The sequence below is a fragment of the Aedes aegypti genome, chromosome 2 (genome assembly GCF_002204515.2).
Source record: "Aedes aegypti strain LVP_AGWG chromosome 2, AaegL5.0 Primary Assembly, whole genome shotgun sequence".
Classification (NCBI taxonomy): Eukaryota; Metazoa; Arthropoda; class Insecta; order Diptera; family Culicidae; genus Aedes; species Aedes aegypti.
Genome location: NC_035108.1, coordinates 247,668,952 through 247,741,040, shown reverse-complemented (window position 1 = coordinate 247,741,040; position 72,089 = coordinate 247,668,952). Strand labels below are relative to the sequence as shown.

The 72,089-nt window shown below is 40.3% G+C and overlaps 1 protein-coding gene and 1 long non-coding RNA gene across 2 annotated transcripts; one reads left to right on the top strand and one right to left on the bottom strand.

Annotated features, from left to right (window-relative positions):
• Positions 1 to 31,654: 31,654 nt before the first annotated feature.
• On the bottom strand, positions 31,655 to 52,746 carry LOC5570241 (protein atonal homolog 8). Its single transcript, XM_001658967.2, has 2 exons — positions 51,978 to 52,746; positions 31,655 to 33,554 (listed from the first exon to the last, which is right to left on the bottom strand). Exons 1-2 carry the CDS (start codon positions 52,051 to 52,053, stop codon positions 32,554 to 32,556), a joined length of 1,077 nt encoding a protein of 358 aa, XP_001659017.1. The 5' UTR covers positions 52,054 to 52,746; the 3' UTR covers positions 31,655 to 32,553.
• LOC110676519 lies at positions 33,561 to 46,756 on the top strand. Its single transcript, XR_002500476.1, has 2 exons — positions 33,561 to 34,641; positions 44,636 to 46,756. It is a non-coding gene; the product is annotated as an uncharacterized LOC110676519 (long non-coding RNA).
• Positions 52,747 to 72,089: the final 19,343 nt, after the last annotated feature.

The window sequence follows — 72,089 nt, the reverse complement described above, 5'->3', positions numbered from 1 at the left end:
AATATGAAGCTGCCGGTAGAGGGGTTAACTGAGAGCTTACTATGCCAATGACCATTTTTGCATGCGTATATCGTGTGGCAGGTACGAAGATACTCTATGCCCTGGGAAGTCAAGAAAATTTCCAACCCGAAAAGATCCTCGACTGGTGGGATTCGAACCCATGACCCTCAGCTTGGTCTTGCTGAAGAGCTGCGCGTTTACCGCTACGACTATCTGGGCCCCTTTCTCTCAGTTGTGTTTCGAAATATTTTTTTGAATATTTTTTTGAACTTTTCCCAAACTGTTTTGACTCGATGCTCTAAATGCAAATTCGTTGGCCACCCTGTACTTATATCTGATCAAAACATTAAGTAAATAATTAGGTTTTCGCAAAGAAATAGTTTCCTTTCATTAGTAGCCGCCGTCGTGTTCCAGTTGTGGATGAACTGGATGAAGCAGTCTTAAAAATAGATATATAAAAATGAATAAAAGTCCCTAGAGATGACCTTTATGCTTCATTTGAGAGATTTCAGTAACTGCTACGAGGGAGAATTACTGAAATACGCGTACCAATTGTAGCTCAAGCCATTTCATGTACAAAATACTAGTTAACATAACAAGTTGCAGAATGATGATTTTTACATAACGAATTGTATGTTTACCCTACGAGGCATGCCGAGTTGATCGATTTTCACGATTGTTGTAATAAAGAATTCTATAACGAGTTGCGTACAACATTTTTTGCAATTAAGTAGAAAACCACTTGAGGATATCAGATATCATATTGGGACGTAGGGAGCCGGATCCTATTCTTGGCACTTTTGATTCACTTCGGCAGTGGGGTTGAAGACTACGGAGCTAATATTTGGTCACAATATGCGTCATTTCGAAGTGCTTCTCATTGCAAAGTTCCATACAATTTGGCCGAGAAAAAAAACCCATGCCAAAATAAATCATGGAAGTGCCCAAGTAGCTCTGCACCGTATTTACCACTATTTTGAAAATTTTGAGATTTGTCTTCCGAACTTCCAAGGTTTCGCTTGTCCTGCTCTTTGTTCAATTCACAACGCGTTGTAGTTCAATGTTATTCATTAAAGTTCTAACCTGGGAAATAATAAGATAATGTATACCAAATCCTATTTATTATGAAACCAAAATATTTATTCTGAATTTAAGCACCTTCTATACAATAATGTTAGGTCAAGAAAGTGAATATCTTAACAAATTTACAGACCCATTTTTTTGAAACAGAACAATGTTTAAGCCCAAGTTCTTGGTCTCTTCGTTCAATATTTAGTTGGAATGGAACACACACTAAATACGTGCAAATTCACATTGGTTCTTTTGTGTTTGGAATACATATTTAAGGATTTGTGACAATTTTTGTATTAGACACCCTCATTAACGCCTGAGAGTTGAAGCGCCCTCTGGGCTATAGCAGCGCCCAACTCAAATGGAGATGACTAAGAAGCTCAAATTTTACGACGACAGGGCTGATAATAGGGGATGAATTTTTCTTTTTATTATTTTTCCTTTGAAGCTTACAAGCAATGCAACATTTGTGTTAAAACAGAATAGGGATGGTACACAAATTATGTCACGCTAAATTTCAACTTTTTCGACACCTTCCCCCTCCCCCCTTTGTCACACTTTTTGTATGAGCCCTCCAAAAATTTTGTAAGGCTTGTCACGCTTGGCTCGACCTCCTCCCCCCCCCCTTGGAGCGTAACGTAATTTGTGCATGAACCCATACAATTTTGTTGAATTTTATGTAAATTATTCCAATTTGTGTATGTTCCAATTCTAAATGGGTGTGGCCCAAGCTAAGAATAAATATTCGTATAAAATCGAAAAATAAAGCCAGCGGCTTTTTAAATCATCTGAAAGTTTTTTTTTATCGCGGTTTTGTGGAAAATATGTGAACACAACAAAAACTCATATTTTTTTAATTATTATCGATTAGATAAGATAGAAGTACTATTTATAATATCTGTTCCTAAAGTAGCATTAGATTCACGACCTATGCATTTTAATTCGCAGTTATACATAACTTTTGTAGGTATTTTTTTAAAAGCATGGATCAAAAGCTTTCGATTGATATAGGAAAGTTCCTAAAATAAATATATTTTATTTTATAAAAAAATCTTATAATTGCTGTTATAGAAACAATAGGTCTACTTCTTGTGCTGCCCGGAGCAGTGATGCAGGCAAGCTTGCGTTTCTCAGGAATAACCAACTGCCCTTCAGTCTCTAGCCATTGGCTAATTAAGGGTGGAATTATGAATATAATTTTATTTTATTTATATTTTCACCTATATGGTTTCGGATTATGCTTTTAACACAGTGTATTATGTGCATTTTCGCCTTTGGGGTTTGGTTTTAATAGATAGCAATCTGTTTTTTCGCTGCTGGTCTTTTTCGTGCTGAGATTGCAAAAAGCTAGATCCTGCCTAGTTTATGTATTGCCTACGGTTAGGATAGCTCAGATCCATCTTCCGCATATAAGAACAGCAACGATCGATCTTTGCATACTGATAACAAATGGAACAGTACAAGTGGCGCTACTTCAAGTACCTTACTTTCGTAAGAAGAACTTTTACCTAGGTGATCTTGTGGACTCAGTTTTTGCTACTTTCAGCAAACATGAAATGGCAAACTCGCATTCCTTGCCAGTGCATGAGTTCTGAGTTAACTACCAAAGATGTATGTGCTATCACAATCGCTGTTTCTGTTGGTGACTTCAGTAGGAAATACGTCTATTGTTTGGTTTATTTACCACATGATGAACTATTTCCAATGGATTATTCCAAATGAGTTGTCTTACACTGTGTAACAAAAGGCCTTCCGGGAAGCTCACAAGACTGATGAGAGCAACGATGGAAGGTGTGCAAAATTGTGTGAAGGTTTCAGGCGAACATTCCAGTTTGTTTAAATTCCACCGGGGACTACGATAAGGTGATGGGCTTTCGTGCGCGAGAAGGTGTTATGCGGAGAGCCGGGTTTAACAGCCGGGGTACGATTCTTACGAGATCATGTCAATTTGTTTGCTTCGCGAATGACATGGATATTGTCGGCCGAACATTTAAAAAGGTGGCAGACCTGTACATCCGTCTGAAACGCGAGACAGCCAAAATTGGACTGGTGGTGAATGCGACCAAGACAAAGTACATGCTAGTTGGTGCGGCCGAGCGCTACAGGTAGCAGTGTTACGATAGACAGGGATACGTTCGAGGTGATCGACGAGTTTGTTTAACTTGGATCCTTGCTGACGGCTGATAATAACGTTAGCCGTGAAATACGGAGGCGCATAATCAGCGGAAGTTGGGCCTACTATGGCCTTCACACGAAGCTGCGAGGTTAAGGTGATTATAAAACGAAGCCAAACTTGGAATTTTCAAGTGCACACGACTGGAGAATCTAACAACAGTTCGCGTTGAAAAACCAATCAAATTGCTTGCTTGCTGGTGGTGACCTATGGGATAGATTTTCAACGCGGTGCACTGTTTGGTTTTTATGTCTTGTGCTCTTGAAAATTTGAGGTGTGGCTTCGTTCTATAATCACCCTAAAAAAGATTCACACCCGCACCAAATATACTATGTACAAAACGCTCATAAGGCCGGTGGTCTTGTACGGGTATGAAACGTAGGCAATGTTCGAGGAGGACCTGCAAGCACTTGGCGTCTTCAAACGTCGGGTGCTTAGGATGAACTTTGCTAGTTTGCAGGAAAACGGTGTTTTGTGGTGAAGGATGAATCAAGTGCTCGCCCAACCCTACGGCAAACCAAGTACCCAGAAGATGGCCAAATTTGGAAGGATATTATGGGCAGGGCATGTTGCAAGAATGCCGGACTCCAACCCTGCAAAGATGGTGTTCGCTTCGGATCCGATTGGTACAAGAAGACGTGGAGCGCAGCGAGCTAGGTGGGCGGACTAAGTGCGCATCGATTTGGCGAGCTTGGGGCAGAACAGTAGGAGCAGATCCGTCCCATTCGGGCCCAGATTTAGATTATAGCAACTAACCTGGGGATTATATGACTAACCTACGATTCTTGGAATTTTAGCAGAATTACTAAGATGATGGAATAAGCACGGTAGAATTTAGGTGCTGCATAGATTCCCACTGGTTGTTTTTTTTTAATACTATCACGGTGTGTTGCGTTGAACAATTTCAAAACAAAAAAATCGGCATGTCTGAAATTTTGACGCAAGAAAACCAAGATTATCCTCTTTTATTTGCAACCAATACGAAAATAATCGGTCGGGGAATCTAGAACAATTTTTTTTTATTTTTTTACTGGCTTTGGGAAGTACCTTAGAACCAATAATTATAAATTGTTACTTTAAATAGGCTGTGCATATTCAATGTTAAAAAACCGATTATCCGAAAAACTTGGGATCGCCTTGGTATAGTAGTAAGAATACACGCCACTAATTGCGAGAACCTAGGATCGAATCCTATACCCGAAATGAGATGGTCACTTTACATTAAGGTTATACGTAGTGACGACCTCATTTGGAAGGGAAAAGAGAAGTAAAGCCGTCAGTCTCGAGTTGAGCAAGCTCTGAGTTAAAAATATCGTTCATAACGATAGAAAATAGGACTAAGAAGCTGGTAAAAATCCTTACAAAAAATAACGGAACGTAGTAGCAAGTAGAGAGTTAAGTTGATACTATTAATATCGGAGTTTAGAAGCTGATACAATTAATATTGAAAAAATCGAAATTATTAGTTTTTGCTGTATGTAAGCTGTGAACGTGAATCTCCCAAATCGAAACGCCCCGATAGCAAACAATCCATTTAGCAGAAAAAAAATAAGAATATTTAAAAATTTCTGGTTGAAATTTTACTTTTTGCATGAGAGACAATCAACAATGTCAAATAATATAATACATATACGAATTTGGAAATTTTGCAACATTTACATGTTTTGTTTTATATTAACAGAGAGAGGAATTTTTAAGCTTCGGGAGCTTAAGATTAACATTATTGAAGTATTTTATGAAAATTTAATTTGGTTTCATAGAAATCTTTTATGCAGTTTGTGTAAATTTTGTCTTCATTGTTTATCCATTCAACTCACTACAAACAGTATATATTAAACTAAATTTCCTCAGCATGGCTTGAACACAACAAAGTTGCATAGTTGAGCTCATCTGGAATTGATTTACAAACGAATTAGGTTGTACTAAAAACTCACCGTTTTGGTAATTAGTTTTTATATTATTTGTTTTTGTTTATTCATTTTTTTTGAGTCGTAGATGTTTTTTTAAATTTTGTTTAAATCTCTGATGACGATGCTGAGCTTTTTTAAAATAATCGCGGTTAGTTACCATTCAATATTTTCAGAGCTGATTGAATTTATTTATGTTCATGAAAGTAAGTTTTATAATTGTCATGATCTATGTTTTCGATGCTATACTGAATATTGTTAGAATTCACTACAATCATGGTAAAAAAAACTGCAAATAACTGAAAACTATCGATATTATCAACAATTTTAATGACAACATTGCATGAGCTGTAGATTTACCAATTTTACCATTTGGCGTTGAATTCATCAACATATATTGTTTATTTTGCTTTCCATAATTCTACATATATGCGCTAAGCCTTAAATGATTAAAAACTGTGGGACCAGCTTATCTGAAAGTTTATATACAATATTCTTAAAGTTAAAATTCATACAACGTACTGATGCTTAATTATTGTCAAACCTAAAGCATGGATGGACCGTGCGCCAAGTCAATTCCAAAAAAACTAGTACTTACTTTGCTACTTTTTAAAAATAGACGGAATCTGTCTGAAAATACCAATAGACACATTCACAACGAGCTTAGAAGCAACAGCTGCATCACGATCAATAGCAAATAACTTTGCATACCAGTTAGAACCGAGCTTAACTGAATTGCTGTCGCCAGACATCATCTCCCTTGTTTGTCGCGTCGCGCGCCATTCGGTCACGTTTGCACCCGAGAAAAGGACCCATCCTCTCTGTTTAGCTAGTAATTAGACCATATGGTTGTCGCTATATGTAACTGGCTACCGAATACCGTAAGTCAGGGTAAAATGGATCAGTTATCTATGCATTTCTTAAAAATATAATTTCAAAATGCAAATGTTGCAAGTTTTACATTTTTAAAACTAGGACTCATCGCTTGTGACTGTTAACTGTATTTTGTTTTCTGAATGTTCAATGTTTAACCACATATTGAAATGGAAAATTTAGGCGATTTTTTGACCTGGCATTTTCGAAGCAACTTTGTCACCGATATTAACTTTGTTCGGTATTATTGAAAACTTTGCTTCTTACTAGAACCATTACCCCCGATGCCAAATATGAAGATGATAAACCTTGAAATAATTTACATTTTGAGTAATTTTGTACATGTTAAAACGTTTTCAGTGAATCCATTTTTATTAAAAACAGCATTTTTCTTTGTTATACCATTATCAGAACTTATGCTAGGCATGAATCTTCGATAGTGTTATCCATAATCGTAGTAATAATTTGTTTCGATATATAAAACAATTTACGTATGAGCAAAACTAAAGTTTCGCAAAAACCTTGATTTTTTAAAGCATATTATTCAAAATGTTTCATCGAAACATATTAATTCGAAATTTTACAAAGAGGGTCAATCCAATCAAAGATACCCCGTTTTACGGTAACTATAAAAGCTGATGGCAACGAATGCGATCGGTTGCGACGTAGATTAAAACAATGACTGATGAAAACATCACTCACATGGGGCAAAGTCACAAGTGGCCCAAAATAAATAAGAATGTCATTTTGTAAGTGAGTGCAAGCCGACCAGAAGCCAACCGAGTCGAGTCAGAATGCCATGCACAACCGGTACGATGCGGTGGGTGCAATATTTACCGTTCTCACCTGGGTCTGGTCTCGCGGATAGACGCCAAATGGCGATGAGCTCTTCTCAGGTGCTTTGCGACTTACCGAGTGCAATTATTTGCTGAATATTATTATTCGAGCACTTCTCTGGCAACACATCCTCTGTGAACTATGGGTGAAAATGCAAAATTTGAATTTGAATTTGAAACTTTTTATCTGTATGAGAGATTATTGCAGAGCTGGTAGAAAGGCAGCTTGATTTAATAAAAAAAAGTTAATCTTTCATAGAGTTCTCCTCAACTTACGATGGTTACTGCAGACTCCGGGTCGATTGGCTTAATGCTATTTGACCGAAATAGTACAAGAAGAGAATAACTAAAGTAAGCATGTTACCAATGAGTTCCGAAGCTACAGTGCTGTTTTGGATAAAAGCCCATGTTGATTTTTATATAATATACTCAACTTTGAATTTGTAATATAGTGAGAACAGAATCTGTTCAGATGAGTACTGTAGAATTAATCACTATAAAAAGAAATAAGGTATTATATTCCAAAAAAATGACACTTGGTAGAGACGTCATTCCTATCGCAATCTCGAACGAGTACAAGAGAAAGCAGAGCCTGCTCTCTTTTACTATCCTTCTAGCCCCACGCTTGGCGATAGGAATGACGACACATGTTTTGATTGAAAATCGTTGTTTACACGTGGGAATAGCCTACCTTGTTGTGTATACCGTGGAATTGATGACATTTGTCGTTTACTTTCTCAGCCTACTGTTACATTATTCCTCATCTCAGCCTACTAAATCTCTCCCTTGCTTCAAACAGCAATATGATTTGAAATACCATTTTTTCCATAACAGCAGAATCGAAACTAAAATTTATAAAACATAAATAGTCTTTCTTCGTAGCTAATATATCATATTTTAAGTGGAAACATGACAAGGATCTCTAAAACTTCATCTAAGGCCAAATTACAAGTCCCATCGAATATTCTGATTTTTTTTCTTGTTGTTTTGCTTCAATGGTGTGATCGGCAACACTATGATTGGTGACGGTATTTCCAGCATGGGTTTTGATCCATTGATCCTTCTGTTGTAATCCTCTCTTCATAGCTTGGTAATCTAAATGTGGATGGAAAAACATACACAGTAAATCGGTCATCATATGTGGAATTTAAATATAATATACCTAAGCATTATTGTTCCGTACGGAACGTACGGAAAAGGCGCAATCGATTGTCAATACCTCATTTTGGTATTATAATGGTATTAATTAAGTACTTCATTTTGGTATTAGATAGGTAATGAGGACTGCTGGAGGTATTGAACTATTATTGAAAAAAAATCACTTTCATATGAAAATCCATCATGTATTATTAAGGTATTTCTGATCTAATTATCAGCTTGGTATTTGTAGAATATGCAGAAGGTATTATATGAGGTATTTTACCTCTTATGCAGGACTCATTCATACCTCATTCAGGTTGTAAGTATTGGAAATTATTTGGTATGGAATACCTCAATTTGGTATTCAGTAGTTATTTTCTTCTGCTCGGGTTGGAATGACTTGAAAATTGCGGAGAATGCTAATGCGTGATAAATTGGTCGAACATAAATTATTGGAAGGGTTGACATTAACTAAATATTCAATACGAGCTATTGATAATCAATAGTTTTCTTTATTATGAAGATAAATTTTTGATTCATGGGTGCCAAAATTATTACAATTGTTCAATGAGAATGTTTTTTCAAAAACATTCTAAATATGTCGCAATTTTGTTACATGTGATAATTTTCCTAATCAAAGTGTTCCCATAAAATATGGAACATTGAAGACGCTGTTGGAAGTGCCACTCTATTTTACAATCGTTGTGAAATGTTAACCCTTTCGGGACGGACCATATTTGAGTGATTATTTCAAAATTTACCTTATAAAATCATCATCTCGTAGAACAAAACATTCTTCATTTTGGCTATTCTATCACTCTATGAACTTTTTAGGGTCAAATTCAGACCAGCACAATTGTGCTGGTCCGTCCCCAAGGCGGTCGATGTTCGCAAAATTTTTTTTTTTTTTATTTTTTTTTAAACTGTTCAAGTCATGCCTTTTTAAAAAATTTTGGACCCGTATTTTTTTATTTCGTCATTAGGGTTCTATTTCGTGAGATAGGGTGACCCAAAAATTCAGAAATAATTATGTTTTTTTTGTACATTGAAATTAAAAATAAATAATTTATATGATTCTTTTTTATAAATGGAACGAAAAGAATGTACGAGAGATAAAAATACTTCATATTCTCTCTAAGATTCAGCATCACGTGACGACGACGTTTATCGAGATTATTCAAGAACTAGTCTACGTCATATTAAAATGGGTAAACATACATGTGTGAATAACTTGAAAACTAATTGTCTCAATCAAAACGTCTTTGTTTTGCTATGTTTGTTTATATCCTCCTAAATTATGTGGGATTTTTCCTCAAAAATAATTATGCAATAAAACTAAAAATTGAAAATAATAATAAACCTTCGAATTGTTTAGTGGTATACCTATAAATAAATGAACACCGAATTGAGAACTATATCGTTTTATTCCACTACAGTTTGTATCCTTTGACAGTTACGCATTATTCGACCTCCACTATAAGGCCGTTGTCAGAGTCGTGTACTAGACTCGAAAATTAAATTATTTTTTTAGAGACTCCATCCAACCTCTTTCACTCACTTTACCTAACATATACACTATCACTTTTGAAATCACATAGCCCTCCTTCAAATGATGCTTGAACGATGTTTTTGTTAAGGTTGGTAACAGGAACTAATTTATTTTAAATAACTGGAATCATTCATTTTATTCCTAGAGCTAAAATGGAAACGTCAAAATATTCAGTTTGCGTAAGCAGCTTCCCTAAAAATACATGTAAATTTACGTCATATGTGCCCGACAGCTTGGACGTTAATTAACAAGAATGGCGCATTTTTAAGTGAAAATAATTACCATAAAATTCCTTCTTCTTCTTTTTTACGCTAAAGAAGCCTGCTTCTCAACTTCTAATGAGCACTTCCACAGATATTAACTAACAGCTCTCTTTGTCAATCGACCGATTTTGCATGTGTATATCGTGTGACAGGTACGATCATACTCTACGCTCAGGGAAGTCGAGAAAATTCCCTTTACGAAAAGATGCTCGACCGGCTGGACTCTAACCTACGACCCTCAGCATGATGTTGCTTAGTTTCTGCACGTTTACCGTTATGTCTATCTGGCTCCCAATATCAAATTTTCTTTATTTTATTTTTTACATCGAGTTTATTTGCTTAAAATGGAATTTAAGTCATTGTAATACAGTAGAGACCCGATTTTGTCAGCACCACGATGAATTTTAGGCTGACAAAATGGGGAACCTGACATAATCGGGACATATTTTTTGTTTCTGTTTTTCAAATTTTAACGTGTTAATATTTGCTTATGAACTACGTTTACGACCAACATTGCCTTTAAAGGGGGCGAGGGACATGGGCGTAGTCAGGTTTTTTTTTGTTTATCAGGGGGAGAAAAGCGGCCCTCACAATTTCATTCCCAAATTTCGCACCAAAGGATCCCTTTGATCGGCAATTTTGCTCTGGCCTGTAAGACAACCGGCATCAATCTGAATCTTAGTTCTACCTAACCGTTGAATTATCCAAGAATTTTTCTTAGGACACCGGAATTCCTAAGAAAAATCAAACAAAAATTTCTTTAGGTTTTTTTCCAGAATTTCTTTTAAAATGGCATCAGTAATTGCCTCGAAGCTCTTCTTGCAATTTCTTTAAGTTAATTCATAGAATATTTCAACTGGAGATTTCTATGTAAATTTTAAAACATTTTTTAATTCATCCAGAACTGTTTTTAAGATTTTTATAGAATTGTCTACATTAAGAATACTGTGAGCAAATTTCATCAAAATGTAGTTTTGAAGGGAAACTTTCAAGAGCTTATAGAGTTATTCAAGGCAGAAAACCAATAAAACATTAGGAGCAAATTTTAAAGGAAATTTTCGAGATATTACTTCAAAAAAAACCTGAAAGAATGTAACAAAATGTGACCAATGAGTTAAATTTCCAGTACAAACGGTTGCCTGGTTCTCTAGATTTGTGCTCTTGAAAATTAGAGGTTTGGCTTCGATGCATCTTAACCTTTAGAGAAATTCTTAGAGGAATTCATGAATGAACCTACATACCAAACTTCTTTTTCGTGAACTCGGCTGTGTTTTTCGGTTTTTCATTTTTAACTAATAATTGCCAGATTGCCAAGTAACGAAGCACGATTTACTGATACTCGAGAATGTATGTAATTCATTTGTCGACTACTCAGCTGTGCATATCTCCATTGCGGACTGTTGATAAAACCTTCGAACAATTTTTGGCAAGATGTTTTCAAAAAGTCTGATGTTTGGTAGACTTTTTAAGTTTTATAATCTACCATGACGTAACTACTGTATAAATACGAGTGCTGGAGACAATCTTTGAAGAATTCAAACACAAGATTAATTCTCATAGTAAAATTGTTCTTTTGTACAGAGGGAAGGAGGATTGCCATCTCTGGCTACGCCAATGCGTGCATGATATCGAACATCATAATCAGTATTAATGTAAACGGGTACTACATGACGAAGACAATTTTTGGATATATTCAAGATAGGCTGACAAAATCGGGGCAGACAGAATCGGGGGCTGACAAAATCGGGTCAGTACTGTATTAGTTTCTAGTAGTGTGTAGGATTGAAAGAACTATGACGAATAGCTTACATATAACAGGGAATTCAAAAACCCATTTTAAAAGGATTGACAAAATCAGGTAAATAACCATACTAAAGAATGAATTTGATTTTTGAAAACGTTACATACATATATTCCAGCTAATTTAAAAATTACATAGAACAATCATAAATATTTGGAAACTACCAGATTTGAAAATAAAGACACTGACAATGCTTCTAATAAGACAATATAGAAGACAGCTGCAAACAGTAGACTTTTTGGTTTGCCATGAACTTTTAAAGTTTCGCAATCGGTGTGACCGTTAGATTACAAAGGAAAATGTAAAGCTCGACCATACTCGTAAGTTTTGTTTTCCCTTTCGTTTCGGTTGCATGTACATTTTTAGCTGTCAATCCTACCGTGAAAAGTTTCCTGGAAAGCATTTTGTACGATTATAGCCTTTAAAGCGAGCATCACACAAATCAACGGACTAGCATGCAACGCCAAATGGCACAATCGTAATACGTATCTGACGAAAAAAAATACTGCAGCGGGAATTGAATCTAAACTTTTTTGATCAATACTGCTAGTTACTTTGTAACACTATACGCACGGTAATAAAGTACAGATTTTTATTTTTAATATATCAGCTTATCTAAGTTCAAAATTCAAGATATGGACAATATATTTTTAAACGTAAAAGGAATGAAACGATATTTTTTATATGAGCGGATAATCAAGACTCCATAACTTCATACATTGTTTAATAGTTAAATAGAGTATTTCAAACGCATTTCATACATCATAAACAACAGGGGCCCAGATAGCCGTAGCGGTAAACGCACAGCTATTCAGCAAGACCAAGCTGAGGGTCGTGGGTTCGAATCCCACCGGTCGAGGATCTTTTCGGGTTGAAAATTTTCTCGACTTCCCAGGGCATAGAGTACCTGCCACACGATATACGAATGCAAAAATGGTCATTGGCACAGTAAGCTCTCAGTTAATAACTGTGGAAGTGCTCATAAGAACACTAAGCTGAGAAGCAGGCTTTGTCCCAGTGGGGACGTAACGCCAGAAAGAAGAAGGAGAAACAACATATTTGCGAGTAATACCAGCAGGGACCTTCCTTAGCTGAGTGGTTAGAGTCCACGACTAAAAAGCAAAGCCATGCTGAAGGTGTCTGGGATTGATTCCCGGTCAGTCCAGGATCTTTTCGTAATGGAAATTTCTTTGATTTCCCTGGGCATAGAGTTTCATCGTACTTGCCACACGATATACGAATGTGAAAATAGCAACTTTGGCAATGCAAGCTCTCAGGTAATAACTATGGAAGTGCTCATTGAACACTAAGCTGAGAAGCAGGCTCTGTCCCAGTGAGGATGTAATGCCAAGAAGAAGAAGAAGACCAGCATGGGCTGCATACATCAATAGTATGCCATTTGAAGGACTCTGTGGTTCGGAAGCAAATAGTAAGTAAAGGTTTTCAGCTTCAGTTGTCAAATTTCATAAATATGATGGCAGATATTGAACCGGCATACATTGTAGAACACCAAAATGGATTATCGCGTCAACATGGTATTGATCGATTATCAAAGCAGGGGGAAATTCAAAAATTACGTCCATTGTTTTTAAGTCAATCTCAATCCTCTCCATGTCCACTATCACGCTTTTGCCCACATGCACTGTCGCATTTTCATACACCTCCACTCCCCTAAATAATTGACGTAATTTTTGAACGTTCCCCTAAACTTTTACTTTGTCCTAAAATTTGCTATAGGAGATTTAAAACATTAAATGTGATTCCCAATCTATTTCAAATATGGACGTATAAAAAATAAAAGTTTTTAAACCAAAGCTATGAGTTTCTGTTACATAGTTTTCGAACGGTACATAATCCTTATGATTCGTATGAAATCACTCATTCATGTTTTAATGCAATATTATGCACTATTGTGGACATTAGAACCAGATTCAGCCACTTAATTCGATCAAAATACTGAAAATGAAAATTGGTAGTCTACAACGAACATCGACCGGGTAAGTGCCGGCACCAGCACAATTGTGCTGGTCCCACTTTGTCCCTCCAGAAATATTTGCTGTGTGAATCAATTCTCATTTGGTCTTCACCATTTCAAAGAATGACTCTTTCACTCTCGATTCGTATCTGTGCATACCTAGAAAAAACGAATAGTTGAAAAGTTGCGACAGATAAAACTTTTTCAATTCTTACGGTGTTTGTTTACATTTTGTTTACCCTGAGCTGGTGTTTTCTATTTACGATGTAAACAAAATCTGTTGTGCTTAATCACAAGTAGCAACGATAATTCAATAATCGAAATCAAAAAAGTTTAGTAAAACAATGATTTATTGGCTAAAAGAATCATTCAATGTGATGGGTGCCGAACAGCACAATTGTGCTGGTTCGTCCCGAAAGGGTTAAGCACTTAAGTCGTATATAAAGTTGGAAATATTTCTCTTTTAACTCTTTTCCACTAATTTAATGGCCCTGAAAAGGGCCGATGGCTTTCTTAGCTTCGATGCTATAGCACTGCGGGATGTTATCAGTTGATTGCCATGGTCAAACGGGGAATCCTCAACGGTATTTGTTCCAAACGGGATTGCTTCTTGACCACTAATGCTGATTTTATCACGAGTCGAAATCTTGAAGCGCGGGTGAACAGCTCCTCGGCCGATGAAATTTGTGGCGGCGATGACGATGGCTGGGTGAACGCAAACAAGCGGTAAACCACAAAGCGAGAATGACTTGCCCGACCGTGTTCACAGTTCGACCGGAAATTCTCCTGTGGACTGCTTCCTCTTCTTCTTCTTGGCGGCGGCAGCGGTGATGGCTTTAGCTTCGGACGGCATCTTCTCTCGTTCGCTCGACAGTTTGATTTGAGCGAAGCAAGACAAACGAATGGGTCCTTCGCTATCGATGTCTGTGCCTGAGAAGCACGCCCGGTCAGAGCAAGCCGACCTGTTGCCTGCTGAGATGCGATCCAAGCGGAGAGTGAAAAGCAAATGACGTCAACTTTTCTCTAGCACCCCTATTTATAGTTTAGCTTAAAATCATCGGTCTTTTTTAAAACATTTATTAAACTATTTGGACAGGTATGTGGGATTCAGTAAGCAAACGACATGAACCTTTGATGTCTTATCTTTCGATTGAGGTGCTAATCAAGGAATTTCGTTAAGCTAGCAAAAAGTTATAAACTTTTAAAATATTTCATGCCAACGTAATGCTCTTCGTTTTGAAATTCCAATTTCATTCAGAGAAGAAAGACGTAGTTCTACGTCAAAACTTCTTATGAAAAAATTTTCCAATTATTGTCAGAATCCATATTTCTGGTTTTGAATTTTTGTGCGATACGAGGGCAGAATATGTTAAGCAATCCCTAAATATATTGATATATATTCATTGCGTAGTTTTTGAACCAACAAATTTAGAGTGGATATTTTTTTTAAATATTAATTATAAAAGAATCCTATGATAACCATTCGAAAAAAAATTGGAGTTATTTCTAGAACCTTAAGTAATACTTGATGGAATTTCTAGAGATTTTTTTAGAAGTTCTAGAATAAATTGCAAAATCTTAGTAAATCTGATACAATTTTTTGGGGATTTTTTTCAAAGAAAATCTGTAGAAAATACTTAGATGAATCTGAGGTATTTTTTTTTTCGAGTGAATCTTAGGAAAACAATAATATTATTTTCTAAGAAATCTCTGAAAATCATTGAGTATTTTCGAATTTTTGAGAGAACAGTTGAACGTATTCCGCTAGGAACCTAATAGGAATGTTGGAATTCTTGAAACATTTCTTACGTAGACATTTTTGAAAAAAAAAATAGAAAATAGGGTTTCAAAAGAACGGGGGATGTTGCTCCTTGATTTTAGAGAACATAATTATTTGTTTAAAATGCAGATCGATCTGCGGAGCACTTCTTTGAGAAAACATGAATAACATTTTCCCAAGTGAATTCTTCTTAATCGCTCATGACATTCTTGTGGAATATTACGTGAAGTCCTTAGAGTAACACCTAGAAGAATCATTTTTTCTATGCGGGAAGTCTGGATAATTTCTGCTGTGATTTTTTCAAACAATCTTGTAGAAAAACTAAAGTAAGAACTTCAAACTGTTCTTAAGTATTCGTGGAATGAATCCTTGCTTATTTTTGGAGAAATCCTCAGTAATTCCTGAAAATTCTAAACAAATTATTAATGAAAAACTGGAAGGTACATTAAACTAACAATTGAAATTTATATGTAATAAGTACGTAGAGGACCTTCCAGGAGAAATGACTTAAAGAATGTGTAATGTCTTCTCTAACGGATTTCTTCAAAATATTTTCTAAACAAATCGATAGAGATTCCCATATACATTTTCTGCTGTGGAAATTTTAGGACGAACTACGTGAAAACAGGTAAAGGAGTTCTTAAAGATAGCACTGAAAAGTACGAAAATAATGCATAAAGGAATTCCCTTAGGAATTTTAAGAGGAATCTCTTCAACACAAAATCGTGGAGAGGCGAATATTTTCAATTTTCTGTGCTATGTTTGCAGCCGAAGGGGTGTTCGATAATCCAATAGATTATAATTGAGTTGATTAAGATTGCATTACCAGAAAATATAAAAGTTATTACCAAAACACAAAAAAAAAACTTGATACGGTTGCAGTCTGTGAAAGCTTTTGCTCTTGAACGCTCTCTCGCCACATACCAAACGAGAGGTCATATTTGTCTGGTATTGACACCAAACCCAACCGATATCACCCATATCGCAAACCTAACCGACCCATATAGTAATGCACAAATGTGACCTACATTGCGAGCAACGATGCAACGAGATCCATTGGTCAGGCAGTCAGTGGTCGCCGTGACCATTGCTGAGAGGAGCCAAGAGCGGAGCGATCGCAACATGATGGCTCCATGTATATTGCTGCGGCTACCCGTAAGGCTACTGCAGTGGTGAATATCGCAACCGGTGATAAGAGAGCGATAAGGAACGATCCGACTCTCAGTGGACCCGAAGAAATATCATCGCATCGATCGAGGTTGGATGATGACCATTTAGGATAGGTAGTGTTAGAAGTAATCCAACAACGCACCTATCGTGTGTGGAGGCTGCGCGCGGGAATTTTAATTTGTTGTTATGTGTTTGGATTAAGATCGAATGTTAGAATATAAGCCGAAAGTTAATGTACCGTGTAATGTGTAATAAATGTAGTGTCTAGTAAATGTGTTTTTATAAATGTCGCGTGTGTTAATTGTGCCTAATTGGATCCCGAAACACCCGGAATACTACAGCAAGGGAGTTTGTAGTGGAAGCCCTCACCTCTAAAACCTCACCATCCATCGAGTGTTGGAGAGCCACCAACGGAACAAGGCTATCGAAGGCGAGGAAGTAAATCGGTTCCCCAACAATATTCATGAGTCAATAGGTCACATTCATGAGGCTCTTCGATTGCGATGTGCCACGAGCTGTTATGGTTCACGAACTGTTTGATCCTGCCCTCATCGCCTGCCGCTGCAGGAGCAAGCGTCAATGTCGAAAGATTAAACATAACTCAAAAAAAAAACACATGACATTGAATGTAGAGGATATAAACAGTACTAAGAAAAAAGTGTAAAATTTTTCTTATTACTTTTCGATTACAGTGCTCACAATATAGTAAAAAGTTCAAAAACCTCACCTTTTCTCTCTTCATTGTAACACTGTGTAATTGAACAGAATTATTCTGATTACGTTTTCATTTCCAAGTAATTTTTAGTCACTTTTTTATAACCACAATTCATTATTTAACCCCTCTACCGGCAGCATCATTTTTTACCGCAAAATAAATATTAAAATCGTTATAACTTTTTTGTTTTTCAATATTTTGCACAATTTTTTCACAAGTTCTCAAACAACTCTTCTAGTTTAGGAATCCGTGTCGGTAATAATTATTGGTGATCTGGATACGAAGATATTCCGATATTCCTTGGGGGACCGACATTTTCCATATAAAATGTCTTTGGCGGCCATTTTGTTTTTGATCAATTTATCAAAAAAATAAAATGTGGGCTATATAATGCCAGGTAAAAAGGAGCTTCTCTGAAAAAATCATACAAATCGGTTCAGTATTCTTGGAGATATCTGAAAATTACGATATGATGTTTTTTGAAGTTTTTAAGATCTTTATTTGACCAGCATGGTTCCAGAAACCTAAATGGTCATTACTTAAAGACGGCTGCACCAAATTGCTTCATTTTTTCACAACATGCTCTCATTAATGTGTTGTTCCGAAGAATGAATATCCGAATACGATTAAAATTCTATAGCCTAAGAAATTAACGGGAGGTTCTAGTTACGGGTCGGTCCCCCAAGGAATTTTAGAATATCTTCAAAACCAGATGACCAATGATCAATATCGACAAAGACCCTAAAACAAGAAGAGTTTTTTGAAAGCTTGTGAAAAAATGGTGCAAAAATATTGAAAAACAAAAAAGTTATAACGATTTGAATTTGAATTTTGCGGTAAAAAATGAAGCTGCCGGTAGAGGGGTTAATCTCTATTTTTAAAATCTGGTCACTTAAATAACAAATATTGACTCCACTTATCGATACCAGTAATGTTATTGCAAAAGTTATTTTATGGCTATGGTTTTATTTGCTATTACTTGCCAACAGATCGTTTGAACCATTAATAATAAATATTATTAGTGGTGATTGTAATAAAAGTTATCGTAATACAGTAGTTTCTCGATTTTATCACTGCTCGTTTTAATATCGCTTCATTATATCACTCTCGATTTAGGCACGGTTTTATGTTCGATTTTATCACAAAATAATAATTGTTTAAATTTCATTCATTTTACAACAAAAAATAACCCTAATCAATCAGCATATATCTATTTAACCCATCTCTCACGTGCTTTTCATTTAGTTCGTTCAATTTCTACAATATAAAGCTCAAATTTTGATGAAAAATATATGGAAGAAAAAACATTTTTTTTATATCACGCTTGGGTATATCACTCCAAAAAAAATTTGGATCCATGATATAATCGAGAAATTACTGTATCTATCAAAATCAATTTTAGCATTAATACTATGCTGGATACTACATCAAACCAACGAGGAGAAAGACGGCATGTATTACGTAACGCTAAAATTGTAAATTTTTGACACCCTCCCTCCCTCCGAAACGCTTTTTGTATGAAAAAATTGAAATTTTTGTATGAGCGGTAAAGCTTGTGCATACCCCCCCCCCCTCCTTCTAGAGCGTTACGTTATTTGTGGACGGCGCCAAGTTGGATTGATATTAGCGAAAATGATATGATATTTTATCACAAATTCTCACAGTGTGCAATAGCGCACCAAACACTGAAGCACATCACCTTCGTCGCCCGACGACAAGTTGTTTTGAGATGCACCTGATGTGTGACTTCCTCGGCGATGCAAAAGTGGACGTAACTGAGTAACTTCCAGAAATGTACGCTATTCGAGTGCGCGCATTATTCAGCATTTGACGATGGGATGCGATTAGTTTACCGCCAATTTGTCGTTGAGAAATTTATAATTTATGCCATAAATTTCAGTAACAGTCACTTAGGTGAATCAAGAGGCAGATCCAACGGCTCAACGTGCACGCGAGAGAACAACATTCAATGTGCGATAATTGGTTGTTTACGGGGACAGATGTGGTGGGATGATGATTGGTAGGAAAAATCCAGCCTCTCAATCGTGACTCGATGGGGGAATTTTGCGGCCTCAACGCTTCTGGGTGTAGTTTTTTGATAAGGGTATTTTTAGATTACTATTATATTGATTGGGAGATGGGCAGGTGGTTGAAGTCAAATATAGAAGCGCATCATATGACAAGGGCAAACTTCATTTATTTCTATAGTTAACATATAAACAGATAACACTGAATCAACAATGTCACACCACAATGCTCAGTTGGAGGCCGCATCTGTTCATTCTTGGTTCTGTCACACTGTGTGACTCACACACTCGCCAAATCGTTACGCACTTGATCCGCCGGATCCAAAGCGCACACCATCTTTGTAGGCTTGCTGTCGGGAATTCTTCCAAATGCCTTGCCCATTGTATCCTTCCAGCCAGGATACAGTGTTCACCATAGAGTTGGGCGGGCTCGTGGTTAATCCTTCAGCGCCACACACAGTTCTCCTACCCCCGGCGTTCAAAAACAAAAAAAGGACTAGAATTTGCACGACTTTCTCCGAGCAAAGTTCACGTTTCATGTCCGTTGAGAACTTTCGGTCCTATGGTCCTAAATGGTACATTTAGTTTAAGAATGAATATTATACTAGTTTATTTCAGTAAGCATAACCAATTTGGTTTCTTTGAATCTACAAGAAGTTCCAATTCATTCGTAAAAATGTGTAGTTATTCCAGCAGTACACTACTACCACTGCTATCAGCTAGGCCTAGGCCTGGAGTGGTAACATCAGAAATAATAACAGCTTGCAGTACTTGACCGCATCCACCAAAACAGAAAACTCTATCATCCATCATACTAAATTTTAATAATGTGAATTATGAATGAAATGAAAATATACTGTGGAATACTGTAGAATAGGTTGGTAAATGGCTGGGCATGGCGTACCATTGGTACCACGCGTACCTGCAGGAATAAAATAGGACCTCTGTGCGGTCCTTAGCCTCTTGCCCAGCAACACCTATCTCTACCTCCTCGCGGTACTGGCCGGGATACGAGTAACCTTAGGGAAGATCGGGTAACCAACCCCGGTAGGAACTTTGGTCGCCAGGGAAGAGGGGTTTGCTTTTGCTTTTACTTTTGTTTCTGCAAACCCGAAGCGTCTGTACTCCATGTTAGGAGCGGCTCACAACAGCGTCTGTTCTCATGTCAGGGGCGGCTGATCATCGCCCGAGTGCCGGAGAAGAACTCTAAGCTAAACTGTGCACTATGGTCCTTCGAACATTTAGAGGGAATGGTTCTCCGGAAATCTAGGATGTTGGTGTCAGGCCCTGCAAGTCAGCCGTAAAAATAGCAAGCAACGAATAATCAACGAGAGAATACGAACCGGGACAATCGGCGAAGACCACAACGACGTAAAGGGACTAGCGATTGAATGCTCGGTACGTGGAACTGTAAATCTCTCAACTTCATCGGGAGCACACGCATACTTGCTGACGTGCTGAAGGACCGCGGATTCGGCATCGTAGCGTAGTAGGAAGTGTGTTGGAAGGGATCAATGGTGCGAACGTTTAGAGCTAACCATACCATCTACCAGAACTGCTGCAACACACACGATGGGAACAGCTTTTATAGTGATGGGTGATATGCAGAGGCGCGTGATCGGGTGGTGGCCGATCAATGAGAGAATGTGCAAGTTGAGGCTCATAGGCCGGTTCTTCAACTTCAGCATGATAAACGTGCACAGCCCTCACTCTGAAAGCACTGATGATGATAAAGACGCATTTTACGCGCAGCTCAAGCCCGAGTACGACAGCAGCCCAAACCACGACGTCAAAATCATCATAGGAGATCTAAACACTCAGGTTGGCCAGGAGGAGGAATTCAGACCGACGATTGGAAAGTTCAGCGCCCACCGGCTGACGAACGAAAACGGCCTACTGTTGGAGGCACCACACAGCGGACAACAACAGCGAACGAGAAACGAAGTCGAACGGAGCAAACGGACCGGAGAAACAACAAAACACCGGTGTACTTCTCAACAGTACTCGAACGAATGATATTTATTTACATTCAACTTAGCATAAACAATAACAACACTGACAACACGTTCATAGTGTACTCATACAATTAAGTTGTCTCGATACGAGGAGGGATGATTGAAACATACACTCAACACTCCCCCTCAAGTCATCATTCCGAGTATCACAGATAATCTATATCACAGTTCTGTTCATAATCATTACAAACTCTCGAAAACTTCATCTCTAAAGTTAAAATCCATTTATGCCATTTGACTACCGATTTTCACCTATATTCGGCTTTATCCTACAGATCTCCTAATCAGGACACTAACACAAGTTCGTCACACATTACAGCAGGACCACACTTGAAAACAAACAGCTCCCCCTATCCGAGCCAATCGGTCACTTCTGGTTGAAAACCTCGTCGTTTGCTGGGATTCGGAATCCAAACAGTCCGCATAACACACCTTCTTGCTGGGGGTTTTCTTTCGAGCTGTTGCCCCTGCCTGCTGTTCTTGAACTGGAACCCAACGAACATCTCTATTCCGCTTCATCAGTTCTGGAACTTTGATCTGCACTGTCGATGTCTTCTTTTCTCTTTCTGTTGATCCCATCAAAACATTTGCTTCAAATATCACTTCACGATTTTCCATTTTCTTCTCCACAGAATAACCGGAGCGTCGTTTCTCAATCGTAGTATTCGCTATTACCGTGTCGGCCATCATCGCAGTTGTCACATCACGTCGTTTACACAAAACATTCAACTGATATTGTTTTCCTTTGTAATGTCCGACGGCCATCACTGCTCCCTCTTTCTTAATTTCCGCTCTATCACCGGCAAAACTGACTTGCGAACCTGATCTTGCCACTCTACTCACTGAGAAAAGGTTGCAGCTGAGTTCGGGGAGGTACAACACATTCTTCGCCTCACACTTTTTCTTACTGCCGCTGACGATAGCATAAAACACCATATCACCGCAGTATTCCGCCAGCAATCTCTGGCCGTTCGCCACCATCACCTCGACCGGTCGTTCCAAACGCCGCATCTCAGTGAAGAAACCCGAATCATTCACCATGTGGTCCGTGGCACCTGAATCCAGGAACCACTCTATCTTCACCAATTCATCCTTCGACGCCAGGAACACAATCTCCGCACGATCCGAGGAACTATCGTCTTCAACAAGCAAGCAAGCGCTTCTTCACAAAATCCATTGTCACGCCGCCGGGAAGCGTCTCGATCGAGGTAACCACCGAATCGAACGAAGAAGGCAATGTCAATAGCAAATGACAAATTGCATCCGACTCTTCTACCGCCGCACCACTTTCCTTCAACTCGCGAATCATACAGTCGAACTTCAACAAGTGTTCCGACAAACTCATTCCAGCTCCCTCCACATATTTCAACGTGAGGAGCTGCTTCCGAATATACAGCTGTCCGGCAACACCACGACGTTCGAACACCGCTCTCAGCGTGTCCCAGATTCGCTTCGGAGTAGCACAATCTTTCACTAATTCAAGCTGATTATCAGCAATGGCTGAAATAATCAAAGCTTTGCACTTCTTCTCCGCGGCTCTTCGTTCCACCATTTGTCTTTTCTTTTCCGTTTTCACTTCCGCGGAGTTGGCAGCCATCTCGCCCAACTCGTCGATCTCGGCAATCTCCCGGTGGAGGCAATCAAGTAGATCGAACGTATCCAGAATGGTTTCCATCCGGAACTTCCAGTTGTGGAAGCCGGAACTATCAAACGCGGCAACTTTAAATTTCTCGTCCATACCTGGGCCGATAACCTGTTGGAGGCACCACACAGCGGACAACAACAGCGAACGAGAAACGAAGTCGAACGGAGCAAACGGACCGGAGAAAGAACAAAACACCGGTGTACTTCTCAACAGTACTCGAACGAATGATATTTATTTACATTCAACTTAGCATAAACAATAACAACACTGACAACACGTTCATAGTGTACTCATACAATTAAGTTGTCTCGATACGAGGAGGGATGATTGAAACATACACTCAGCACCTACGACTAATTGATTTCGCCCATTATCGACGTCAGGTCCTATCGTGGCGCTAGCATCGACTCTGACCACTATCTGGTGATGGTCAAACTGCGCCCAAAACTCTCTGTCGTTAACAACGTACGGTACCGACGGCTACCCCGGTATGACCTAGAGCGGCTTAAGCAACCAGATGTCGCAGCGGCACCAGCTCAAGAACAATAAAGCTGCTGGTAAGGATGGTATCGGAGCTGAACTCATCAAGAAGGGCCCGGAGAGGCTAGCCATTTGTCCGCACCGGCTGATAGGTACAATCTGGTAAACAAAACAGCTACCGGAGGAGTGGAAGGAAGGGATAATATGCCCCATCTACAAGCAAGGCGACAAGTTAGACTGTGAGAACTTTCCAACCAACCGATCACCATTCTAAATGCGGCCTACAAAGTATTATCCCAGATCACCTTCCGTCGTCTGTCGCCTGCAGTCCACGAGCTCGTGGGAAGTTATCAGGCTGGCTTTGTTGACGGCCGATCAACAACGGACCAGATCTTCACTGTACGGAAAATCCTCCAAAAATGTCGTGAATACCAGGTCCCAATGCATCAACTTTTCATCGATTTCAAGGCGGCATACGATAGTATCGACCGCGTAGAGCTATGGATAATCATGGACGAGAACAGCTTTCTCGGGAAGCTCACGAGACTGGTAAGAGCGACGATGGAAGGCGTGCAAAATTATGTGAAGGCTTCAGGTGAACATTCCAGTTCGTTTGGATCCCGCTGGGGACTACGACAAGGTGATGGACTTTCGTGTCTGTTGTTCAATATTGCCGGGGTACGATTCTTACGAGATCCAGTCAATTTGTTTGCTTCGCGGATGATATCGACATTGTCGGCCGAAAATTTGAAAAGGTGACAGACCTGTAGCTGGTGGGGCCGAGCGCGACAGGGCTCGCCTAGGTAGCAGTGTTACGATAGACGGGGATAAGTTCGAGATGGTCGACGAGTTCGTCTACCTTGGATCCTTGCTGACGGCTGACAATAACGTTAGCCGTGAAATACGTACGTGCATCATCAGTGGAATTTGGGCCTACTATGGCCTCCAGAAGAAACTGCGGTCAAAAAAGATTCACACCCGCACCAAATGTACCATGTTCAAAATGCTCATAAGGCCGGTAGTCCTCTACGGGCATAAAACGTGGACGATGCTCGAGGAGTACCTGCAAGCACTTGGAGTCTTCGGACGTCGAATGCTTAGGACGATCTTCGGCGGTGTGCAGGAAAACGGTGTGTGGCGGCGAAGGATGAACTACGAGCCCGCTCAACTCTACGGCGAACCCAGTATCCAGAAGGTGGCCAAAGATGGAAGGATACGATGGGCAGGGCATGTTGCAAAAATGCCGGACAGCAACCCTGCAAAGATGGTGTTCGCGTCGGATCCGGTTGGTACAAGAAGGCTTGGAGCGCAGCGAGTTAGGTGGGCAGATCAAGTGCGCATCCATTTGGCGAGCTTGGGGCAGAACCGAGGATGGAGAGATGCGGCCACGAACCGAGTATTGTGGCGTGAAATTGTTGATTAAGTGTCATCTGTTCAGATGTTAACTTAATAAATGAATGAGTGAGGGGAAGAAGAGCTCTATTCTGCCGTTCTGTGCTAGCAGTGTCAATCATGTGCACTGAATCATGGTTTACGCGATGAATTGGACAATCAAAATATGTTCAATATATACCTTAGATACATACCATTTATATCAAGTGTTGAATATCTATAACATTCGATTATTGACAGAGCCTTATCGAAACCCTAGGCCTAATGCGAACAGGTGTCTGCATAGATAACGTAAAAGCCTACATCAATCGTAATTGAATCGCTTCCTCGCCCACGAATCATCGCCAGATGCGACCGACTGCGCCATCCAAACCAACAGCATATCATCGAGCAAGTATAAACAAACTTAGTTCGCCCGCTAAAATTAATACCTGAGTGCAAGTGAACCCGACTCTGTGTGTTTACATTGCACGATCCATATGGCTTTCGTTCCATTTGAGGCAGGTGGCTCAGCCAGCCGCTGGAGCACGCTTATCACTCTGCCATGACAGTGTCAACGTCGAATGGTTAAGCTTTTGGCGAAGGAGAATCGTCACTCAATAAGAAAATCTCCATCCTTATCAGGTGGAACGATAGGCCGTAAAGGTTTCGTGACGTAACGAAATAGTGAAATACCGACCGTTTGAAATTATATGCTTATCTTTCATTGACTACTTTTGCAGGAATTAACAGGCCATAAAAGAATAAATCATCAGTCTGGAAAATTTCTAGTTTTTATGCTAAAACATTGCGGGCAAGATGGATTGAGCAGTCGGAAAAGTACTTGTGGAACTTTTGGCTAAATGCGATGCATAGCTTTGGACCATTTTGTAGTTATGAAGACGTCCCCAAAGTACATATGATGCAGGGCATATAGATCTTTGCTTGGACGTAAGAAAAAAGTAGTGATGTAAAAAATGGTATGCTGCGCCGAAGAGGCATTCTATATTTTAGTGATAACGATCGTGACCACAAAGCAAAGCTATGTTGAAAGTTTCGAGATTTTTTCTTGATGTCGATCGACGATGATATACCACTATACAAAAATGGAAAAATGTCTACTTTGGCAAAGAAAGCTCTCAGTTATTAACTGCACAGCAAAACAAAAATAAGTGTAATATCTCGTCGAATTAGATGCGCATCATCCATATCCATTGTGATGCAATATTCCTCCCATTAACGTAATAATGTTGTAAGGAGCAGATAATTAACACTTTTTCTCAGAATAGCTATTTTGTAGACGATCAGAGAGCACTGAAAAATATAATATACTTTTTTTCCTTCGAAAATGTACAGATCTGGGCGGTGTTAATGTAAGTTTAGTGGAAGAAACTTGGAAAACTTGTGTTCAACAACACAGACTATAAATTTCCGGTTTTTTGTTAGTGGTCTAATTTGTTGTGAAATCACGTGTATCGCAAGAAAAATTGTTGAAATTAATTATGCCAATGGAAAATAGTTCAATGTTTGATTGATTATGACCTTATTTTTTTGATTGAAAAATAGAATTTTTGACGTAACCGAAATTTTCAGTGACATTTATTTGCTTAAACAGCAAAAAATAATGTGTAATATCACGTCATTTTAGATCTGCGTCGCAAATGTGATGCAAAGTTATATTTCATTTGCAACATTTGAAAATGATGTAGATACAAATGTATATGAAATAAGAGCAACTTCACCGATGGTCCGTTTTTTGGTCCAAATTGGCGCCAAAAATGGACCTGTCAAAATTAAATAAACCAGTAAAATATCTAGAGTGATCAACAAAAACAAACAAATAGTGGAAAAAACAGCAGAATTCTTAAATTTATTGCAAGACACAACTACGGGTACTTTACCCGGACAAACTTTTTTTTAAATAAGGTACCCCGGGGCAAGTGAGACATAAAAAACGATAGTTCGAACAAATTGTTCAATAAAATTTTCAAATGTCAATATTTCTCAAATTCAACAATACATTCACATTTTGGCAACATATTTGCTGGTCTTCTTTTTCTTGGCATTACGTCCCCACTGGGACAGAGCCTGCTTCTCAGATTAGTGTTCTTATGAGTACTTCCACAGTTATTAACTGAGAGCTTACTTTGCCAAAGATGCCATTTTCACATTCGTAGGGTAACGGTCGTATTTTGGACCCTCTTAGGAAGTGATTTTAGTTTTTTTATCCCAATTGATTAATTGCACAACGTAACCAAGTTATAAAGTATCCAAAATGTAGAGGAAAACTTCCTCTACGAGATAAAAATGCCCATACGGTCATGTAGCATCCAATTAATGTCCAAAAAAATTGAATTGTGAAGCACTGTTTTTCATAATTTTGGACACACCAATACATTTTGGACCCTCAAAGTATATATTTTGGACCCCCGGCATTTTTTATCGTTTGGCGACAAAGTCCACGACACTGGTTGTATAATATGCTTGCCCATAGTCTAATCAATCGATTGACAATGGAAAACCGAAGAAATTCTACGCTTTTAGTTCAGAAATTTGAAAAAAGTTTTTGTTTACATCTGAAAAAATTCTGACGGCTTCAATTTCTGTGTGTAACGTGTTGTAACGGTTGCATGGATGAACCGATTAAATATAATTAATTTCAGATAAAATAAACACTTTTTCTATGTTTAAACAATTGATGCAAGTGCGGACTGTTCCTATCTTTCCAAATGGCAAGCGAATTGAGTCGGTTTTTTGATTTAAACTGGAAAATTTGCAGGAAAATGGCCCAGGGGGTCCAAAATATATTGGTTACCCTATATCGTGTTGCAGGAAATTTCCTTTACGAAAAGATCCTGGACCGACCGAGAATCGAACCCAGACACCTTCAGCATGGCTTTGCTTGGTAGCCGCGGACTCTAACCACACGGCTTAGGAAGGCCCCGCTGGTGTGTGCATAAATTTGATCGAATAGTTTCAAAATTGTGAAAACTTTAGAAGAAAGTTTTAGAATGAGCCATTAGACGCAGTTACCTCGCTAAACGGGGCAAGTGGGACACATCCAGTTTCATGCGTAAATCCATATCAGTAAGTCAACCATAACAATAATAGGATTGATAAATCATAGATTTTTTATTTTGAGTACATTTCTAATGTACATAAGGGATCAACCATAAAATACGTAACGCATTAGGAAGAAAACGTTTGTTTGATAGTATGTCACATCGCACTTAATATTAACTGAAAAATCCTCAATAAAAGCGTACAAAGGAATAACACATGTTCAAAATATATCATAAGTTATTAATTAAAGGTAGCACATAAACTTTCAATAATTGACGAAATTATAAGAATGTTCTGTTATTATTTATATACATGGCAGAAAACCACTTCATTTGTTTGAATGTTTTAATGCTACTCTTCAAGAAAATATTTGAAACGTGTAGGAAAAGCTTTCATTATCCACCACGAAAAATGGAGAAAGAATAAAAAACGAACGTTATTTTCGGCAACCGACCTGGCAACGAAATAAGGACTATGTTTGGAAACTGGAAACTGAAAGGTCAGGACCTTAAATGAGTGAGCCTTTTGGCTCGTGAATTGCGAAAAGTTGGCGTGTGCGTGGCTGCTATTCAGGAAGTGCGTTGGCTAAGGTCTGGAGAACGTGAATTCAGAGCGGTAGACCCCGTCGCTAACACCGCATTCATTACAACATCTACCACAGCGGTGGCGATAAAGCTGAACATGGAGTCGGATTCATAATGGTTGGGAAGCAGATGAAGCGATTTATTAGGTGGAGGCCGATCAACGAACGGATCTGCGTATTGAGGATTCGTGGCAAGTTCTTTAACTACACCCTGATCAACGTCTAAGCACCGACTAACGACAAACCCGATGACGAGAAGGACGCGTTCTACGAATGTCTCGACAAGACCTATGAAGAATGCCCAAAACACGACGTGAAATTGTCATCGGCGACTTCTTCCGCCCTATCATTGGTAAAGAGAGCCTTCACTCTGTTACCAACGACAACTGTCTACGTTTAGTGAACTTTGCTGCCACCAGGGGGATGGCCATCAGTAGCACCTACTTTGCGCGCAAGGATATCCGCAAGCACACCTGGCAACACCCAAATGGCGAACTTTGCAATAATATCGACCATGTTCTGGTAGACGGCCGACATTTTTCCGACGTCATCGATGTTAGAACTTCGACTCAGACCACTATCTCGTTGTAAGCAAAATTCGAGCGCGATTATCAACCGTTTCGAGTTCTAGGAATCGACAATCGTTGTGTTTCAATATCCAACGCCTGTCAGCGGATGTTTTTGCAGCGGACTACCATCTAAAGCTCAACGAGCGGATTAGCGAAATCAACGAAAGCGTCAACCTTAGCGATCTATGGGAGTCGGTCCACGGAGCAGTGAGTACAGTAGCGCGAGAAGTGGTAGGTACTGCTCAACGAAGACCAAGGAACGGTTGGTATGACGAGGAGTGCCAGAGCATTACGAACGAGAAGAACTTGACTTGGCTAGAAGCCGGATGGTGGTGTCTGGTACCCGTCAGAGCAGAGAGCGGTAAAAGGAAGCAAGGGCTGCCCAAAAACGGATCCATCGCAGAAAGAAAAAGGAGCATAAAGAGGCAGTAATTGCTCAGGCGCAAGAAGCTATGGAACAGAATGACATGCGACGGTTCTACGAATCCGTCAATGGTGTGCGGAGAAAAACAGCGCCGTCTTCCGCCATGTGCAACGACCGCGAAGGAAACTTGCTGACAGATAAAACAATGGTGGCCGCCAGGTGGAAAGAATACTTCGAGTCATTGTTGAACGGAGATAATGGAAGTGCATCTGGTTATGTCTGAACATGGCTTTCCGGCGAAGCTGATTAGACTGATTTGTGCAACGCTTCATGGATCGAAATCTAGTGTGCGGGTGGTGGACGAGATTTCGTCATCGTTCGTAACCTTAGATGGATTGAAGCAGGGTGACGCTCTTTCTAACTTTCTAACGGAATCTGGCGGCGTCGCATGAATCACGAGTTGTACCAAGTGTATGCGCCAAACAAGTAATCCCCTAAGGAGTTCTTGGGGGATATCTCCGGAGGAAACCTTGAAATTCCAGGAGGAATCCCTGGAATAAAAAATCCGGAAATATTCCTGGAGTAAATTTCCGTCGAAATTCCTGTTGCAAATCTCCAGAGAAATTTCTGGAGGAAATCTCTGGATGAATTCTTCGAAAAAAATCCCCGGTGGAAATCCCTGAAAGAATTTCTGGACGAAAGCTCCAGAGGAGTTCCTGGGCGGAATCCCCGCAATAATTTTTGGGGGAAATTCTCAAAGGGATTCTTGGAAACAAATCTCCGGAGCAATTTCTGGAGCAAATCCCCGGAAGAATTGTTGGAGGTAATCCCCGGAGCAATTTTTGGAGGGATTCATGGAGGACAGCCCTGGAATTATTTCTTTAGAAAAAAAAGGAGGAGGAGTTCTTGGGGGATATTTCTGGAAGAACCATTGAAATCTCCGGAGAAATTGATGAGAAAATCCCCTGAGGAATTCTTGGAAAATGGTAATCCTTGGGGGACATCCCCGGGGGAATTCTTAAAATTCCCAGAGGAATCACTGGAGCCAATTCTAAGAGCAATAAAGGAAATCTCCTAATGAAATCCTGGATGAAATTCCCGGAGAAATTCCAGAGAAATTCCCGGAGGAAATCCCTGGAAGAATGCTTTGGAAAAATCACCGGGAGATTGATTGATTTGGATTGATTCCGTGTGTTATGGATATGTTCTTGGTTAATTTTGATGATCAATTATATGGTTTTGTCTTATGCATTTTACACAGAGTGTTCTGTTTCTGTATGTCTTTGGCGGCTCTTAATAGACATCGGTGTGATTTTGTTTTTTGGTATGGCTTTATATGTTATGTGACCTCGATTCATAATATGGGTCGGTTTGTTTCAAATAACGATCTTCCTCTCTTACTGATTTACATACAGTTGTGTTCAGAATAATAGTAGTGAACGCCGATATTCATACAAAATGCTCAACTTTGGCATGCTGTAACTTTGTTTCCATATGAGCAATCGGCATAAAATTTTGGCGGTGAACTTCAAATGTACTCAATTTCATTATCACAAGATTTTAAAATTTTCACACTACCGGCTAAAAAGTTAAGCACTAGGTAAAATCGCTCAAAATAATAGTAGTTCCAATAATTTAAATATCTGCTGTATTTTGAGTTTTTGATTTTTTCTTTATTCATCGTTTCAACCATTTCCACCCGAGCTATGAATGTATAAAGCCAATTTTTTTTATAAAATTGTTGTTGAACAAAAATTTACAAAAGAAAAACTTCTATTATTTTGAGCGATTTCACCTGGTGTTAACTTTTTAGCCGGTAGTGTGAAAATTATCAAATCTTGTGAGAAATTGAGTATATTTGTTGTTCACTGCCAGAATTTCATGCCGATTGCTCAAATAGAAACTAAGTTACATGCCAAAGTTGAGCATTTTGAATGACAATCGGGTTTCACTACTATTATTCTCAACACAACTGTATGTAAAATGTACAAGATTTGAAATTTCAGTCTAAATCGACACTATTTTGAAAACAATCGCAAATTTCAAAATACAGAAGCTTCGTATATTGTGTAACTGCAACCTCTCTGGCCGACTGGATACAAGACTTGACCCTTCCCTTCTCGCGATCAATGCAAAGTTGTAACAAACAATGGCTCAAAATGTTGGGCTTATGATGGTTGAACAATAAATTAAAATATACACTTCATTAGCAAAGCATAATTGTTACATAAAAACGAGTTTTCCAAGAACTGTGATATCTTCAAATGTACAATACACACATTGATTTAAAATTGACTCAAAAATATTTTCAATTTATTCATTATTTCTGCTCCACTTTTCTCACAATTTCGCGTATTGTAGGACATTTAAAATTGTTTACAAAACAATCACAAATTTGATTTGCTTATAAATATTCCTTAGAGCTGACTAAGACTTAAAACAAGTAAATTGAGATACTATCGTTAGTGAAGATCAGCCTAAACTATTTCCACTGACGTGACTTGATGGCTCGGTTTGACACAAAAAATGAAACACGTAAATCGATTGACTCGGTAATCAGTGCTTAACGATCCGCATCCTAACTACTACAGAAGCTGTTTTGCTATATGGCGAAAGAAAATGCAGTTACAATTACGCTCCTTCTACTACTTTCTGGTTCTGGCTATTATGGCACCGACTATTGTTTTGTATGTGAGTCTTCCCTGATCACAACTATCTGTTAGTATTTCATCAATTATTTGGCGATTTTTTATTGTCTCAAAGTTCCAATTAAGCTTATGGCAACGGATCAGACCTGCAAGTTTCCCTCTGCTGCACCCTATTTGTACTGTTTGCATCGATTCCCCTAAAATCTAAAAACGCTTAAAATTTGTTACTCAGATCCTCGACCGTAGATCCCAGATTGGCGAAATAAATAGTAAGTTCTTATTGAAATCCTTTACTTGACCTAACCTAACTACTTCAGCTTCCTCGCTGAATCACCGCAACTGCTTTCAGTCACCCTAGTCGATGAAGCAAATTAAAACTGATTTGGCCGGAAGTTTCTCAAATTCCATTTGACCGCTTCTCCACTTCCATCCCTATTGCTAAGCGTTTCAATTAACGTGTGTGCACAGCACCACTTTTTCATTTGATTGACTCATCATCTACACTCTCGCTCTCGCGCACCAGTGGCGCTACCGATTAGTCGTCCTTCTTCTTCTTGATCTTGCCCTCGGTTTGAATGGTTTTCGTCACCATTTCGACGCACTCGTCGATCGAGGGTTCCGATCCGTCCGCACTGTAATCGTCGCCAGCCATCCGGCTAAGGGTCAGAATATAGGAACACGCAATCCGCAGGATGGACAGTTTGGAGAGTTTCTGCGCATCGGAGTAGGAGGGTACGGCTTGCCGGAGTTTTTCGTAGGCTGCTGAGATCGTGTGAACTCGGGTTCTTTCGCGGGCATTCGCTTCGATCCGTCGCTCACGGGTCATGTTTTTGTAGTTGCGAGGTTGATTTGTTTTGGTTGCTGAAGCCCGAGAAGGATCTCTGACGGGGTGCGGTGGCAGGAATACAGAGTGGTCCGATGAGGACTGCCGGATGCTGTCTTGGAGAGTATGGGAGGGGGTTTTGAAGGACTGGGATTTCTTAGAGATCAATGCGAGGGGTTGCTGTTGGCAGGGGGTACTGGTGGAGGTGGAGGGGATGGATGGCGGGAAGATGGAAGCTGGTGATTGCTGCTGAAGACGGTCCAAGGGCTTCAGGCTGATGGCACGGTGAAAGGTGGTTACTCCAGGGTGTCTGACCAGCAGATCCGCCGGGTTGGGGAAGTGTGCAGGTAGTGGATGACCAGCTGGTACATCCTCACTTGGAGCCCATGGTCGGAAAGGGTTTCCATTCACGTGGTGATCTAGAAGGGATTCCTTTTCTTCTTTGATCTGATCATCGTAACGGATACGTTTTTTGATGGGTCCGAGAAGTTCCGCATCCGAAATCACTCGTAAGGGCTCCGTACTTTTGCGCTTGTTTTTGATTACGGTTTGAGGAAGTTTGACTTCAACCGAATCCTCCGAGCTGTTTTCCGGTGTGATGAGTCCATCTCTGGAGCTCTGGTCTAGGCTTTTGAGATCGTCTTCGTGCTCGGAGCTGCCCGAATTGAAACCGGAATCACGTTCCAACGAAGCGGCAGCGGACATTGCAGCACCTGGAAGGAAGGAGAAGAATAAAAAAAAACTTCGTTAGATGTTTTTGTTACAAGGTCGTATAAAAAGTCGGCCACTTCCAGATGCGGCCCCATAAAAAAAGCTACAAAGTAGAGAAGAGAGAAAACCCGGCTGACAGGTGCTGCCAGATGTGAATATTTCCCTCCCAAGAGAGCAGCTAAAAGCAAAGGGGAGAAAAGTCGTAATTGCGTATCATGCCCCGAGAGACGGAGACGTAGAAGGGGGATCGAAGTGCACCCCTGTTCAGTTTAGTAGCTGTGTGTAACTGCGCGTGTTCGATTGAGCAGCAGGGAAATGGGAAAAGAGGCGAACGACGATGGAGGGAATAATTTACGAGTTTAACGAGTGTCCGTTGTTGGTTTGGGTATTTCTGTGGAAGAGCGCTTCTGCTCGATCGGCAAGCCGGAAATTACGATTTAATATTATTTACATATTTACGCCATCACACTTGGTTGCTCTCTTTTGGGGGTGCGCAGAAAGCCATCTGTAGGTGGAGGAATTTTTCCCGGTAATTAGTGGGGCCTAGATTTGGCTTCCTTTCATCTTTGCACCCGAAAGAGAACAGGGGTGCGTGACTGTCATAAGTTAATTTTGTATTTGTTTACATTCTCCTTTGAATCGCTGACAGAGAACCAAGCAATCCAAGCAAGCTGTGCCGAAGTGTTGCAAAAGCGATGCGGTGCAAGAGAGGGAGAGAGAGAGAGCGTTGGGCTAAAAATTTTGAATGTTGTTTTGCTTGTTGATCGCAGCGCCGCAGTGTGAAAGTTAATTCATGCAAATTGAAGTCTGTTCTTATTGGCGGTGGATTGTTTTGCTGTGCTGTGTTGTTTTCTTCCATTCTGTGATGTCTGGGGTTTTACGTCCGCGTGGAATGCAGTCGGATGAAATTTGATGACTGGAGCAGTGCCACCTACTCAGCGCCATCCAAGAAGGCGACGACGACGACGACGGTGTGGATGAACTCGTGCGGTTGCTTGGGTAAGGTTACCAGCTGGAATCGAACACCACTGCGCTGGATCGTCTGCTGATGTCACGTCGATGAAGAAGCCGGCTATAAATAGCTTCCAAGTGAGTGACACATTTTCCTCCGCATTCTGTCGGTACTTTACATGCACAACTGCAAGTGCATAACATCTCGTAATTGCCACTGCCGTAATCTGTTCGAACGCGTTCGCGCAATAAATTAACTTGTAAATGTTAATTGTTACATAAATTCCATAATGCAGCAATGGGAAGTAACACACCGATCGAATTCGCAGCTCTTGGCAAGTCAATTGACAAGTATGTGAGTCTGCTTTCGATAGACGTTGTCGCATCGCGAAAACTTCTCGCAGCGTCGTTAACCTTTCGTATTCAATTAGCTCAAACGTGAGCGTGCGACCATCGAAGGCCAGGGCGGAGGAAATTCGGACCGGCTCATAAAGATCTGCATATTATTTAAATTTCTGCGCCTCACCCATGTTCACTGCCGACGAAGGAGAAGGGATCCCAGCCGAGCCGGCAATTCCAAGAGGGTTCTTCACAGCTTCTGCTTCACTGCGGTGTGGCACATCTTTCCAACTCTCTTTTCTGTCTTCTCTTCGCATTCAGTGTGTCTGCTATTATTGTTTTATATTGCGCCAAATGACGGCGCCAGATTGTGCTAAAACTGTCTCGCCGGATTCTGGCGCACTCACACATATGGAATCGCATTTCAAACGCAGTTAACGTATTGCAGGAGGAACGAGAATAAAGTGTACGATAGTGTCTCGCCCCTCGTCATCCTAGCATGCGTTCCGAAATGCTAAGGACTGCTTTCTTCCCGCACTGTTTCGGGTTCTCTTGAAAGTTTAAAAAGGCATAACTAATCTTATGTGAGGGCAGTGCCGTCGTCCGATGCATCGTATTTCACGTGTAGCCCATATTCCTGCATCGCTCCGTCGTTTTGCAAGGGAACTCACATTTTTGCATGACGTCAAGATAAGCATCGCCGCACATGTTTCGACAAAAGGAGGAACAGTGCCGTGCCCCTCGCAGACTTTCGTAGAACTTAACAAACTGTGTTTCTCATACACATTGTGTGCCTCATGACCGTGACTAAAGAGGGCGTAATTAAACGACACCAGCATCGTCTGTCGTGGTGTGCATGATTCGATCAGGAGCCGCAGCAAACCCACGCCACGCACGCTGACAAGTGCCAGTTAATCACCCCTCGTCATCGCAAGGAGAGGGGTGATTGTGTTTACAGCGCCGCCGCCGTCTCATTGCTCGGTGCCAGTTGTGCCAGGGGGATTAGCAAGCATTGCTCGGGATTTCTTTTCGCTATCAAAACCAGCTGTGCACTCCCTCTGTGCACAAGTAGCAAGCAGCAACGGTTGAACTTCCAGTGAAAACCGATCCGTTCCTGAGGAGCTGCTGCCGAGGCTGTCGTTGCTCATTAGTAGTGGCTTTTTATTAGCATTTGCCAGATGGTTTTCACATCGTCTCTTCAACGTTCTCGGAAGAAGCGAAGTGGGTGGATGATTGACGGCATGTGATGGCGTAAACGGTTGATTACAAACGAGGAATGTAAGCGACAGCCAAACGGTGATCGGGTTGGTTGGTAAACAGAAGCCGCTCGAGCGCAAATCGCTTGTTTTATTCGATATTGGTCATAGAGCTGATTCATGGGAATGGTTTTGCGTTGCAGATGATAGCAATCTGCTAATCGTTCTGAAACGTGTAAAAGAACATGCATTGGGATCTGAGATTGCACAACCTGCTATGCTGGGAGTGTGTCATAAGAGGAAATCAGGCTTTTTGACAGAATCGAAATAAAGATCTTCAAGACTACACACCATAAAAAATCAAATTTACACAGCACGTAAATTTTTTTGACTTCCATAGGTAAAATGTTTCATCGCATTCAAGACTGAGTTTTTTGAAAACTACCCGATGATGAGTATTTTTCTAGTTACATCTTAACTTGAGTTTTGTCATCATCCAGTACACATTCGTTGTAAAACGTGCAAAAAATAAGAAGCACCGCCCCCTTTGCCTGACTTCTTCACTCATCAAAATCAAAACCACCTTTCCTTGTTTTGCAATGTGAGAAAACAGTCACCACTTATTGCCAAATTAAGAAATTGTACTCTAATTAAATTGTACGGAAAAAACGCACTCATCTGCAGAACACCACCGCTGACTGCGAGCATAAGGAAGAAGCACTGTTTGGCGAAAAATTTTCCCAATTTTGGTGTCTGGCCCTTTTTTCGTGGTCGTTGTAGTTCTCTCCGGGGACACGACAAGATGCTATTTCTGGAAGGTTATGTTAATTTCTGCACGGTTTCTCGGTGTCGCTTGTTGCAATCTTGTCGCGACATCCTTTTGTACCGAGAGCGTGATGCCGCAGCGAATTTGGCATCCCATGAAGGGGCGCAGCATGAAGCCCAGGCAAGGAAAAAAAAACGAGATTGAAAATTTCGTGGAACCAGACGGTTACAAGTTTCGGAAAAGGGGTTTTTTGGTGTGTGCTTTATTTCTGATAAGAGGTCCCGTCGTCGTCTCCGGCCTGATGTTGAGGCAGCAGCACTCGAAAAGGTTGTTAAGTGACTCACGCGAGAGAGGCTTCGCTTTTTGTGTTCCCTTTATCGGAACTGGTCCTTTTTCTCACATTTTTCGATTTTCGAGACCTTCGAAAATTAATAACGAGTCTCACATGGTCAGCGAATGGGCGTTCGGGTCCCGGCTCTCGGTCTGTGGGATGAAATCAGATACACTTGAGATCAGAATGCATGTGGCTGAGCGGGTTGGATCTGGCCACAATGGAATATCTAGGGTTTGGCTCTTAAAGTTCGTCAGATTCAGGTATTAGCACATAACGAACGAATTGGCGAACAACGACGAACTAAATCCAAATGGACGAACCGACCCTTCACCCTAAATCATTGCCCAGCCAGCCTGGAGTTTCGCCGGTCTTCGTGAGGAAGAATGGTAAACCAAGATGCAAGATAAACCTTTTCGCAGCACATTCTTCGGTTCGTCCAAGCCAACAACAGATGGAGGATGGTTTCATCACGCTCTGCCGTCTGAGGCGGCAATACGGCAAAACCAATCGTTTGTAATGTGTCGACTCTGGCAATGACGACGACGACGGTGCAAAGGAGAACGAGCGGCATGTGCGTCGGGCGGGCGAACCCTCCTATCGTTATATATGGAATATAATCGGACAGATGGCGCCAAACCCACACACATATTATATTAATCCATTCCGCATATATTCAGCTTGCCAAGTTGGGTGCTCTTCGGCGGTGCTGCTTCGTCCTTCGACGGTCCCAGCTGTGGTTGCTTCGATTTACTTTCTCGGCATGTTTCGCCGCGCGTCAGACTGTGCTCCCCGCCGCACCGGCCACGTCCACACGAGAGACGCTTCGTGCCAATGCAGGAAACGGATTAAGCAAATACACAAATGTAAACCCTATTCTAAACAAATTGCATTTATTTTCCTTCCACACAAATTTCCCTTTTCCGTTTGATGCGGTAGCTTCTTTCTTTCATCGTCGTCTTGGTGGACTGGCGATATGTTTGTTTGCATTTCAGGCTGTTGGTTTGGCATTCGACGGATCGCGCCAATAACATTTACGTGTGTGGCGCTTTGAAGCCAACAAACAATACAAAAGGCCCTCCGCCCAGTTGGCGATGTGGCGCCAGCAGCGCGTCTTCCTAATGAGAATTTTGACAGCCCAATGTCATTCTGACAATTGATCCGCGTAAGCGCGCAATTTGCATCGCTAATACAGCAAGCTCCAATCAAAGGGGGCGAATATATTAACCGCTTGCCGGGACGTCCATTCGCACCTCGGACCTGCGGCGATTATCGCGTTAACATGATGCAATGCGAGTCAATAATTGCTCAGCCCTTTCATACGTGACCTGTCACGTAACCGGTGTCAATCCGCACTCCGGCAGTGGTTAGCCATCGCATGCGTTATCGATCAGGAAGCGTGATACCACAGCTGCAGCGTTCATCGGAGGAGCTGAGACGAAGACGCGGACGTGACGCGACAACCGTTCAGCCCGATAGTATCGAACTTGACATCTGATTTATGCTAATTGTATTCATATTTTACCCGAGTGCAGTGCGCGCACATGGCTCTCGATGGCGAGTGGGGACTTTCGAGGTTCCCGTTGGGTACCGCGTCGCCGCAGAAAACAATTGAATTATAATTAATAAATGCTTCAGTAAGTCCCACCTTTAACCGGTTGGGTTGGGGTTTTGCCGGCGCGGTTCTTTTGCTGGGAGACTTCAACTGTTCTCAAAGGCCTTTTCGAATGAAAGCTGTGTACTATAAGTATAGATGAAACTACAGTTATTGCTGAACATCCAAAAAATGAGGAAGAAGCAATTTTGAAAAAAGAATTATCCAGTTGGTTCTGCCGAAACATTCAGAAAAGTATGATTTGTGTCGCCCTCCATGTCAAAATCAATCCAAAATTGCTCAATTTGACACATGTTTACGGTGCTCTTCCACATAAGATTTCGAGATCAGGATGCACGCCTGCTAGTTTTATGGAAGGCCCTGCCTTCTACGCATATTTATCCCGCGGTACAAACCTCATGGGACAAGTAGGCGTAGAAGGGCAGGGCCCATGTCTCCTCACTACCATCGAGCCACATCTGCCAGCAGTTCAAAGTTATCCTGGTTAGAGACTCGTACATTGTGAGTCTACATGGTTACAGTTACCGAATGTACCACATGTTACAGTCGAGCCCCTCCTTCAAGCGCTGTGCAGTCATCCAGGTCCTGGGTAAGAGTATAGAAAACGAGTCTTCGGAAAACCTGGTTGCGTGCTGATATCAATAGCTGAACAAAAACTATTTTCCGCTGTGACTGTTATGTACCGTAATTTCGGGTGAAATTGATCATTTTTCACGGTTTTTCTAGTCTGTATTCTATAATGTTAACAATGCCAAACAACTAAATGAAGGAAAACAAGTACGAAGGTAAGCCTCATCGACTTATGTACCGAAATTTTCTAACAAATGTCATTTTAGTGCTAACAAATATCTATAAAATAAAAAATCAGAGGATCTCATTTCGGGGTGAAATTGATCACTTGTCAATGCCATTATTGTTAGTTTTCAAAACAACTCTACATGATAAATTTGAGCTTCCTGAATCCGAAAATGCTTGTCAAATTCTTACCAACGCAATATTTATATAAATAACGAATAGTTAAATTTCAAGAATTACGCGGAAAACGCCTAAATGTATGCAATTTCCTAAGGAATTCAATGATATCTTACAGAAATTTAATTATTTCAACCATATGAGCTAATTGGTACGAGTTTTTGTTATGAAATCTGGTTTGGAGATATATCTTAAGCATCTTCACAAACTTTCAGGTTTAAACCATGATCAAATCCTTGCTTATAAATAGAAGTTTATAGGTGTTTGTCAATACTGCACCGTGCATGATTTTGAAATTTTACATTTTTTTCATAGTAATATACAATCTTTAACGCAAAAAAACTTCACAACACACAATTCGACAATAGTTACGACAAACAACGTTTATTAACTGCAGCTTACATTGACATTTGAGCTCCATTACGAATAAATAAAATCGTGTGATACGATGATCAATTTCACCCTTCTGATCAATTACACCCGATTTTACGGTACTAACGAACGTAATAGATGGTAGAAGTCGCGAAACTAGATGTTGGTCACACGAACAGTCGCGACATTAGCATTCTAAGGCTAATGCTTCTACTGTCTGAATACAGAGAGCATTTCAGCATAAAAGAAGGGGCATCCTTTGCTACGTGATTGTCATTCTGAATGACCCAAACAACTAGAATGTATTCGTAACGAAATAACCTTTTGTGTTTTTCGATGAGCATTTCACATCAATCGCGTCTCATAAGACATAATACATAATACATTGACTTGTTGCAGCTCATGTAAAGGAAAATCCCATAAAATCGACTGCAGATGTCGTCAGTGAAATTTCAGATCCAATCAAGGTCTCACTTGACGAGTTAAAGACTGAACTTCGTGAAACCAAGGAACTAACCAAGTCACTTGCTGAGAAGAAACAGCCGGTTGAATCTTCTGGGCTCAATCGAATCCCTGCAGATGTTCCAGTATTGCTGTTTATTCCAGCCGTCAAAGTCGTTCCGTTCCTGTGTTTAAGACCGGCGACTGGGCTATCCACCTTGCTTGTCCATGACATCTCGCTGGCAGAAATTCCTCACGCAGATATCTAATGAGCCCAACAAGTTCCTTCAACAGTCGTGCAGCTTGCAGTCACCCGCCGGGTCGTAAACTTGATAGAAAAGCTGAGCACAATCCGAGATGCACCGTAGAAAGCCTCTTGGAGGCCTCTCCATCCAGCAGGACTGCAATGAGCACCAAACACATACACACGGCTAGTGTCAGTCGCATTGAATTCTGGCCTTATCCTCAAATAACCGGACGATGCCTCATCGACACCGGGACGCACTGTGGCTGGTATTTTGGAACCAGCACAGTCGCGTCTCAGCAGCCACCGATCATCAGTCGTCCCGGCCCTGTGTCTGGCACTGAAGGAGGGCTCTTCCGAGCCGTTGTTACCACAGGCAAGTTCGATTTAAGCGTATGCCGTTCGATTCTTGATCCGTTCACCAGTTTCAGCATGCCATTTGCTCCACAATGGTGTTCAGCTTCAATCGGCCGTATAATGGGACACACAACATCCAGTAATATGGAAGCCCCAGAACCCCCCACAGCAGTCCAGCTTTTCCAGCCAACAATCGAAAGTCGTTCCAGTCCTGTACGTGGATGTGGTGAAGGTGTCTCACAGTTAATGGCAAGTACGCTCCCTCATCGAACTGTTCACTCGCTGATGTTGTTGCTGCTTCTAGCTCTTCGTCATCCAAGCAGCGTCGGCCCTTTACATCGCGAGGTCGGTTTCAAGCACCCTCATGCGAAACGAACGCGCCTGGACCAGTCCTAGCGACGAATCCATCCCCGATAGTGAAGCATCCTACGTCAGTCTACTATCGAAACGTCAGGGGTCTACGCATCAAGACTTTTAAGCTACGTTTGGCACTATCAAGCTGTGACTGCGACATCCTCGCCTTCACCGAAACATGGCTTAGACCGGACATCGGTAACGCTGAGTTTTCATCCGGTTACACCATATTCCGTTGCGACCGCAGCACATTGGACCGAATCGACAATTTAGCCGGAAAAAAGTCTTTTCTCTGTTCTCGTCGATTTTAGACGTTTGATGTCTTCAGAGAAGTTATTCGTAATTGAGTTTTGCATCTTTTAAGAAAAAAGTTGAATAGGGTGGCCCTTATTTAAGTTAAAATTTTGACTCAAACTTTTTTGTTTGATGAAATTTGTGGCTGCGGTCTTCTGCAAACTTTTAGAAAATGTTATTTTGAACAACTTTGTCGAAGACACTTTTGATCTAACTCTTCATTTGAGCTAAGTAAATTGATTTTGAAAGTTTTAACTTAGGGTGGACCCAAAAAATCTGTTATTTTGATCTAACTTTTTTATTTTCAGTTTCACGTGAATGTGGTCTTCAGAAGAATTGCAGAGCAAGTAAAGATGCACATTTTTGCTGAACATCGCAAGTTTATAATTCTTGTGATTTTGAAGTTATAAGCAAATTTAAGTGAAAAACTATGAAAACTTTAGATGCCCATAAATCATGGAGTTGGTTCGATAAAATTTTTCTTTTAGTGGCAATCGAAAGGCCATACGATAGGCAACTTTTGCTGCAAAAACTGTGAGAACGTATTTTTTTTAAATTGAGAAAATTCACTTCAAAAATACACTTAAAAACTCTAAATTTGCTTGTAACTCACAAGATTTCAAAGTTAACGGCGTGCTGTCTTTAGCAAAGTTGTAGAATTTAACTAGATGGTCTTTCGATTGCCACTAAAAGAAAAATTGTATCGAACCAACTCCATGAGTTATGGGCATCTGAAGATTTCATAGTTTTCCACTTAAATTTGCTTATAACTTCAAAATCACAAGAATTACAAACTTGCGATGTTCAGCAAAAATGTGTATTTTCTTTTCCTCTGCAACTCTTCTGAAGACCACATTCACGTGAAACTGAAAATAAAAGAGTTAGATCAAAATAACTGATTTTTTGGGTCCACCCTAAGTTAAAACTTTCAAAATCAATTTACTTAGCTCAAATGAAGAGTTAGATCAAAAGTGTCTTCGACAAAGTTGTTCAAAATAACATTTTCTAAATGTTTGCAGAAGACCGCAGCTACAAATTTCATCAAACAAAAAAGTTTGAGTCAAAATTTTAACTTAAATAAGGGCCACCCTATTCAACTTTTTTCTTAAAAGATGCAAAACTCAATTACGAATAACTTCTCTGAAGACATCAAACGTCTAAGATCGACGAGAACAGAGAAAAGACTTTTATCCGGCTAAATTGTCGATTCGGTCCAATGTGCGCAGTGCATTATCTAGTAATTTTCTTCGAGGTGGAGGAGTTATTATCGCAGTCAAGAACACCTTCCAGTGCGAGCCAGTAATCGCATAAAGCTGCAAGGCTGATGGATGATCATTTAGGCGATTTAATCTGCCAAATCTCCGCTGGCAGTTGGACGAAGTTATCAACGGCTACCGTCCTTCAAACGCTTCCACTGAGCAAGAGCTGGCACTCGTCCAGGCTAGTCCTGACCGTAGACTTAGCCTACTCCGAAGCTGACGGGGCAGATGCCGACCTTACGCGCACGTCAACGCGCCCTTCATTTTTTTTCGAACGGAAGGTGTTGCGGAGGCATGCAGATAGAGGACGGATCGTGGAGAAGGCGGATGAACCATGAATTGCACCAGCTGCTGGGAGAACCAACCATAGTCCACCTCGCAAAAAATGGAAAATTGTGGTAGGCGTTACAAATAGTATCCCGGTATCCTCGGTGGTGGGCAATGAATTAGTCATCGTGGAAGTAGAAGTCGTTCACTATTCGTCTGCCTCTTCGGGACCTAAAGAAACACAACGTAGGGCCTGGTCAACCCTGGACTGGTGGGCCGGGCATGTCACCAGAATGTCGGATAACAACTCAGTGAAAATAGTTCTCGTGAATTTAGGGTGATCTGCGGACCCTTCGCAGAATGCGTAGCAAGCGACGGGCAGCGATGAACCGTCGAAGTCGAATGGATACGTAGGAGACGTACAGCAGAGGCCACCCAGGCCTTACCCTGACTGGTAAGGTAAGTAACCTGGCAATGAGTTCAAGAGAACTACCAACTCGGTTAACTCAAGTGAAGAGTTCGAGTAACCCAAACAAGATTTATCAAAAACAAGACGGTCCACAGCGAAACCTTAACGATCGTCCAAGAAAAAAAAATTGCGAAGAGTATATCTCATTGCAGAGTATTTTGTAGCGCACAGTACCCAGTGAATAAAAAAGCAAAGCGGCTTGCAATCAACGAACAATTAAGATGTCCGATTACGGAAAAGGTCGCGTCTTGATAGATGAATTGACCCTTAGAGAACAGTTTCTAATAAGAGTGAAAAATGGATTTAAGCATTTTGTGGCTTTCAATCCCGCCTTTATTGCTTATCCTTTGACAGATACATGTATTCGGACTATTACCATCAGTATGCCTCAGTGTCAGTTAATCGCTACCACAATCAGATAAAAAACATCCAATCCGACTGTTGCTATACAATGTTATAATTATCAACTCGGTACTGAGTGTACGCCTCAAAGCTTCCACAAATATCAAACTTATTTGCAAGGACTAGGTGCAACGGACACACCAAATTCCCAAAAAGCAAACCATGTTCAAATTAGCCATCTGCTCCCCCGGGAAAAAAGCATAACACGAACCAACAACTCCGACAAACTTTGTAGCCACAAGTGCACCGCCGTTCTAAATTTCAATAATCCATTTACACAAACTGTCACCGGAGCAGTTTTCCGGAACTGTTGTTCTTTTTTCACGCTTGTCGCCAATCCCTGGCAAGCGACAACGATACACCAACTGCTGCGCACCATGGATGGTGTGTCTCGGAGGGCAGAAGATAAATCGCTCACTAAAACGCACCTGTGTCTTCTTTTATTTCGTTACAGCAGCCAGCAGAGCCAAAGCCGGGAGAAAACGAGGGACACGACCCGAACATAAAATTCACATGTTACCGAGTGATATCCCCGGAGCGGATGGGGTAGGACGCTGTAATCGAGCAGGGGTGGTTTGTGACAGAAGGAAACGCTAACTGCAGGGGTGGAATGGATTATTAATCGTCAGGTACCATCTCGGCCACCGAATTAAACCATTCCGCATCCTCTGCTGCGTTTAGTTGGCACGAAGCTATCAAAACAGATCTGTCACCGTAATGAACTGGCTTAGCGCTAGAAGCAAATAAAAACAATCCAACTTGATTCACGGACCTATAGGTGAAGTGGGGTCTGCATGAGCTCTAAATTGCGACGCGACAGCACTCCCAGATGCGCAGATGTTCGTCCGAACCGGAGAGCAGGTTCTCGGAAATGCTTACACTTTGCGGCGCGCCACAGATCGACGGTATTTGCCACCTACGCAGCCGACACTCGTGCACCTTTCGGGATCAACCAGTGCCAGTGCGATGACGACGAACGCAGACGGTGACGGTTACGAAGTCCGATATAAATCTTGTCCGCTAAATATTTTAAGCTGTTATTTGAACAAACAAAAATGCTTGAACCCCCGCGCACCTCAGGCGACCAGTGCGCTCCCGAAGGAACGCCGAGCCGAGCGCAATCACGATGACAAATCACATTAGCATACCGTGCGAAGACCGCGGCGAGTAGCGCTCTCGTCTCGTCTCGTCCCGGCAGAACTACTGCGAAGAACTTGTGGATGAACGACCGACGGTAGTTGGACCTGGACCGCGACCGCATGGCGGGTGAGATTTAGATAAAAGTTTGATTTATTCGGTTGACGCCAGCTTGACGCGCAGTTGAACGAGCTCGATTGAATGAAAATTAATCATCCAAGCAGTTGTTGCACCATTCGCGGGGGGTGAAACAACGACCGAGGAGAGACTGTCGAAGTGCCTCACTCAGGGCCCATCCGTCATCCGGTTGCCATTTGGTTGCGCTGTTGATAACGAATCTGGCAGCGGAATGTTTTGAACCGTCGTCGGTGGTTGCGTGACACACATGTTGCGCTCATCCAGATGGATGAGCAAACGGCGGCGGTCACCCGATTCCATACTGATCAATTCTAATCGACAATTCAAATTCTCCAGGCCGCAGCGCCGCATCAGCGGTTGCCATGTTGGGCAAATGCTTCCTGTCGCGCTCTGGCGGTGAATCAGTAATCTCAGTGGTAATCTATTCGTTTGACATCATAGTAGGCTTTTCTCGGGCTAGAGAGGGCAACACGCCGATTTCGCCACGGCGCGAAGATTAGTGGAATGTAAACAAGCGATAAACAAAGGCTCGGGAGAATCTAGCAATCGGACCTGAGAGGTGGCGAGCGCGTGAGCACGGTGATCTATTTTGCTTTCGGCGGTCATTCATTCTTCTCCGGCATTCCGCTCGACTTCGGTCGCCCACACAAGCTAGAACCGTACCTATGTCGGCTATCATCGGCATCGACGCCGCCGACGGTCCCTTGAGGTTTGATGATATGATTTATTTGGGTTTTCGGTTTCGGTCGCCTTTGCCGCTCGTAGCCGTCGGTCGGTCGGTGGCCACATGGCATCTTCGAGCTGTGGCAACCATTTGGGAAAAAGCATTTGTTTTCCAGCAGTTCGGTCGTATGGCCCTAAGGGAAATTACTTTTTGGTGGGCGGTTGTTTTCGTCAGTTATTGCGTTTTTACAGACATTTGGAAATGTCTACTGTGAAAACCAGATTTTCTCCAATTAAATTCGTGTCGCATCTTTTCGCACAATATGAGATGCGCCAACGTACGCACAATTTCGAAACATAACGACTCAGCTTTTCTATTTGAAGCAGCGTTTACTAGGAATCCAGTAGAATCCGCTTGATTCTTTACTTCGGTACTTTATTTACTTGGTCGAATGTAGAATGCAGTTCAGTGATTTTTAGTAAGATAATTCTTACAATTTACTAGTGTCTCGAAAAATCGAATAAGTCTCCGGCCTTGGCTCTACTCCGACGAAGAGCTCCCCGGTGGTAGAAGAACTCCTGCAGTTAGCTGGTAGCTGACTTATACACTCCCGTGCATAAGTTTGGGTTCACCGCCTAAAAACATACAAAAGTGTTCAGTCCATATCTCTGTGATTACACGTCCAATTGAAACTCTCTAAGCCGCATTCGAAAGGCAAAGAGTTATTCTTACTTCGTATGTATTTTTCCAAAAACATTATTTGACCTTTGTATACTAAATTTTTACTTAAAGTTGTGACATTTTTCAAAAAACACACTGAAAAAACATATTTAATTTCCTCAGCATTGGATCGACCAATATTTTAAAACAAGGTGTCATTAGAATCGTAATTTTATATTCTTTGAAGAGCACTCACAAAATTTCTGCGGGAAAATCTAAAAAACTATTCAAAATGAATAAAACAATCATTAAAGTCATCGTGCAAAAGTTTGGGTTCACCCCTCAGTATGGTGTATCGTGCAAAAGTTTGGGTTCACCTGAACATACTTAAAACATGAAAAATCTGTGAAATCTCAAACGCGCCATTACTTGCTCTCGAAAAAGCTTTAAACTATTAAACTCGGTTGAAAAATGGCAGAGATATTGACAGAAATGATGTGCGTGCCGTTCATGTGAACCCAAACTTTTGCACGAATTGCAGCATACTGAGGGGTGAACCCAAACTTTTGCACGATGACTTGACTGACTGTTTCATTGATTTTAAATAATTTTCAGATTTTTCCGCCAAAATTTCGTGGGGTCTCTTCAAAGAATATATGATTACGATTCTAATGACACTTTGATACAAAATTTTGGTCGATCCAATGCTGAGGAAATTAGATATGATTTTTCAGTGTGTTTTTTGAAAAATGCCTCAACTTTAAGTAAAAATTTAGCATACAAAATTCAAAAAATGTTTTTGGAAAAATATATACGAAGTAAGAATAGCTCTTTGCTTTTTGAATGCGGCTTAAAGAGTTTCAATTGGACGTGTAATCACAGAGATATGGACTGAACACTTTTGTATGTTTTTAGGCGGTGAACCCAAACTTTAGCAAGGGAGTGTACGTTCAATAATTTGGAGAAGCAATTTGTTTGCTAGCACCATCGGCACTGCTGAAAGTATGCTTATAAGCCTTGTCTTAAAATGATATGTAGTTTTTAGTATTGGTGTAATGATCGCTTTCCTCCAGATATTCAAGAACTTATGCGCGTCAGTGATGACGTTATAAAGATTCATGAAGAACCGCATTATCAATGTGTAGAGCGTTTGTACAAGCGCTGCCAAAACATTATCAGATGCAGTTACATTGGAGGATGTTTTGTAGATACATTTGACACGTCAGCCTCATATGTGTCTATGAATCCCAACAGTCAGTAAGTAATGTTATCCGGGGGATACAGTTCGTACAGACTTCATTGTTGACTTAGAAACGATGGACGAAGTGTTTCTTCCACATCATCGATTGTTATAGGAATCTTGAGAATTCCATCGAGAAATTGAAGGCTTGGATATCTTTTGAACCAAATTACAAAAGCCAGAATTTTCGACAGATTTCGAAGCTTTCTTCAAAATGTTTGATTTTATGAACCCGAATTCCCAAATTCGGCTGAGTGATTGAATTGATATCATCTCGGTATTCCTAGTCGCCCAAAAAACCTCATCCCATTATTCTTGAAAACACACATAAACCACATAAAATTTTCCAATTCTCCGCCCACATTTACTCCGCACTCCAGCTCGATTCCAGCATGGAGTAATAAACTTTCACACCGATTTCAACCGGCGAAACAGAGCCTGCCTGAAGCAATATCCCGATGATCCCACACGAAGTTCACGTCTGGCAGGTTTTGTTCATCTGCAACTCCTTCCCCCGACACGCCGTGTCGGAACTCGCGGAAACGGTCGGAAAGAGAAAACAAACGCTTCACTTTATATGTTCCTATAAAATCGGAGAAGCTATAATTACACCATCTTTCACGAATCAGACCCGCCTTTCCAGCCACAGCGAACCCTACCATTCTGAGAAAAATAGGTAGAACCCAACCGAACACGACGACGGGAGGAGATCTTCCAAGAACCCCCCCGAAACGGGAAGACGCTCAGCACCGTACAGCGGAGGGCAGCGGAAGATAGCGTCAAGGGATAACACGTGAAGGTACGGGAATGTGGAGCCAAACGCATCCGGTGGCGGCATATTTTTAGCTCGTCAAAATTTAATGACATCGGAATCCACACGAATCAAGCGAAACCATTCACGAATGGTGAAGGCTTCGCGCATCGTAAACAGACACCCGATCCCGAGGCTGACAGGCGGAGGCAATGCACGAAGAAGTCCGGCGGCGGAGGCAGCGATGAAAGGGAGATTCTAATTTAATGAGTAAACAGCGCATCCGCCGAGGGCCGAACATCTGTCTAAACACGATTCGGCTCAGACCGGTCAGGTTGACTGTTAGCATTAATTACGGTTTGATTATTTTCATCATCCAAGTGGTGTTCTGCGGTGGAAGACCGGCGGTCTGTTCAGAACTCACTGGCTGGCGCTTGGTGTTGCCGTTACAAGAACTGCTAATTAATTGGAAAATTTCTCGCAAACGCTTCCGTCGCTTACTATTTTTGGCTCTGATCTCGGCGCAGAGGAAATGCCGTTCGAATGAGCTTTCCTCCGGTTGTCAACACTGTTGTAGTGCCTAGCCTGTCAAACCAACCTGATCGGGTATGACAAGCCCCTGTTCATGCGAGCTATACGATTAAGTGATTTATTCGTCACCAAAGAACCGCGCTGTAATCTCTCCAACAAAAGCTTGGCTACGACCAATTAAAACTACGCAAAGGCGCCATGAGTAAATGACATAATTACGGCTCACTCGGCCGAGTTTGCTCACAGTAGGCGCGGACTTCTACTCAACTAACAGCGAAGCGCGCGAGCTGTCGCCGCCGCAGACTCCGCAATTGCGAGCATCGTGCTGCGGCTGTTGCAAACGACAACGACCCGTCTTTGCTATTAGTCATGTTGCACGCGACGACTGCAACCGCGAATGCTACGTTAGCGGCGCCGCTAAGGACCGAGCTAGCTCCAATTATGCAATTACCCAGGCGGTAAATGTCACCGGTGTAACACACTCCTACCCAGTGCCGTAGCGTGCGGTTGGCCAGGTTGGCACCCGCCAAGGGCGCCAGCCTAAAGGGGGCGCCAAAATGCGTGAATCACTTTGTCAAATTGTTGAAGATGATATTAAATTAGGGTTTCTTATTAGTAACACTTCAAAACAGAATTAGTAGACATAATATAGAAAAATATTAAAAAAATCCTGAAAGGCTTCTTACAAAATATGCAATACGCGCATTTCAAAAGATATTGCTCATTCCTTGCATTATTTATTTTTTAGTATGAAGTTTAAATAACTACACATTAATTAAGTTTTTTAATGAGAAGAAACAAAAATTTCCATTATTCAGATTTGTATGTACGCTGGAATGTTGTGTTCATTCGATTTATTTATTAAAATCATAAGAAAAACTTTCCACCTACGTCTTTTTGAGAAGTTGACAGGCTAAATTGAAATTCTACTAAGCCTTAATAAAGGTTGCCACATAATGAATAAATTCGTAGAACACAACCTCACTGAATCCCAGGCTGGATCTTAAATAAAAAGTTCATAGAATACTGAGCATAAATCTAACACTATCTTGGACGGGATCCATAAAATTCTGGGCAGGATTTTAACATAAAATTGGACAAGATTCTCTCAAAATCAATTACAGAATTCTGAGTAGAGCTCTCGCTTTATCTTGATATGTCTTTCACATAATTCTAGGTGTGATTCTAACAGAACACTGTGTAATTTTTTGATAACTCTGACAATTTTAAAATTGCACCAAACCTAGATAAAAATTTCAACAACAGACATAATTTTAGAATCTGTAATACAGCTTAGCTTAGCTTAGCTTAGACTGACTACACATATCAATGGTTGCTATTCCGTGATTGACCGAAGTCAGTGAAAATGCACAAAGAATCAACTAGAAGTTTGACTGGGATTGGCCATAATCTTCTTCAGTGTGCATAATTCAGTGCCTCTATTTATACAGGGTCAATAACGGCGCCGGCCACGTCCTTGCAGTCAGGTGGGATTGAGGGAAGGAATGTTAGTGTGTAACCTTTGCTATTTGGAGACCGTGTTTGCCTCTGCATCTCCACAAAGGTTACTGGGAGGGATGTTTGTTAATAGGGAGGATCGTTGGGTCACAGGATTCACTTTGATAAGCGATTAGACCATGATAAATAATTATTTGTGACATATAAACATGATTATGCCGACACTTGGGGTGCCGAACCATTCAAAGTTTGTTGAACAAATACCTAGATGTAACATTCCTAACACTCCTATTCTTATGCCGACACTTAGAGTGACGAACCATCCAGAGTTTGTTGAATAAAGTGAACCTTTCGGAAGTCTACACTTGTAGTGTCGAACCATTCAAAGATTTTTTAATTACAAAAATTTAGGTAAAAAGAAAGGGGTGTTTTGAAAAAAAAGTTAAATATTAATAATTCATGAATCAGAGTTTATGTCGACACTCACAGTGACGAACCATTCATAGTTTGTTGAAAAATCATATATACATATAAGGACTTATCGAACGCGGCAATTTTTCACTTTACTCGTCCGACGCGCGACATATTTGATCCTGTCCTAATCGCCCACCCCCGCAGGAGCAAGCGTCAAGGTCGAATGATCAAACACTACTAACGAACCAATCACTTTTTCACTGCTTCACTACCGACACGCGACATGTTTGATCCTGCCCTCATCGCTCGCCCCCGCAGGAGCAAGCGTCAAGGTCGAAGGATCAAACACTACTAACGAACCGATCACTTTTTCACTGCTAAACTACCGACGCGCGACATGTTTGATCTTGCCCTCATCGCTCGCCCCCCATAATTTTAGAATCTGTAATACATTTTAATTATTCCAAAAAATGTTTCGCACTAGCTGAAATAAGTTTGATTTAAAAAAATAGTGGGATTTTTTTAAAGTAGAAAACATTGTTGTTATTTTGACTATTTATGACACTTTCGATGATTTTCATCGAAATTCTTGTAGTAATTGCACTAGAGTTTCAAAAATAATTTTCAATGGAATTTAAATAATATATTTTGATAAGCTTCGACCAGGGGGCGCTGAAATGGAGGTTCGCCAAGGGCGCTATGAGGCCACGCTACGGCTCTGCTCCTACCGACATCAAAGAAAGCCCCTTTCTGGCCATACACATGTCAGCCGCACTTAATCTAATAGTCAAGCCCAACCTTACCTTTCATTAAAATTGCTGACAATTCCACGGCACTCAGCTTCGGGTACATCTTGGCGATTGCATTCATAGCATTCATCTGCAACGATTTTCAGGTGACCGCACCTTCTGCTTCAAACGACTTTTTCAACGTTCTTCGTTTCGAAAACTTTTCTCCACTGACACTTGTAACTCGTCTCAACGACTCTCTAACTTGTTTGCTCTGGTCTCAACTACTCTGCGTTCCAACCATCAGCGCTTCTCCATAAATATTTATTTCTGTCAACACTGAATCAGCAACTTTTCTCCCAAACTAATCATTCACGCTCTGTCAATCGAAGCCTTCCGTCACTTTATTTTTTTATCGCTGACTTTCAAAATATTCCCCCCAAACCGGAAGAATCAATCCTTTTCCGTTTGATGTTCTCAGCACTTTTACGACTTTTTCCGTTCTCCGCAACAATCAAACACCGGAAAACGAACACAAGCAACCCAACACTTCGCTTTCGACTTCTTTTCTACGGAAACACCGTCAACTGACAACAGAGTCAAGTCAACTCAATCCTTTTTCACTGTATTCTTGATTTGAAATATTCTTAAGCTACTGAAGGACGTTCAATGCGTCGCCGCTCAACAGCGCACTTCCTTACACAATTGGGATGAGAACAACAAATAACAATACTTCTTCTGAACTGTTAAGATCCAACTTGCTCTACTCGACTAGATACGTCTCATCGTGTTCACGTTTAGTCACCGACTGACTGGCTGAAATTGAATGGATGAAGATGATGATGGGCCATCCCGTCGGTCTGTCGGTGTCGGCCGGTGCACGCTAGCTCAGAGCAAACGCCGGCCGTCTGAGAACGCAAGAACGAAAACAAAAAAGAAACGTGAGCGAATCCTCTCCCTGTGCACGCAAATCAATCGGTCATTGGTTGCACGCGACTACGAACGAGAGAAATCCGACAGACCGAGAGAGAGAGAGCGAACCCGAAGAGCGGTGCACTTGTACGTACTGCCGCGTGACAACGATGCACTTGTTTATTTGTGCGCCCTCTCGTTTACTCCCGCTGCGGGTCAGGTGTACGCAAAGCGGCGCTTAGATATACAGAGAGCGCGAGCAAGAAAGACAGCGAAAGGATGCAACGGAGAACTTGGTCGGAAAGGGTGATGGAGAGCACGCGAGTTGCAGTTTTTTTTCGGTAAATGCTCACCAGAGAACGGGAAGCAGTAAGAGAGAATGAGAGTAAAAGTGGTTGGCATGCAGCGATATGGCGACCGGCTGATCAGTACAGCTGTAAAGCTGGTTTGCTTATGATGTGGGGAAAATTATTGCCGGATAGTCGATGACAAGAATGATTAATCCGGTTACATAAAGATAAAGTATTCATCTGCTGCTCAATAAAGGCATGCCTCATCAAGTTCAGTTAAATACATGTGCTGATGAGCTAGGCGCCTTATAGAAAAACATGAAAGTTCAAACTGATACTTAACTGTTTATCTCTATAATAAAAATATACAATTAGTTTTATAAAATAGTAATTATATCATTGGCCAATGGGTCCTTTGAAATATTTTGAAGTCCTTACGGTTTATACCTACTGTTTTGGCGTTTATCTAAACATTGTTTCAATCATGTTAGGATACATAGCTGACAGCATGGCATCGTCATCTGAATTTCTAGAGGAATAACTACTAATCATTTAATTATAATTTCCCATTAAAAAATCATTGCAGCAATTTCTGAAGAAATTGTGTCAACATATTTGAACGAATCTACTCAAAGCAGGAGTAAACGCCGTAGGCTTTTTTCGAAACAAAATCTTGACGAAAATCATGAAATTTCCAGGAAATCTCCTAGAGTGATTTGTGATGAAATGTATGTAGGAAGAATGTATCTTATGTAGACTGCTGAAGTTCCTACGGAGATTATTATGGGTTTTTACAGTTTTATCACGACTTCAGAAATCACCTCGGGTTTTTACTATGGTGTTGATTTCTCCAGGGATCAATCCACGTAAATTTCTCCAAAGGCTCTTCTGAAGATACTTTTAGCAATTCTCCTAATGATGTCTCCAGGCACTTATTAAATATTTGATTGATTCAGTCGCGTTATATTTTATATACCGAGGGGCATCGGATGTGGGATAGGGTTGTGTGCGTTAATTATGCTAAAGTTGAAGAACCGATCATTAATCCATATTTTGCACATTTCTTCGTTGATCGGCTACCACCCGATCACGCACCTTTGCCTATCGCTTATTACTAATTAAGCTGTTTGCTTTTCATGTGTATTGCCACAGCTCTGTTACTCCTGGGTCATTCTATATAAGAAATATTGATCAATGGGCATGGTTAGTTATGAATTGTTTTGAAATATGATACAAATTTTAATCTTTCTATACCAGTAAATAGAATAATATCCGTACACCTCAAATATTCTTGGTCCTCCGAGGATTGCATGGAAAATTGGTTTTTGGATCAACAAGTGAAATCGTTTGGCTATCGATGGTTTTCTTGATATGTTCTTCATATATTTAGTTAAAATATAGACAGATAACACTAAATCAACTATTACACGCCACAGTACTCGGTTCGTGGTCGCATCTCTCCATCCTCGTTTCTGCCCTAACAGCTTTGGTCACCTTCTGGATACTGGTTTCGCCGTAAAGTTGCTCGTGGTTCATCCTTCGTCGCCACACACCGTTATGCAGGCCTCCAAAGGTCGTTCTAAGCATCCGACGATCGAAGACTCCAAGTGCTTGCAAACAGTCTTCCCATGAACAGAACCGATATGCAACTTTGGTTTGAGCCTTGCAACTTGTGTTGAACCGCAAATGTGCTTCGTATCTGTACCAGTGCAGTGTATCAAACCGAACCGGGTACATGTGTACTTCGGTTCAAACTTAGGTTCAAAGCTCTGGCACAAACCAGACAGACAGAGAACGGTTGAAATCCACGCGGATAAATTTCTACGATCATATACGGAACTTCTTGGTTCAAATCAAAAGACCCTTGGGGCCTAAATAAATGTAAAGGCAAGGATCCAAGGTAGACGAACTCGTCGACCACCTGGAACATATCCCCGGCAATCGTAACACTGCTACCTAGGCGAGCTCGGTCGCGCTCGGTCGCGCTCGGCCTTATCAGCTAGCATGTACTTCGTCTTGGTCGCATTCACCACCAGTCCAACTTTTGCTGCCTCGCATTTCAGGTGAAAGTACAGGTCTGTCACCTTTTCAAATGTTTGGCCGACAATGTCCATATCATCCGCGAAGCAAACAAATTGACTTGATCTTGTAAAAATCGTGAGTGAGTGAATCTTCTCCGTTACAACAACAATTTGCTCATATACTATCAAAATGTTCGCGGCTTACGGACTAAGATCGATGATTTTTATTTGGCTACCGCCGAGTCTAAATTTGATGTCATAGTTCTCAATGAAATGTGGCTGGACGAGCGAATATATCCGGCACAGTTATTTGGCAGTCAATACACCGTATTCCGCAACGATCGCAATCAAGAAAACAGTACCAAATCACGTGGAGGCCGGTGTACTGATAGCAATCAATAGGCGCTTGTGTTTCAGCCTTGATTCTTCCCCAATCAGTTCTTCCCTCGAGCAGATTTGGGTCAAAATCAAAGGGCGAAATAGATCTTTGATATATTTGCCTCCGGATCGGAAATCTGATTTGGAATGTATTCACAATCACGTAAACTGGATTAATTATGTACTCGGTCAACTAGCCTTAAAAGATCTGGCGCTGATCTTTGGTGATTATAATCAATCAAACCTGGTGTGGATCAAGCAAGAAAATAAACCCCCAACAATCGACATTCTTCGATCTAGCATATCTGCATCATGCTCAGCTGCAAATAAATACTGTGCTGAACAGAAATTCTCGTTTACTTGATCTCCATTGGGTTGACGACATCGCACTCTCTGATTGCTCCGTGCATGAATCTATTAACCCTGTGATAGATCTTGATTCTGATCATCCTGTTCTGGAAACATGTGTTAACATGTTGTCACCTATTACTTTCGAAAGCACCGATGACGTAGAAGGACTTGATTTTCGCAATGTGAATATAACTGCGCTTAAACAAATACTTGCTCAAACTGATTGGTATGGTCTTGACACCGCATGTAATAGCATAGCATAGCATAGCATAGACTGACTGTACATGTCAATGGTTGCTACTCCGTGATTGATCGGAACTGGTAAGAATTGCACTACGATCCAAATGAATAAGGGATGGGAGTTTCCGCTTACTCTCGAAGTGCAATTTTAGCAGATCTTATATTATTGATCAATAACGGCGCCGGCCAAGTCCTTACAGTCAGTTGGGATGGGGAAGGAATGTTAGGGTGTAATGATTGTTGCTTCTAGAGACCGAGAATACCTCTGCATCTCCACAATCACCACGGGAAGGGTATTTATTAGTGAGGGAGGAAAAGATCTGGGAGTCACCTCTGGCCGGTGATGCGATCCATGGACAAGGGGGAAATATACGACTTGTATTTAAAGCTAGTTTTGTATTTTTGTCTCGAGAAGTTTTTGGAAAAAATACGTCAACATCTATAATGTCGAACAATTCAAAAGACGTTTTTATTAATGATGAAAACTGAAAATTGCATGTATATATTTTAACTTAAATGAAACAGGAATAATGCCGACACTTGTAGTGACGAACCATACATAGTTTGTTTGAAAATTACATATGAGTATTACTGTGCATTTTGTCTCGATATGGTAGAAGTTTTAGAAAATACGTCAACATTCACAATGTCGAACAATTCAAGAGATAATTTTTGATAATGTCAAAAAGAGAAAAATATATGTATATTGAAGTTGTATAAGAAAAAAGCATAATGCCGACACTTATTGTGACGAACCATACAAAGTTTGTTTTCATATTACATAAAAGTTACGCTTTCAAGAAAAAATGTGTTATCATAAGCATGAAACGAACTTACAAGTTGGTAATCCATTCTCGACTGAACACAAAACTGACACTGACAGCAAAACTTCTTGGCGTCCCGAAAACAAACCGTCTTGCTTGGGCCTTCCCAAATACCTACCCAGCAAGACGCTCCAAAACAGGGAAAACAAATTCTCCGGCAACGAAAATACGCGCGAATCCGTCAGCAAAATCAATCGGACGACGCAAAACCGAACTGTCCTGCTTGGGCTTCACAAAGCACTGGTCTTGACACCGCATGTAATGTAGACGAAGCCGTTGACCATTTTACTCAAATAGTTAATCAAGCAATTATCGGAAACGTGCCACTTCGCAGGCCGCACCCCAAACCCATTTGGGGAAATGCTCTGCTGCTCTAAGGAGGTACTGCCAATATCGTAACCCATCAACCAAACGAATTTTCATAGAAGCCAGTATTGACTACCGTATATACAACCGGTTTTTGTATCGGCGATATACGAGACAAACTCAGGAAAATCTCCGCCTAAATCCATCACAATTCTGGTCCTGTGTAAAATTCAAAAAGAATGAAGAAGGCTTACCTGTTGAAATATTTCTTGGAGACCGCCAAGCTCGTACATCGGTGGACAAAAGCAACCTTCTGGCAGACCACTTCAAACAAGTCTTTAGTAGCTCCTCAGCTTCTTCAGTTCTGGTACATAAGGTGATTGAACATACTCCAAGCGATATTCTCAGCCTCGATGTAATTGCGATTACTCCGGAATTAATTGGAACGGCCATATCGAAGTTAAAATCGTCTTATGCAGCTAGCCCAGATGGAATTCCCTCCTGCCTACTTAAAAAATGTTCTACTGAGCTCATCGAACCACTAGCAAAAAAATTTTAACTTTCTTTTGAACAAGGTGTGTTTCCTAAGCAATGGAAAACATCCTAGATATATGTTTCCAGTTCACAAAAAAGGGAACAAACGAAACATCGAAAACTATCGAGGAATAACGTCTCTATGTGCCTGCTCGAAAATATTCGAACTTATTGTCAACGATGCCTTATTCTCTGCTTGCAAGAGTTATATATCTACTGATCAACACGGGTTCTTTCCAAAGAGATCAATATGTACCAACCTTGTACCATTTACTTTGATGTGCTTGGGGACTATGAAAACTGGTGCGCAAGTCGACGTCGTTTACACGGATCTCAAAGCTGCGTTCGACCGTGTAGACCACGGTATTGAACTGGCAAAGCTCAATAAGCTTGGTGTGTCTGGAGCAATGATACGCTGGTTCAATTCTTATCTTACTGACCGACTTCTTTGTGTAAAAATTGGTACAGCTGAATCATATTACTTCACCAACCCTTCAGGCGTTCCACAGGGCAGCAAGTTAGGACCGTTGCTGTTTACGATTTTCATCAATGATGTTGGACTGATCCTCCCACCAGAGTGTCGTTCATTTTACGCAGATGATCTTAAATTGTATATCATTGTTCGTTGCTTCAGAGACTGCTTACAACTACAGAGCCTAATTCACAGCTTCGAAACGTGGTGTTCAGACAATTGTCTAACTCTGAGTGTTCACAAATGCAATGTAATTACATTTCATCGCAGTAAGAGCCTTATTTTGCACGATTATAAGAAGAACGTCAGAGTCTCCAACGCGTCAACAATATTCATGATCTTGGAATCTCACTGGATGCCCGCTTAACGTTTAACCAACACTACTCGGATATGATTGCTAAAGCAAACAGACAACTTGGTTTTATATTCAAGATTGCCGACGAATTCCACGATCCTCTGTGCCTCAAAGCGTTAAACTGTGCGCTTGTACGTTCGATTTTAGAATTCGGATCAGTCATTTGGTGTCCATATCACGCAACCTGGATAGCGAAGATTGAGGCCATCCAAAGGAGATTTGTTCGCTTTGCCCTTCGGTATCTACCATGTAACGATCCATCAAACCTTCCGCCCTACGAAGAACGTTGCCAATTATTAGGTATTGAAACCCTCGAACATAGGCGTACAACCGCACAGGCAGTTTATGTAGCTAAACTGTTTACCGGAGAAATTGACAGCCCTGAAATAATAGGCCAAATTGTCATTTATGTTCCCGAGAGGAATCTTCGCTCAAGAAACTTTTTGCACCTCGGTAGCCGATCATCAAATTATGGCATGCATGACCCGATGCGTTTCATGTCCACGCGGTTCAACGAATTTTACTCGATCTTCGACAACGACACCTCAACAACATTTTGTCGGCGATTACAACGGAAATTGATCGATCGACTGCGTAATATTCCGATATAATCATATGAACATCTACTAATGGAACAGGTGAGTCTCTGTCCAAGTCCTGCACTCAGTAGTTTTATGCTATATCTTTGTTTTTATTTCATGGATTCCAACCGATGTCAATCTATCCAGCAGGATACTTTTCACAAAAATGAAAACTAATACCGTATCGTGCGTGTACCAACTGCGTACCATAGCGTACCTCGCGGGATTTTGAACGTACCTCACGTTTTCATCAAAAACGGTGATCCTGCTGAATAGATGGTCGATTTTTTAAAAATCTAGGCAAACCGTTCCGATTTTTTTCGGAAAACGCATGTACCAACGACGTACCTTCCGGATCTTACCTCGGTTTTAAACGTACCTCAAAATTTTCCATACTTCCTTATATAAACTTTTTTAAATCGCTTTATATGTTTAATAATTGCACAGAATCGGATTCCTTGTAAAATTTTAGCCCGAAAACATGTAAAAAACTTTATACTTAAGTTGAAATTTGACAACTTTATGGCAAAAAACGTAATCTTATTACGCTATATGTGAGATTTCGAATAAACCCCTTAATGTATACTACAAGATGTGTTCAAATAATTGCCTGGATGTATGCAACACTCAACATTAAACAAAGAGGCACATACCAAATATTAGCCGTGATGTGAACGGGTTTAATATGTAACATATAGAAAATAAATGATACTAAACAATTAAACAATTTTTGCTGAAACCTCTATATATGGGTGTTTCTTCATATACATACAAATTATTTTCAAAATATGAAATATATCGAGGTACGTTCAATGTGAGTACAGTGGAAATGTAGTTTACAATCCTATTAATGATTTTCAGGTGACTAAAGTACATTTAAGTAAGAATTATGCAACGTTCTCAAACAATTTTTGCTGAAACCTCTATATATGAGTGTTTCTTCATACACATACAAATTATTTACAAAATATGAAATATATCGAGGTACGTTCAATGTGAGAACAGTGGGAATGTAGTTTACAATCCTATTAATGATTTTCAGGTGACTTAAGTACATTTAAGTAAGAATTATGCAACGTACTTAAACAATTTTTGCTGAAACCTCTATATATGGGTGTTTCTTCATATACACACAAATTATTTACAAAATATGAAATATATCGAGGTACGTTCAATGTGAGTAAAGTGGGAATGTAGTTTACAAACCTAGAAATGATTTTCAGGTGACTAAAGTACATTTAAGTAACAATTATGCAACGTACTTATATAATTTTGGCTGAAACCTCTATATATGGGTGTTTCTTCATATGCATACAAATTATTCATTAAATATGAAATATATCGAGGTACGTTCAATGTGAGTACAGTGGGAATGTAGTTTACAAACCTAGAAATGATTTTCAGGTGACTTAAGTACATTTAAGTAAGAATTATGCAACGTACTTATATAATTTTGGCTGAAACCTCTATGTATGAGTGTTTCTTCATATGCATACACATAATTCATCAAATTTGAAATATATCGAGGTACGTTCAATGTGAGTAAGGTGGGAATGTAGTTTACAAACCGAATAATGATTTTCAGGTGACTTAAGTACATATAAGTAACAATTATGCAACGTACTTATATAATTTTGGCTGAAACCTCTATATATGAGTGTTTCTTCATACACATACAAATTATTTATAAAATTTGAAATATATCGAGGTACGTTCAATGTGAGTACAGTGGGAATGTAGTTTACAATCCTATTAATGATTTTCAGGTGACTTAAGTACATTTAAGTAAGAATTATGCAACGTTCTTAAACAATTTTTGCTGAAACCTCTATATATGGGTGTTTCTTCATATACACACAATTTATTTACAAAATATGAAATATATCGAGGTACGTTCAATGTGAGTACAGTGTGAATGTAGTTTACAATCCTATTAATGATTTTCAGGTGACTTAAGTACATTTAAGTAAGAATTATGCAACGTACTTAAACAATTTTGGCTGAAACCTCTATATATGGGTGTTTCTTCATATGCATACGAATTATTTATAAAATTTGAAATATATCGAGGTACGTTCAATGTGAGTACAGTGGAAATGTAGTTTACAAACCTAGGAATGATTTTCAGATGATTTTAGTAAACTTATTGCATTACATTAAATTTTCCTAATATATCATAGTTGCTACTTATGTATCCCTAAGTATCATTTATTTTCTATATGCTACATAGTAAACCCGTTCACATCACGGCTTATATGTGATATGTGCCTCTTTGTTTAATGTTGAGTGTTGCATACATCCAGGCAATTATTTGAACACATCTTGTAGTATACATTAAGGGGTTTATTCGAAATCTCACATATAGCGTAATAAGATTACGTTTTTTGCCATAAAGTTGTCAAATTTCAACTTAAGTATAAAGTTTTTTACATGTTTTCGGGCTAAAATTTTACAAGGAATCCGATTCTGTGCAATTATTAAACATATAAAGCGATTTAAAAAAGTTTATATAAGGAAGTATGGAAAATTTTGAGGTACGTTTAAAACCGAGGTTAGATCCGGAAGGTACGTCGTTGGTACATGCGTTTTCCGAAAAAATCGGAACGGTTTGCCTAGATTTTCAAAAAATCGACCATCTATTCAGCAGGATCACCGTTTTTGATGAAAACGTGAGGTACGTTCAAAATCCCGCGAGGTACGCTATGGTACGCAGTTGGTACACGCACGATACGGTATTAGTTTTCATTTTTGTGAAAAGTATCCTGCTGGATAGATTAACATTTCCAACCGACCCGCTACCATCATCGAGTATCAACTTGATCAATGAACCCCGTCTTCCCAAAAATGTTTTTAAGTTCAACTATTTAAGAGATAAGTTTTAAATTGGTTTCGTTTGTTTCTTGCTGTTTACTATTTATAAGCTTAAGTTCTTTGTTAATTTTCGAAAAGATATGGGGTTTTTACGCTTTCTTGTTTCCGGCATAATGTGGCTGACTCAAGGAAGCTTTTCCCCATCCAACTTTTTTCATTAAGACTAAAAAGGTCAGATGAAATAAATAAATAAATACAAAAACAAATACAAAAACCTTCATACAATTTTGCACACCTTCCGTCGTCGCTCTTATCAGTCTCGTGAGCTTCCTGGGAAAGCTGTTCTCGTCCATGATTTTCCATAGCTCTACGTGGTTGTTACTATCGTATGCCGCCTTGAAATCGATGAAAAGATAATGCGTTGAGTCCTGGTCTTCACACATTTTTGGGGGATTTGCCGTACAGTAAAAATCTGGTCCATGTCGATCGACCGTCAACGAAGCCCCGGCTGGATAACTTCTCACGAACTCGTTTATTACAGGTAACAGACGACGGAAGATGATAGATCTGGGATAATACTTTGTAGGCCGCATTTAGAATGCTGACCACTTGGAAGTTCTCACAATCTTATCATCCGGTGCAGACAAATGGCCAGCCTCTACACACCAATCTTTATGAGATCAGCTTTGATAGCATCCTTTCTAACAGCTTTATTATTCTTGAGCTGGTGAATGGCATCCTTAGCCTCCCACAAGGGGGGGGGGGGGCTGGTTGGTTTCCATCGCCCGCAGTACTGACAAAGGCATTCCCTCCGTTGTACCGATATTCATTGCCTGCGCTCTCAGCGCCATTCAGTTGTTCGTCGAAAATGCTGCTTCCATCTTTCGATTACGTTACGCTCGTCCGTCTAGATGCTCCTATCCTAATCCCTCCACATCTGCTCGCGGCACGAAGCCATTGCGGGATGCTTTGAATTTCTGATAGAACTTATGTGTTTCTTGAGACCGGCACAGCTGTTCCATCTCCTCGCACTCCGTCTTCTCCAGCCGGTGTTTTTTCTCCCGATAGAGGCGGATCTGCTGTTGCCATTTCCATCTATAACGTACCACGTTCTGTCGGGTCCCTAGCTGCAGCATGACCGCTTGCACTACATTCTTTTCTTTTAGAATTTACATACAATCCTCGTCGAACCAATCGTTCCGTCGACTCCGGCCCATGTACCCCACGTTACTCTCAGTTGCATTGTTGATGGCTGCCTTCACTGTGCTCCAGCAGTCAGCAGTCCTCAAGAAGGGGCTTGATCCAGCTCACCCTCTTCCGGTAGTGCAGCTTTGAGATGCTGCGTATATCCATTTGCGACATCCAGTTGTTTAAGCCGCTTTAGGTCGTACTGGAGCGGCCGTCGGTACCGTACGTTGTTAACGACGGAGAGTTTTTGACACAGTTAAACCATCACTAGATAGTGGTCAGAGTCGATGTTAGCGCCACGATAGGTCCTGACGTCGATAATGTCGGAGAAGTGCTGGCCATCAATCAGAACGTGGTCGATTTGTGATTTTGTCTGCTATGGTGATCTCCATGTGTAACGGTATAACGGAAGGCTGTGCTGAAAGTAGGTGCTACGAAGCCGTTTTCATTAGTCAGCCGATGGGCGCTGAATTTTCCAAAATTGGGTCCGAACTGCTCTTCCTGGCCAACCTGAGCGTTTAGATCTCCTATGATGATTTTGACGTCGTGGCTTGGGCAGCTGTCGTTCTCGCGTTCGAGCTACGCGTAAAAACGTCTTTGTGCACGTTTATGATGCTGAAGTTGAAGAATCGGCATTTGAGCTCCAACTTGCACATTCTCTCGTTGATCGGCCACCACCCGAGCACGCGCCTCTGCATATCACCCATCACTATAAAACTGTAACTGAGCTGGGGTTCGTATGTGTTGCCGCAGTTCTGCTAGACGGTACGGTTACCTCTAAACGTTCGCTCCATTGATCCATTCCAACACACTTCCTGAAACGCTACGATTCCGAATCCACGGTCCTTCAGCACATCAGCGAGTATGCGTGTGCTCCCGATGAAGTTGAGAGATTTATAAGAGATGCTTTAAAAAAATGTTACGTAATGAACACATTAATTATTAAATAGTTAATTAAAAAATCGCCATCTACTATTATTGGGTACAATTACCAAATGTGTTAAAATCAGATTTCAATCCTAGTGAAGAAAAAATGGCAGTATGGTGATGTCGTGCCCATACTTTCTGGGCCACCTTAATTCTCATATAATCCAAAAGCTTAATTTGAATCTTTCAAGTAAACATGTTGTCACAATAACAGTGTTCCAATAAATTGGTCCGATGAAGTTAAGTATCTAAAACACATGCTAGACAAACATTTAATTTTCAAAAATTACATTGAGGGCAAGAAACATGTAACAAATGTGTAAAACGTCAATATCGACTTGTTAACAGGAAATTGTAACTTAGTTTTAAGAATACGTTTTGATCTTTAAACAAATTTTTAGACCGGTCATGCTGTAGGCAGTAACAATATAAACTAGCTTGTCAAAGCAAATGACAAATAAAATTATTAATAATTTAGATAAAAACCGTTGCGAACTTTTATTGCCAAGATAAATGTGTTATATACCTACGATAAGTTAATTGAAAGCTTCTTAGGGTTCATTCAAATATTACGTAACGCAAAATTTGCCAATTTTAGACCCCCTCCCTCCCCCACGTAACAGCTTTTGTATGGGAAATTTTTATTTTTTGTATGAACCGTAACACTTTGTCAGACCCCCTCCCTCCCCCTATTGCGTTACGTAATATTTGAACGATCCCTTATTCTTTATTCAGCAGCCGAATTTAACACACTTGAAAATATTGAACCTTTACGGCAAATGAAATTCAATATGATATTATGATGGGCCTCCCTTAGTCAAATGGTTAGAGTCCACGGCTACAAAGCAAAGCCATGTTGAAGATGTCTGGGTTCGATTTCCGGTCGATCCCGGACGATCCGAAACTAAACTGTATGCTTAATTTATCGATTTCCACATTCCTTGACGGAAAATTTCGTCTGAATAAGCTAAGACACCATTTCGCTTTTTACCGTTTGACCTACAAAGTGTTACATTTATATGACTGATCCCATTTGGCGCGAAACTTCCGCTTCTTTGTGCGACGGCAGTATCCTCTCCCTCGACTGCTTCCAGCTAAAAACATATGTTTTCAATGAGAATATCAAAACCATAAAAATGTTTTCATCTATTTCCAACCGAAATTCCCCAGCAATTCGTGCAGCAGTATGTTTAGCACCTGTCTTTATGGGCCCCTTTTCCACACATCGGTTTCTGGTCGGGTTTAATACGTAACGCATCAAACGAGAGCCACTTTTGCGCCCCTTTTCCGACCCACGGGAACCGAAGGGCAGGTATCGAGCGACGCAAGGGTAGGAATTTAACCGACGACAAGAGTGACCATTTGCTTGCTACAGAATGCAGTTTGGAAGTGATGACTGGTTTCGGATCGGTTGAGAAATAGCGGAAAACCCGCGCCAATTGCTCCCGGCAACCGATGCGATTCCAAAGCACTAGCACCAGTGTAACGATGCACCTGTTTGTTGGACCCGGTCTAGGGAGTTCAGTTCTGGTACGGCCATGCGGTGATTCCGACAGCAGTTTTTGACTAATGGCATGTGGAATTTTAAGAGATGCATTTCACATGGCAAATACTAATGGATACACACTAAGGTGGCCCATTTTTATAATAGAAAAATCTAAAGTTGCACCTCTTAAATTTATTTATCTGGCCCCCCAAAAGTTAATGTGAAGATTTGAACGTCATCTCCAAGGGTGGGCTAAACAATAGGGTGACCATCTGGTTGAACTAGAAAATAAGAACATACAATAACATTTCTTTGGAATTTGTTTCTCTGCTAAAGAGTTAAATTTAAAAATGTTAGTTCTTTAGTTGAACATACCTCAATAAGATATTTAAGCTGAAATTTTTGATGAGATCACTAATTTTAATCTGTTGGTGGCTTTAAATGCTTAGGAATGGGATATTTTTTATTGTGTCATATTGTAACTTTATGTGAAGCTCAAATTCTTTCATATATGAGATTTCATTTCAAATCAATATGAATTTTCAAATGATGATATGAAATAAATAAGTCCGAATTCAGTGTTGTGCATTAGACTCGACGTATCCCCTAAAGCAGCGGTTTTCAGATCGTGCTCCGCGGAGCACTTGGTGCTCCGCAAAGCTTTGGCAGGTGCTCCGCGATTGTTTTAAAAATTGTACGAATTCCTTGAAACATCAACGATGAGTAACTTGACGGTTGCGACGAAATGATCAAATTTTGATTTAAGACCTCTGTTTTGTTCGCTAGATTTTTGCTCCAGAAAATTTAGAGGTAGTTTTAATTCATCTTCATCTTATGGAGTTTATGACGTTATAGTAGAAAAACGAAACACAATTTCCACGGTGCCAAAATATAGACATTATCAAACTTTCATATACCTTGGGTACTTTTACGAAAAAAATAGCATTTAAGCTATCATTTTGTACTTAGAAAATTATAAATATTCTGCCGTAGAAAATTTTTCATATATTTTGTATAGGGCAATTTAGACTGCAAAATTGTTTTTTACCAATTCATTTATTTGAGTCTCAATCGCGTTTAATGCTTTACGGAGCCGAAATTTATTTTTGTACTTTACAATTAAAACACTTCTGCAAAATTGGTTATTCTTGAGTTTATACTCAAAAAGCAACAACCCTTACAGTTGAAGAAATCCAATTTTCTACAACAGAATATTCAAAAACTTTCAGGGTGCGACATTGTTGTCGGGATACTTCTCCTCATCGACAAAAATCTGTCCAACGTAAACGTAAAACGGGGTTACATTGATCGATATGACCTTCCTTGCAAGAAGTTCGAATCAAATTTTTCTTTGTAGCATTTTTGATGTATGAATGGTGTATCTCTTTTCTATATTAGGGAGCTTATAAAAGTTAAAAGTTTTTGATAATAATAAGTTTTGTTCATGCGTAAGTTTAGGTAGTAGTATTATGAAAACTTCTCGAGTTTTATCAAAATTATGAGTATTTCCATGAGCGTTTAACTTATGGTTATTCCATTCACACACATCAAAAAGAAATATTTTGCTGCAGAAAATTGCTCAGTTGTTCGAACTAAAAACAAATGTCGGAAAATTTCCTAACCAAAGCAATTGTGACATTTCCAGCTCACGAACTTTGTAGTTTCATTTAGATGCCTAATTGGCACAATTTCATTCTATAATAAAATAGCTTGCTCTGTAAAATGAAACAAATATTTTTTAACTACATATTCGCATAACTTGTGATCTCGCTCTAAAAGCCATTGGTAACCGAGTGTGTAGCCCCTTGTTTCTAAGAAAATCAATGGCCCAAGATGAAAACTATCACCATTGTTGAATAACGTGTAAATCCATTCGTTTGCTCGGTAACAACAAGCTACACACTCAGTTACCACAGGTTATGCGAGAAAAGTTTAAATTAAAATCAAAATTGTTGAAAGATTGACCAACATGATTCTAACTTAAATGTTATCATAGAAATTTAATGGCCAATATAGGCTGAAAATAATCCGAACTGCAAACGGAGTGGTGATGAAGAGCAGGTGCTCCGCACAACAATTTTATTTCAAAAAGTGCTCCGCGAGCCAAAAAGGCTGAAAACCCCTGCCCTAAAGGATATAAACTCTATTGGAATTGAATGGTTTAGTAATAAATTCAGCTTGGAGATTTATTATCAACTATTTACTTACACTCACAGTATTCATTTATCCACGCCGCTGTTCATTCTCGTGATTCATTGCAATGTTGCTTCTTCTCACGAACTCCAGCAAACACACTGCTGGTCGCATAGTGCACTGAGTAGACACAGCCCCAAAAATGCACGCTTGTTGTACACAGCGCGAACGTGGCAACGCGACAGAGTGCTGCTTGGTTTGTCTGAGAGGGCGCATGGCCGGACAAAACCTCAAAAATTTATGTTCTCAAAATCTTGTTAATATTTTCTATAGACTTCTATACCATTGAGTGGTGATTTCTCAAAATTTGAGATCGATCTGTTTTTATTTTTGGCAGCATTGTAAGTGCGGAAAAGTCAGTAAAATTGGACTGCTTCAAATTCATCAACTATGGTAAACCTAACAAACTTCAAACAGCTGTATCTCAACGAAATCATAATCGATTTAGTCTCAATAGGCTTCATTTGAAGGCGTAGTCTAAAGCCTTCGGCTACAGGCTATAATAAAAAAAATTCAACACATAAAATTGTAATTTGTAGCAAAAAATGTTTTTGTAATCATTCTTCAAAATTTTGATAAATTTTAAAAACTTCGTCCGTTTTATGTGAAGTGTTTCAAGAAAATTAGTCACTCACTATGAGGTAGCAAATCATCCATACTTTCTAACGTGCAATAGTTTTTCTTGCCCGTCTCTGCCCCTAGAGGTGAAAATTCCATTTTCATTTTCTGTATAATGTGTAATAACTCGTTTAAAACATTTCTAAAATTATTACAAGTAACTTAAATATGTTCTCTATTTTAGGTTTGTTTTTTCAACGGGATGATATCAGGTGTCCAAGATAGTTAATAGATTACCATTATCGAGCGATTTGGGACGTATTTCATATTTTTGGTAGTACATTACAATGTATCGCAAAATTTACAGATTTCAACACTTATCATTAGGGAAATGTAAAAAATATAGCACCGCTCTATAACAAACTAAAAACTGTTTTCTTTTTGAGTTCAATTTTATTAAATGTTGTTGAACAAATATGGTAGGTTTGGGAGGTTCCGTTTGCAGGCTTTCAAAAGAATAGGAATTTCTACCATTGAAACAAACCAGAGTAGGTACATACATGCAAGTAAATTTTCTTTTTCAAATAAATAAATCAATTATCGACGCGCATAACAAACTCGCCTATTGTGGTGCACCAGCTTGTTGGGGGAACGGTTGTTCGTATTTATTAGCATATTCTCTTTTGATGCCTACGAAAATTCATCGTGCTTCGTGTTTCCGATCGCTGTTCAGCAACACTGAATTCAATAAATGAATCCGTCCAAAATCATTGATTGAAATAAACAATAGTTATTTATGCAACAAGGTGCAAAATGATGATTTTTTCAGCACGAATTGTACGGCGAGCCTCGTTTGATACATACGACGAGTGCTGAAAAAATCGAGTTTTGCAACGAGTTGCATACAACATTTTTTGCTACTACGAAAAAATACCGTTTTATTCGGATTGAATCTAGGGCCACAAACATGCTTCAAGAAAACCCATGTGGACGTACATGCGTAGTATAGACTTAATATTTTCCAATCAGGTAGGCTGTGATTCATGCATTGTAAATTTTTATGCCGTGACTGTCACAAGTTTTCACCATCGAAGCTAAATTGACCAAAACTTATTGTTCGAGAGAAGCCAGGTAAGATAATTATAAAGTTATTCTTAATTTTCCGAATTGCATCCTGAACCGTGTAGTTCCGCGCTTCCCAAACTCGGTTTTTCGCGGCGCGAAAAAGCGATCCTGCGAACGGTTACAACGCCGTGAAAACCGTGTTTGGAAAGCTTTGGTTCAGACGCATTAAGCGCCGGACTTTTTGAGGGTAAAATAGCTTAATTTATTGCCTCATCTACTTTTGCTAAACGATCCTATTCCGTATAAAAAAAACGGTCATCTGAGTCGGATTTGGATCGTACAACGGATGAAAAATAAAGTGTCAATCATTGAAAAAACCAGAGCAATTCGATGAATGATTTTCACGGACACTTCGATATTTAGTTGAGGATTACCAAAACTGTACAGAAAAGTGCTACTTTTCAGCACCGATAACAGTAGCACTTTTCAGCACTGTTTGTTTGTTTGAGAAAAATAGGCCGTTATGAAGTCTATCTTCTTGATGGAAAGTAGGCCAATATATAACGGAATTGCAAAAACATGTTTTTAACCATATGCATTGTTGTTCATTGAATGAAGTTTATAGATTACGCGTTGGGATATTAGTAAGTCTTGTGGTGATATCTTCAGTTTTAATGTAAAACATTTCCAAAAGTGCATTTGTTTGCAGAGGAAATTTTAAGTTTTTTTTGCTGAAAAAATCCTTGTTCCTTCTGTACCATAAAGTATTTTTTGTTGGGTGGCAGCAACATACATGTGAAAAAAAGTGAAATTGGGGCTTTGCCTCAATGTGGACGTAATGTCAATACTCAGGAGTATACTTTTGAGATTCAAAAATCTGGCGGCAATCTTGGAAATTGACGCCATTTTGGTTTAAACCGGTTGAATGTTTTGAATTATGAGGCATCCATTGGAAAAAAAAATCAATCAGATTCTTTCATTCATATCTTATCTAAGCTGTTCAATTGATTGTTCATTTCAATCAATAGCTTTGGTACAAATGAAAAGAAGAATGAATGGTATTCCTGAATTTGAAGATATGCCGAAGAATCATTCTGGTACCAAACATGCATTATAAAAGAAAATTCTAATTTGTGGGCTTCGTGGCCGTGCGGTTAGTGTCGTCAGGCATTTAATCGCATCGTGTTATGAGGTATGGTTTCGATTCCCGCTGCAGTCGTTGAAACTTTTCGTTAAGAATGTTTTTCGACTGTTTCACTGGAGCATGCTTGTCCGCTGTCTAGTGTTAAGTTACAGTCTGTGCAGCTAAATGACTGAAGACGGTGTCTGTGTCTTCTAAATTTATGTGTTATTATAACGAATTAAGCTGAGAAGCAGGCTCTGTTCCAGTAAGGGCATAACGTCAGGAAAATGAGAACAAGAATAGTAAACGATACGGTAGCCTAAAAATTCAACAAGTGCTAACAAGGTAAAAAAACTCATTCTACTACTTAAAATCAAGATGGCGTCGAAATCCAAGATGGCCGCCAGATTTTTTCACTTCAATCAATGCTCTCATTCTTCATTCGACTCGAAGAAAACACCAAAAATTCTAAACTTGTTTCTTTGTTGTACGAAAAAAAATTGTTTTCGAGTAGTGTTGGATCCAAGACCAAGCTGAGGGTCGTGGGTTCGAATCCCACCGGTCGAGGATCTTTTCGGGTTGGAAATTTTCTCGACTTCCCAGGGCATAGAGTATCTTCGTACCTACCACACGATATACGCATGCAAAAATGGTCATTGGCATAGTAAGCTCTCAGTTAATAACTGTGGAAGTGCTCATAAGAACACTAAGCTGAGAAGCAGGCTCTGTCCCAGTGGGGACGTAACGCCAGAAAATAAGAAGAAGAAGTAGTGTTGGATTTATCGTTTACCAAAACGAATCCTTTCCCATATCCAAACTCCCAGTGTTTTCTTGTAGAAGTGCAGAGGACTAATCGGCTTCTGTAAAGCAAGTAACACGTCAACATTTCCCTCCCATTCCCAAATTCACCTGCATTCGGACGCAGCCGGCGCCGGTATTGTTTATTATAATAATAAGAGCACTAGTATTTACACATTGAAGATGATACTGATCCCGAGTAGCGTCTGTTGGTTCCCTGTGTAAGTACAGCTGTTCTTGCAATAACGGAGTAGCAACTGCGGGCGGTCAATCATGCTCATGCTCATGTACAAAAAAAAATGTTTTCATTGATTGCACTCGCCATATACGTCAAAATCGTAGAACATGGTTTAGAAAAATCGTTCATTTCATATGGTAATGGTACCGTTTTGACTCATATTCCGAATACTTAAGGCCATCAGTGACTTCAAATGTTCCTGATAGGCATAAATTAGCTGATATTTGTGAACAATTTAATTTCTTCACAAAGTCTAACTGTTAGCTGTTGGGTGTACTGATAAAAATGTTTTTTAAACTTGTTTAGTATTGATACAACGTAAAACTATGGAACAACATTTTGATTCAACTGCCGAACACAACGTTCTTTCTGTCTCATATTCCGAACACCTTGATTCAAATTCCGAACAAAAACCAAGTGTTCGGAATATGAATCTGTTCGGAATTTGAGACAAAACGGTATTTACCTAGTTTTTGTAGCCTATTTTACTCACTTTTTTCTCAGCTTTCTGATGGTGACCTTAAAGTTCCAAACGA

Excerpts from the sequence above, each read along its gene's own strand:
- LOC5570241 (XM_001658967.2), bottom strand. The coding sequence starts at position 52,053 with ATGAATGCTATGAATGCAATCGCCAAGATGTACCCGAAGCTGAGTGCC. Across the intron at positions 33,555-51,977 it reads GTCAGCAATTTTAATGAAAG|GTGCTGCAATGTCCGCTGCC; the intron begins GTAAGGTTGGGC and ends CCTTCCTTCCAG.